The sequence below is a fragment of the Haliotis rubra genome, unplaced genomic scaffold, assembly GCF_003918875.1.
Source record: "Haliotis rubra isolate DU_JTF1 unplaced genomic scaffold, ASM391887v1 Scf96, whole genome shotgun sequence".
Lineage (NCBI taxonomy): Eukaryota > Metazoa > Mollusca > Gastropoda > Lepetellida > Haliotidae > Haliotis > Haliotis rubra.
The window spans coordinates 1,819,965-1,880,912 of NW_025767701.1; the positions used below are offsets into that span (position 1 = coordinate 1,819,965).

The window sequence follows — 60,948 nt, forward strand, 5'->3', positions numbered from 1 at the left end:
AGCCTTTTAGATATATATATATATATATATATCTATATAGTATCACAGAAGTTACACATACATTGACTTATTTATTGATAAAATCCTACCTTTATTTGTAAGACGTATTTACTTTAAATGCTGCTCTTAACCCAAATCATAATGACCTTTTATGTTGAAGAAAGGAATTCTCTTGATGAGTTTAGTTTTATGCCGCTTTTAGCAATATTTCAGCAATATCACAGGAGGGACACCAGAAATGGGCTTCACACATTGTACCCATGTGGGGAATCGAACCTGGGTCTTCAGCATGATGAGCGATCGCCTTAACCACTGTACTACCCCAACACCCATTCTCTTTATGAAATATTTTTTACTGTTAATAAATGTAAGAAGATTTCATGATGAAACTTTTCTTATTTCAGGTTAACTTCAAAGAGAAAAGGACTCAAAGGTACCAAGTCCAAAAGAGTAAACATTCATCTGCTGAGTACTGCATCATAATTAGTGCTCAAACATCTGACAGATCGTCGGGATGATGTCACAATGGCCATGGTTCTCGCACATCCCATAGGATCAGTTCCTACATTACTTTTCAATGAAGATGGATCAAGGAGGAAGACATCCAATGCCGATTTGACAGACAAATTAGAAGAAATTGTTGAGTGTTGACACTTTACCAGACTTTGACAAGAAAGACACTGTCCAGATTCGCGATGCAGTGGCAATATTGAGAAGTATGAAACTGCCATCACCCCCACCTTATATAGAGTCACTGACAGTTATATGCGACATATGAAGCAGTGTTTCACAAGGGCTGATACTGTCCTAGATGTGTTCGACCAGTATGACAATCGCAACTCCACTAAGTCTGCAGAACGTTCCTGAAGAGCTGACCTCAACACCGGCAAGAAGTATCAAGTGTCATCAGGCATACAGGTTCCACAGCGGAACAAGTTTCTTGGTGTATCTGAGAACATGTCACAGTTAACAACGTTTTGTGTATCAAAGTCCAAGTTGCTACAATGTCAACAGAACCACAAGGAAGATTGTATCTCTCAGGAAGATATGAAGATGGAATGGTGACCAAGTTGATCCCTCCCACCGGTGATGCTTGCATTGAAAAACTTGAATGTTCTCATGAAGAAGCTGATACACGCATGCTCTTCCATGCCATGTACTGCAATGGTGAGTTTGAAGAGAGTCATAGCCAAGGACGTATCATCATCAAATCCCCTGATACAGATGTGCTCATACTATATATCTGCTATTGTCCACAAATGGAGCATGTCCGTGAAAACTGGATTGTCTTCTGCTGTCACGGATAAGCACCGGTTCATTCCTGTCCATAACATCTGTCATCTTCTTGGATCATCAATGTCATTTGCTTTGCCAGGAATCCATGCCTTTACTGGCTGAGATATGTCATCAGCATTTTTTTCATGTTGGCAAGAAGACAGTCAACAAGGCTATGATGAAAGACAAAGATCTGTTTTCAAGTGATCAAGTCTTATCTTCAGGAAACCTTGATGCAGCAGTGGAGGTCTGCAGGCAAACTAACGTCAGCCTTGTATGACCCCAGGAAGAAGGTTAAACCACGTCACTGTGAGACATTGAGCTTGCCAAACTTCCCTCATGCAAAGATAGCTTTCGACAGCATGTTAAGTGTGTGATGTGGCAAACTAGCATCTGGACAAGTTCTCATTGTGGTAAACCAGAGTTTGGTAACCTTGAAGATCTTGGCTGGACCAGGATGAATGTATTGCTCATCCCACATTGTTTGAACATCAAACTGCTTCGGAAGTTCTTGACTGCCTTGTTTGCACCTGCTGCAAGTTCCCTTGCTCCTCAGTTTGGTGCATTTGTAGACAGAGCACAAAATTGCACTAACCCCATGAATGATCTTGGTGAAGATAACCAGTGACAATGAAGAATGACCTGTGTAATAATCATAAATCTATTTGATGTATGACATGAAGATTGTAAAATAGAACTTTGAAACTGAAGAAAGGGAAAGACTTCCTTCCGTTCCCCCATATTTGTTTGTAACATCACCGTGCCTAGGGCCCTTATCATACAATGTGGTTCGACCCTATATATTGTAATTAATTTGTGGGCTTTTAGGTATTTTTGTGAGTTCTCTAGTAATTGTTGTGTTAGGTTTTGTTAATAATTTTAGGATATATTAACTATACATATTATTTGGGATGGAGGAATTCTTACCGAAGAAAGCAACAAACTTTGATCTCATGTGTAACTAAACCTGATCTGATGTGTAACTAAACCTGAAATTGGACGAGTCCAGTATGGAATGCTTGGTGGGTATAATTGTTTGAAATTCATATTTGAGCTTATTCCTTCTCCAAGTTGTTATTACAATAACCTTTAACACAAGACATACTATTGCTTTACAAAAAGAACAGCAAATGAATCTTGTTTGAAGGATTGTTGGTTCCTAACACATTACACTTATAATTCAGTATCTTTAATGATGTTCTATTTTAGAGATATAAATGTATCTTTATCTGTAATGATGATAGTGATGAGTGATTAATAGGTAATTTTGAAATTATAACAATTAATTTTAATATTCTTCTACTGTATCATACTTGGAAAATATTGTTAAAGAGGAGGACCGAAAATTACATTTTATACCCAAATTTTCAAGCATGCAATGACAATTTTATGTCTAAATATTGGAATCACTATTATATTTCTATTGTACAGAGAATAACCTTTCATTTGATGGTGAATTTGTTTGAATAGTTGTTTCCAATAGTTTGAAAATTAATAAAGATATTTGGAAAATTATGATTTTTAGTCTTTTTTACCCAAAATCCGGTTTTACCAGAAAAAGTCCACACGAATATTTCCACATCATGTCTAATATTATTCTATAGGTCCTCAGCTTTAATTTGATATATAGATCATGTATACCTCTCAATTTGATCAAATCACCCCCCAAAAATGGGTTTGTTTCCTGCCCTAAAACATTATAGAATTTCGGAAGCTTTGATTACTTTCAATTACCCTGGATCTCAACAGCTGAACCTAACCATAATAAAAGGAACACTATCTATTGAAGCAAGTAGATTCTAAATACAGAAGCTCCTAGAACTTACTGCTATTCTAGGTGGCTTTGTGAAATTATGAACAATAAATGCTAACAATTGTTTCAATATAATCATATACTGAGCACAAACTGGCTTCCGAAAATTATTTCAACCGGTGACAAAATGTTTGTATTAAAAAATCCTCAAAACATCTTAAGATAAATTACAATGCGCATTTGTAGACTTTCTAAAGCTTTGGACGTCGTACTTTCCAACATTTATTACACAAAACACATTGTTCGATGTCGATAAGTCGATGAAAGTATAGGCCCAGAATACTTGAAAGAACTTCTTACCCCATACACTCCAGAAAAACAGCTCCGTTCTCAGAATCTGAACCTACTCTCTGTGCCTCGGTTCAAACTGCAAACTTTTGGAAGGAAATCCTTTGCCTGCTCTGCCCCTCTACTCTACTCTGGAACTCTCTCCCTATCACCCTTAAATCAGCAGTTGACTTTAATTCCTTCAAGACTCATCTGTTTTCACTGCATTATGACTAGCTACTAGTCCCTCATTGTATATATGTATATTATCCACCCACTTTGTTAGCGCTTTGAGCATGGGCCTTGTGCATGGAAAAGGCGCATTATAAGTTCACATTTATTATTATTATTATTATTATTATTATTATTATTATTATTAAAGTACGTCTTTGGCAAAAAAGTGTTATCACTTTTGCTTTTAGAAGAACAATACAGATATGAGAAAAAGCTGAACGTCGATGAAAGAGGTGAGGTGAAGTGAAATGGGGTTTTACGTCGTGCTTGAGAATATTTCGCTCATATGACGACGTGCATGCGCGTGTATGTGCAGCTGCTTGTACTAGCCCAGACTGAAGCTGGTTTTATGGTGCTAGCTCACTGAGATACCATACCGCAGTGAAGCATGAATACCCCACTCAGACACATTATACTGACTCCGAGCCGACCAGTCCTTGTTGTACCCATTAATGCCGAGCGCCAGGCAGGGACCAACAAGTACCATATTTTAACGTCTTTTGGTATGACGCGGTCTCGGGGCTCTAACCACTACACCACGGAGGCGGTCGTCGATGAAGGAACTTCTCTGACAAGAAGTGTTAGCACTTTTACTTTTAGAAGAACAATACACTAAGAGAACAGTTGAAATTCGATGAAGGTACGTCTCTGACAAAAAGTGTCATCACTTTTACTTTTAGTAGAGAACAATACACCAAGAGAACAATTGACAGTCGATTAACTTACTTCTCTGACAGATTAGTTTCCTCACATGCACGGAAATCCTGTCAGGATATCTGCCTATAAATTGTGTCTTTGTAACGTATTTTATCATCCAAACTATATGGATAAAGCGTTATTTAGAAAAAAGAGCATCTTACCTCCTCACTCTGCGGCGCATGCACATATATACCTGGTACTCCTGCCCTTTCAACAGTAAACAGCATCCGTTCTAATGTTGGCACTAATCACAACTATCTTCGTATTGATATTGATATTAAGGCAAGAAGAGTATCATATCACCACTACTGCATCAACTATTCATAATCATACTCGTATACGACATTAGATACAATACATAACTGCTACAACTATCGAAGAGATGTTGAAATTAAACATTACTTATCGATACTAACTGTATCGTTTAACTGTAATCACTTCTCCCTGAAGATAAAAGTGAAACATGTTGGAGAAGATCCGTGTCGTGTGATTATTTCAGAAACCTCTTCTTATATATGTACTACTGTACGCTCGGTATTCTCATCACTTTCTTTATATATGTATATATATATATATATATATATACAGTCAACTCTCGTTAATCCGACACTTGTGGTTGCAGACAAATATGTCGGATTAACGAAAATGTCGGATTAATGAAAATGTCCGATTAATTTATTTGTGTGAAAATATCAATGTTTACTAAATGTCATGAACGTCATACTGTTGCATGCATTTTCATGTATTAACATTAGTAGATGGCATAACATACATATATAATCACACTAGCGAACAGCTTCATATCTATTTCATCATCATATCATCATCATATATATATATATATATATATATATATATATCTGCTGATAACATGTTAAGCGTTGTGCTTAGAATGGTGTGGCGGTTGGGTAGCCTAGTGGTTAAAGCGTAATCTCGTCACGCTGAAGGCCCGGGTTCGATTCCCCACATGGGTACAATGTGTGGTGTCCATTTCTGGTATCCCCCGTCGTGATATTGCTGGAATATTGCTAAAAGTGGCGGAAAACTAAACTCTCTCACGCACTCACACTTGTGAGTATGACTTGTGTACATATGCAGTCTTGATGTCGTTGCCGTGTGGCTGAAATGATGCCGTTGCGACGTAAAATTATTATTCACTCACTCAACCTGGTTTCATTGTTAATTTCCATATCTATTTATAACTCAGTACTTTTTCAAACAGTTGACAGAGGTGATGGACGAGGAAGTAGAATAGGAGAGGAAGGATGCCATGCCAACATTCCACGCCATGAGTGAGTGATTTAAAAGTTTACATCGCATCAGCAATATTTCACCCACATTGCTATGAGGTGAGATGGGGTGAAATGGGGTTTAACGTCGTACTTAGAATTATTATTACAAGCCCAGACTTAAGTTGGCTTTATAGTGCTAGCTAACACAATACCACATTTAAGCATGGATACCCCACTCAGACACATTATATTGACTCCTAGCCGACCAGTCCTTGTTGTACTCATTAATGCAGAGCACCAGGCAGGGACCAACAAGTACCATATTTTAACGTCTTTTGGTATGATGCGGCCGGGGATCGAACCTGCGACCTTCCGCTCTCTCTAACCACTACACCACGGAGGCGGTCACATCGCTATGAAAACAAGTTAGTCATTATTAATTCTACCATGACTTCAGTAAATACTGGAGTGTGATTGGTTAATTAAAGACATTCAGAGGTATATAATCAGTATATATAGTTCTCTGATTTTGAGTGCGCCATTATGCATGGTTTACGGTAATGCACTTATACTGCGTCTAATGTCAAAACACAGTTGATTTTATCTCCCAATTAGTATTACATGTCTTCAAAGGTCAATAGTAAGGTAGGCATCACATTTATATCATTATCTACATGAAACCAACTGTACGAATATTGATAACAGATCATACGTCAACAGTGAATTTAGTTTAGGTTAAACCAGGCTGTATGGTTATGCTATCCCATCTCTACTTAGGGCCTATTCGATTATGCTAAACCGGTTTGGGTTTCTGGAAAACCATGCACTCGATTATGTCGAAACCAAAAACTGGGTTCTGAAACTTCGAAACCATCTCCGAGGCAGGTTTCGCAGTTTCAGCTTCGCGTTCTCTCATAACAAACATGGCGGAAACCACCACGCTAAGCTGCATTTGCATGCGCCAAGGTCAGCTGACCTTGGTGGCAATATAGAGCGGCAGCTTCTGTGACCAAAATAATGATAAAAACCAACTGAGAACTAAGAAAATATTATTCAAAACCCCAGTCTACTGAACATGACTATTTCATGTAAATTGTATACATATAATTACTTGTAACAGTATAATTACATATACGCAAATATTTGCCTCCAAAGTATCTTATCTCTTTATTATTTGTTAATTCACTGATAAAAAATAACAAAACAATATGCTGCAATCCAATTCGTTCCACATATATAGTAGCTGGGACATTTTTGGAGTATTCCTTTTGAAACCGGATGGTGAAACCATCCACTTGTTTATAAAAATAGAATTTAGTTTCACTTTGAAACGATGTATCCGAAACTAGACACTCGTTTATGACAGGAGAAACCAGTTTCAGGAACCAAAACCAGTTTCGCAATAATCAAACAGGCCCTTAGAGGTGGAATCTAGTGCTTTCAGATACCTTTCCTTGGGATATGTCATATGAAAAAGAAATGTCAGGTGCCAATCATAATATGGCCCAACAACTTTGCCCTTTTCAAATACATTAATTGGTGAACCAAATAATAGTTCTGGGCTGTCATTTTCTTTCCATAGAGGTTACACAAGTCATATCGTCCCACGTAACCGCTGTTCTAAAGCGGCCCTTTCATGGTACGAGTGATCAGGATTCGTGATTGGTTGCAATCAGATTTAGTTGCACAATCAGCGACGTTGTTTCAAAAGTGATCATTCGCAAAGCCTCGGTAATTTCTGTATGCCTCGGGAAAACTAGAACCTCTTCCCCTGGGCGATGCGCGACTGTTTCTTCTAGACAGAGCTCAGTCATGTAATCAATGGCGGATCAATGGCGTCCCCATCGTCCTCGTTGACAACGGACAAGCCAGCAATTAAATGCCTTGTGTGTCACATCAACATAAGTCATCGGCAGAGGAGGGATATGTGTGGCCCCACTTTCTATTGCTACTTTCTGATTTTCAGTTAAATATGAAATACCGAATCTACCTTCGCATATTGATCAACTAACTCCATGGCGGCTGCCATATTTTATCTGAGTCAATGGAAAACGTGTTCTTGTTGGATAGAAAGAAGGAAGATAATTCGAGTTTCGATATTTTACCGCCTTGGGATTTTACGAAAACCAGGAAATATGGCCGTATTAGAACAGAGGTTACATGGGAAAATATCACTTGAGTAACCTCTGTAGGAAGAGAATGTTGGGCTGTCTGTTCGTTCTTCGCTGCCATATATCTGGACTATTGCTGAGTGTGGCGTTAAACAACAAACAAACATTTCTTCAGAAATGTGTACAAGTGGTCTCAGTTTTTGAGATCCGGATTAGAATTGATCTTCATTAACCCATTCTTGTCGTTAGAGGCGACTAACGGGATCGGGTGGTCAGGGTCGCTGACTTGGTTGACACATGTCATCGTATCCCAATCGCGAAGATCGATGTTTATGCTGTTGAACACTGGATTGTCTGGTCCAAACTCGATTATTTACAGAGCCCCGTCATACAGCAGGAATATTGCTGAGGGCGGTGTAAACCTAAACTCACTCACCCACTTCGTTTTTGAGAATTCGATGCCATTTCTGGATTTTATTGAGTTGTCTCTCAATTGTGTGCTCGGCTTTACAGCAACAAAAAATGTCAAAATAGCCACCCACAAACTGCTGTGGGGGGTGGGCTTTAACAAGAAACTCGGCCATTTTGCATTTATGACGTCATCACAACAGTGTGTGACCTTTGTGTGACCTGATCGATTTGGACAGTGGGTTTTGGACCCATAAGCCCCACCCACTATTTATCCCCTTCCAGGTGTGTGTGTGACCTTTAGGTTTACCTTAGTGGTCTTGATAACCCAGATGATGGCAAGTACGCTGATAATACTGCTCAAGGGACTGCTTAGACCGTCAAAATATAGAATTTAAGAATCGATGGATCAAAGACTTTTTGAAAAAGCACAAGATAACCCAACTCTTTACACTGAATGAAACCAAGGCCGTTAATGCTGAGAGTCACTAAAACCATTAAAATGAAACTTTATAGATATATGTTGAAAACGTTTACTTAAGATATATGGATATCTTACAAGAGGTAGTGAAGAGTTACAACCATACTAAACATAGAATGTTAGAACAGTCTCCTGCTAGTGTAAAACATAAATATGAAGATGAAGTGAGAATCTCACAGTATTTGATTGAAAAAAACAAAAGTTAAACGCCAGGAGAAAGAAAAATCACCTTCAAAGTGGGAGATAAAGTGCGAATAAGTCATTTTAAAGGAACATTTGACAGAGAGTATCAAGAGAAATTGTCTGATGAAATCTTCACCATTGTGAGAAGATATTGGTGACAAGGCAATGATCTGTATACAGTAAAAGATTGGGGTGGTGATCCTACTGAAGGTGCCTTTTATTCATCAGAGCTACAAGCAGTGGTAGAAAATCCAGATCAGGAGTATAGAATTCAAGACATTGTCAAAAAGAGGACCAGAAATAACGAAAAGTTGTGTTAGTGAAATGGTTCCATTGGTCTAACAATCACAATGCTTGGATCCCAGAAAGTGATGTGAAACAGTATAAAAGTCATTTATGATGGAAGACACTGAAACAGCAGCATCTCTCATGCGGAGTACATCGTCGGACACTTGAACATTTTAGGGGGGAAAAGTGGCCAAAACAGAAAGTGTTTTTCTCTCAAATCATCATTATTTACAGTGATCAATAAGTGTAGTCATTACGTGTATTGTTATTGGCCGACTTTCTTGTTCAACCACCATTACCCCACACATTTATAGTCTGTTTAGGTCAAAATGATACCGATGAATCACAATTTAACTCCAAATCGGTTCATGATCAAACATTCATTTCAACGCAGAATGTAATGAAAACTCTGGAAAAACAAGTTTCATAACGTAAGTCTCCCAAATATAAAAGTTACTTAACAAACTATCATCATTTTGTTCTGATTTTCCGTGTGAAGGTTTACGAGGGTAAAGTACAATTGAACTGTTGCAGTAACAGCCTAAAGGGTGAGAAGCACGTGCAGTTGTGACGTCACATCAAGCATAGGCAATCGATTTATTGACACGGTACATGAGACAATTAAATTCACCTCTGACATCAAATCCATTATTTTCAAAGTTCATGGATTTTTGAAAGGCGAGAGTGAAAGGGGTTGCCTCAAATATCCCATTCTATAGGAACTGACCATTCTCTATTATGGGTTTGTTTATTTGCTTGTTTGTTTCTCAGCAATATTCCAGCTATATGGCGGCCGTCTGGACCTATAATTGAGTCTGGACCAGACAATTCAGTGATCAACAGCAAGGGTATCGATCTACGCAATTAGGCAACGATGATATTTGTCAACCAAGTCAGCGAGCCTGAGCACCCGATCCCGTTTGTCGCCTCTTACGACAAGTATGGGTTGGAGGGAGGTATGTAACTCATGGAGGGAAATGCTTCATCATAGTCTTCACTATTATCAGAATCAAAATATACTTGTTTCTTTTCCTGTTGTTTCTGACTTTCAAAACTCGGGAACATTGATAGAAGATGACGAATGTGTGGGCTAGTATTTCACCAAGCTTGTTTCGCTTTATCATGCCCGTTTTATCAGTTAATAACTTGTCACCTCCTTTAAGGTGTTGAAGAGTGAGTGAGTTTAGTTTTACACCGCTTTAAGGATATAGTCCAGCAATATCACGGTGGGGAATACCACAAATGGGCATCACACATTGTACCCATGTGGGGAATTGAACGCAGGCCTTCGGAGTGGCGAGCAAGCGCTTTATCCACTAGGCTACCCCACCGCCCTAAGATGGTGAAGAGAAAAACTTGATCCTTTGCCTTTAATGTTTGCATTATGTTCCACAGTTTTGACATAGGAGTGCGGAAATTTATATTGGAGACAAAATGACGGTTACTTTGTTTAAAAACATGCCGTGCATTGGCTTTTTTAATAATAACATCTAATTGCGAAATGTAGGAGGACAACAAATATATTCATACACATTGTTCCTATACTTTCGTGTCTGTTTGCATTCATTGTTAAACTATGATTTTGAGAATCTTTTGATTTGCAGAGGACGTAGGTATTGTTTCATCAGTTGTGTCATTCAGTTGATGTGAAACCAATTTTATCGGATCCTCAGTATCAGGTGTTAGGTCTGAAATGCATAATACATCATACAATGTCCAATTTGCTTACTTGGAATTCCATCGAGATGACGATGAATCAGCAGTTGGGTTCATGGCTTTCAGAATAGTGGGAAAGTGATCGCTGCCACAGAGGTCACCATGGACCGACCATTCAAATTCGTTTAATAAGTTTGTGGTAGGATGTAAATAGGTGTTTGAATCCTCATTATACCTGCTTCAACTACTGTCATCACTCAATTCCTGAAGAAGCACATGTCTTGTGTCCCCGGTCGTTATGTTGCTGGAGTATTGCTAAAAGCTGCGTAAAACCATACTCATTCAATCACTCTATACACACATTGCTCACATTATGAAACTTAGTGATCTGTTGTCCCCATATGAATGAAATTTTGGAGATATAAGTTGTATAGAGTCGTTTTAACGTTCACGAAATCAATAAGACACAGCTTAATTGTATCCTTGAGAGTTGCGCATTGAACTTTCAGTTTGAAGGGTCATATTTGAAATGTTTTAATGCATAGATAATTATGAAACAAGTTTCACATCCTGTACAGGAGTCTGTACCGAAATGTATTCACATAATAAAAGACCTATTGTTATCCATAAATATATTAGTACTGTACTTTCAAACTTTTAAAATACCACTCAAAGAAGTGGTTAAGTATGCTTTTCATGATGGCAGGAAGAAACAAAAGGCAGTGGTTTCTATGTAGGATATCAGTCAATGCGGTCACAGTTGTAGTCATCAAATGGTCTATCAGTTCATGACATGCAAATAGAAGCGACAAAACAATTTCTACATTCATAAGAAATCTGCTAAAAGCAGGGTCGATTGTACAATTGTGACTATATCGTGAGCATATATTTGTTTCAGCAGCATTCCACTGTATGTAAAGAAAATGCTAAAAGTAGCGTTATACCATACTCACTCACTCACTCCTGTGCTGACAGGTTTTGAGATATTCACTGTTAATGTATAACTCTTAATAGTTCCTACACGGCTGAAGTACTGTCAAAGTGACTATAAACATTTAATGCACTCATTCGTTCCTTTCCTTACATCTTTACACTGCCATATTATGGATCGACACACAATCCTAGTAACAGTACCCCATAGGGGCGTATAATAGCACATTACCTCTAAGTGCTTGGTGTGAGGTATGCATAACTATCTCCGATCAGTTATAAGGAATGTGTTCCTCAGTTTGGTCCCACACTTTACACTGGAAGATGGTGCCAACGTTTACAGAAAACCTGGGACGTGGGGCTTGGTTAATCTTGCTGTTTGGAATACAGACAGCCACAGGTGGTATTATTGTACACCAATATTTCAAATCTGGTCATGAGGTTGAAGTAGATGCGGAAAATGAAAACATTTTTCTGTCTGGAACTTTGATGGGCTGTGCTCGTGGCTGTACAGCTCGGGAAATATGTGGGATATTTCACTATTCAAGGGAAAGGCAACAATGCTTTACCGGAAACATCAAGAGCAAAACAGTGCAAAATATTGCCAATACAACTGTGGCTGTATTCAATGTTTACCAAAGAAAAGGTATTTACATTGTTGTTTAAGAGTGAGTGAGTGAGTTTAGTTTAACCTCCGCTTTTTGCAATATTCAAGCAATATCATGGCAGAGGGCACGGGAAATGGGCTTCACACAGTGCACCCATGTGGAGAATCGAACCCTGGTGTTCGGGCGAATGCTTTAACCACTAGGCCACCCCACCGCCCCTGTTATTTTCAGAACTGTCTTCAATATATTTGTGGCGTTGTAACCGTATACAAATTTGAATTGTGTGTAAATGTGCTTACATAAGTGTGCTGCCATGTTTAGATTTGTGCTTTCGGGTTGTACTGAACCCAATTAGAGTCAGTCGTTTAGCAAGCTGTTTTCGTAGATAGCCTTCAGTGGCAGTAATTCCTGAATTCTGCCATTTGTGTTTTAGAAATTCCTCCATCTAGTAATATTTTTCAATATTTAACGCTCCTGTTCAATAACATGATGATGTATATATTATGGTCGTAACAAGATATATACTTTCTTCACAAAATGTTGGGGAAATTTATTTTTTAATTTTCGATTGAAAACATTGGGAGATATATCGGAGTCAATCAATGTTGATATGATAATAATGAATGTTTAGAGAGTGCCTCAACACTTGCACTTCCTTATGACCATAGTTGTCTGTACAGTAATCGCCCTTGAAAGATGATTGCTGTATGACGTGAAATTGCATGTGTACGATTTTCATTCTCAAACCAACAACAACGGCTAGAAACAAACACTAACAACTATGTGATGCAAGAAGATTGTCAAAATTAATGGTCTTCGGTGATTTATCGACCTTCTTGAAAACCGTCAAAAACAAGAATGACGTGTGTGGGGCTAGTGCGTTGTGCACGTGCATAACATGCGTTGTGTTTAGGGGTGGTCATAAGAGAAATGGTGGTGCGTTCATAAAATGTCTGTCTTTGAAAAGTTTGTTAACACTTATACTTCCTATCCAAATTGAAAGTTCGGGTTCAACTACTTTTTGGAAAGAGTATATATCTCAATGAAACCATCATGACAAACGGTTGTAGCCCGTTAGTCATACGCCCATTTCTCATACGGTCACTAGTCATACGGAACGGACCGGATTAATTAAAGCAACAAAGGCTATGTTCCCTACCCTATAATAGACTCGCCCGCTTTTCTTGTGTGAGATTCAACTGCTTGTCAAACATAAGTTAATACGTCTACTCCGCATGCCGATTGTTTTGAATACGTTCTTAGAAAAGCGGGGTAAGAATATCATTTCATTTCCGATTCGAATTAAACTATAATGACAATTTAAGGAAATACTCCATTTGTTTAAAGATTAGTGTCTACTCATGTTGTAGACTGTTTAAGACTAACTGACTAACTACCTATATATTGACCTAAGATGGAAGAATCGTGTTTATAACTTACTCCCTCCCCTTCCCCCCAAAACCCCCTCCCCCACTCACATCCTAGGCTCCCTTTTACACCATCTATCGTTTAATTTAATCCTATCTCTTACCTATTAACAATCATTAACCCTTTTTATTTCTCTATCCCCTTCATAAACTTGGCTTTTACTATTTTATTTCGTTTATCTGTTCTAAACGTTTTTTATTCCAAATTCCACTTAGGTTAACGCCCCAGCATTTACATTGTTTTGGGTAGGGTGGTTTATTCCTCATTATAAACTTATTAATTAGTATCTTATATCCCACCTACCCCGTCGGCGACATTGGCTATAGCCAGAAGCCGACGTTAAACCTCAAACCATCATCAGAATCGTCACTTATTGATCATTATGGCAGGTGTAATCGAAGTGGAATATGTGACATCAAGGCGAGGCAAACGACAAGTTTTGTTTCTATGTCATCTACACAAAAAGAATTCGACAAAAGAACATTGCATTCACTGGCTGTGCGTCGTGAAAGGCTGCAGAGGCAGAGTGACAACCACTGGTCAGCAACAGCACAGCACACAATCACGGACCTCAGGATCAATGCGCTGTGAAGTTCATTAGCAACATCAGGAAGCGAACTAGAGAGGAGACCACTCCAGTACCGACCTTGTACCAGGACGAACGAGCAAAACAGGATCCCCAGCTTGTGCCCCATCTGCCGTCTTACCCAAGCGTTTCCAGCGCCATGTACCGACATCGTCGACATACGACACCTGCCCTACCACAGACGAGCGGAGAAGTAGAGCTGGAGGGAAAGTGGACACAGACAATGAGAGGCCATCCGTTTCTACTGTTCACTGGTGGAGATGGAGAGGAGAAGATGCTGGTCTTTTCAACCACGGACCAACTCTCGGTTCTCAATTAAGCTGACAATCTTTTCATGGATGGGACTTTCTCATCATGCCCGGCCCTGTAGAATCAACTCTATATCATCCACGCAAGAAGAAAGCTCCGTGACCTACCCCTGGTGTTTGCTCTGCTCCCAGACGTCGCCACCAGACCTACCGCCGACTCTTCAGTCGACTGAAGGAAGAAATCCAACAACGACTACACCGAATTCTGTCCCCCACCACAGCCCAGACCGACTTCGAACAGGTCGCCATCCGCGCTGTTCAAGAGGAGTTTCCCACGACACGAGTCCGAGGATGCTACTTCCATTACACTCAGGCGATCTGGACGAAGGTACAAGACCTGGGGTTAGCGGTCCAGTACAGGGAAGACCCGGCTGTCGGTTCATGGGTAAGAAGAGCCTCAGCACTAGCCCTCCTTCCTGCAACTAAAGCTACAGGATACCTGGGTCGACGCCATGGGTGACACTCCTCCACTCAACAACGCCGACCGCTTCAACGATTACATCGTGACTACCTGGGTCGACGATGGCGCCAATTTCCCCATCGCTCTGTGGAATCACCATCTAAACTGACCATCTGAAAAAGTACTGAAGAAATATTTAATCGTGATGTGAACACTGCTAAATAATGTGTTAATATTGTGAAGACGTATTGAGGAAATGATTATAGTGTGTGAACAAGAAATTATTTACACTTATATATTATATAAGAAATGCTTAATCGTGATGTGAACACTCTGCTAAATAATGTGTCAATATTAAGAAGAGTGAGTGAGTTAAAATTTATCGTCACATCGACAATATTTCAGCCACATTGTGACGAGAACAATTAATTTTATACATAGTAGTTAATGGTAAATTGTAAAAACCTGTCAACGAGGGACAGTAAAATAACTAGATTATCACAGCTCTTAATTTAAAACTAGTACGCTATCATAAAAATATATCACGAGAGACAACAGTACAATAAGAACGGGCTATAGATCACTAGCAACTGAAGGTTGATCACCATACTAAGGACCACGGGGACTTACAGTACCTTTTGCTACCTGTATGGACCCTAGTTGGATTTACACCATCCGTTCAGCTGTTAGCGATTGTAAGAAATGTTAGCCAAAATAAAAATGACGAGAATACTACGCTTAAAAATCCTGATAAGTTGAAATTAACTTTGAAAGTTTTGGGACTTACGTACCCTCTCAGGAGGACTAAAATTATAATATTAAGAAGAAGTATTGAAGAAATGATTATAGTGTGTGAACAAGAAATTATTTACACTTATACATTTATAATTTTATGAAGTTTGTTCCCGAATAACAAGTTCATTATTAAAATAAATAATATCTTGCTAAATTCATACGTGTGTGTTTCGTTTCATATGGGTTTCATTCGATCATTTACCTACAGAGGTACTAAGGGTTTGCCCCAGGATAATCGTGTTTATAAATTAAGGCATTCACATGATTTTAATGGGTCATATGACTAATGGGTGTATGTAACAAAATGACTAACAAGCTCGGGTGACCGACCTCCGACAACAAAGCCAAACCTAACAAAACCACCTCAAGGAACCCCAAGCTTGGGTGGTGATGACTGTAGCGAGCGATCCATTGTCGAATTTTGGCAACTTCTTCCTACCAAACGATTTCTGCATTGTTCCTCATCACAAGAGTTTATTCTCGCGGTTTGCGGGTTTGCCCCGTATCTGTTTAAAACCGCTCATTAAAACTGGACAATCACAAAAAAATAGAATACATCAAAGAGCTTCCTATTCGCCACGAAACTTGATCGGTCAGTGTATTATTGTTAGATCCGTCATAGTTTATTTACAATGACAGTTTGTTAAAATAATATATTGTTATTGAATTCTGTTTGAAACTATGATGTTCATGCTTAGGAAAGAAGTTTCAAAGATCGACATTTGTTTCGCCAAGTCATGTTTTGAATGAATACTTTGAAATTTCTTCCGATTTGTAATAAAATCGCCACATCATCAGTATAACATCAACTGTCTTGAACAGAAATCCCAGGTATTAAAACACATCACTGTAGCTGGAGGCATCATGTAGAAGTGGTAAAAACGTATGTGTTTTCAAACGATTGATGTCAAGACTCGCTCGTTCACACGAGATTGAACAACAGCACTTTGTCGTTAATTTTTCAGTCAATAACACAAAGTGACATAAACGTTATTGTCGTTGTAATGTACGTTACTGACATGAGCGTAAACTAATTCACATACATTGATCATCAAACTTACTATACATACGTTTTTTAACTAAGTGTTACTTGAAATATATATCGCATCAGCTTTATCTGCATTATATTTTGATAAACAACAAAACTTGGCCATTTTACAACTTGAATACAAATCTTGTAATCTTCGTGACCGCAACACTGTCATATCTATATAGAAATTTAGACAAATTACTGGTGAAGTGTTGCTATGCTATTACACAGATTAGACACAGATTAACAGATACAAAAGTGATTACTAGTAACTGTTTCTTCGTATTATTCATTATTTAATGTACACACAGTACAGAAGTACAGTGAAATCTTTTCCAAACTGTAATCACGTTACCTGTTTAGTTTGATGTAGAATATCAACAATGATAAGCCAATTAAAAGCAAATATCCACAGGGCTCGCTTCGACCACACACCCGTCTTGTGCAGACACATCGTCATCCATTTGTGTCAAGATCGTTTAGTTGAGAGTCAAAACCGGGTTTTAATCGACTTGCAGAAATAACAATAAAGAATTGGTAGGTGTCATGAATGATGATCGATAGGCCAATCATCCATGATTATGTTTACATTAAGTTTTAATGGATTGCATGCGATGCTAATTTAGCGATCGGCAAAGCAGGCGGGTAGGGTACACCGAAGTGTCCGGCCTTGTCAGTGTGTTGCACTGTGAGGCATTTCGAGTCGGGGGTCATCTCAATGTTTTATGTTTATTTAACATCTTTAATCCTCGCAAAGACACGAGACCCTGTAAATAACCACCTTTTACCACATTGTGCCTTTACTGTCTTTGCTATTTTATATATATTATGTATCATGGTGTATACTTATGTTTGTTCTCAACGTTTACGATAGTCTCTCATAACCCTAGACCGTGGTGTAGTGGTTAGAGCGTCCGACCGGAGAGCGGAAGGTCGCGGGTTCGATCCCCGACCGCGTCGTACCAAAAGACGTTAAAATATGGTACTTTTTGGTCCCTGCATGGCGCTCGGCATTAATGGGTACAACAAGGACTGGTCGGCTCGGAATCAGCATAATGTGTCTGAGTGGGGTATTCATGCTTCACTGCGGCATGGTATCTCAGTGGGCTAGCACTATAAAACAAGCTTAAGTCTGGGCTAGTACAAGCAGCCGCACACACACACGCATGCACGTCGTCATATGAGCGAAATATTCTCAAGCACGACGTTAAACCCAATTTCACCTCACCTCTCATAACCCTAAACGGTAGGCTCGCTTTTATTCAGTACTATTGCTAGCTTGTATGTCCTATATCTTTACATGTGAAGTGGGATTTAAATATATAATCTGTCTGTCTGTCTGTCACGAGGGCCTGTGATAGTAACTGCTCTGTACTACCCATTTTCAATCTAATATATTTCTCCATTGTTCAGTCTAATTTGATCCTTCCTAATCCTTTTACAAGTGACCCCAGCGTGTGCAATGGACTTTCAACAGTATCGCCACTCTACCTACTCCTTCACCAACAATCAAATGAGATGGGAGAAAGCTCGTGAAGCTTGCAAGATGTGTGACGCTCATCTTGTGAAGATTGAGGACAACGAAGAGGACATGTTCCTGGTTGGTATGCTGAAGAAACTTCCAGGTGGGTGTCGATGTTTGTATTATTTTCAGTTTAGAGGCCATGTACTTCATGAGCACCCGTGAGGATCCGGGTTAGAGCCGTACTTCAGCAACCCTTGCTTGTCGTAAAATGCGACTAACTGGATCGGGTCGTCAGGGTCGCTGATTTGGTTGAAAAATGTCATCGTACCCCAACTGCTTATATCGATTTTCATACTGTTGGTCACTGGATTGTCTGGTCCAGATTCGATTATTTAAAGACCGACGCCATATAGCTGGAATATTGCTGAGTGCGGCGTTAAATAGCAAACCATTACACTGACAAAACTATTACAATGGCAAAAAATACCTGCGAGCAGCGATGGAGGTTCCATTGTCTTTATGCGAATTTACCGACGGCAGCCATATTGCTGGACTATTGCTGACAAACAAACAATCAAACAAACCCAGAACATAAAATGGTCAGTTCCCTCAGGCAACCACCACAACCTGTTACAGACCATCGCGTTAAGAGTTCCTCCCGTTCCCCCGTCCCAAATAATATTTATAAATTAATATATACTAAAACTATTAACAAATCCTAAAACAACAATTACTAGAGAATTCACAAAAATTACTAAAATCCCCAAAATTAATAACAGTATATAGGGTCGAATCACCATGCGTTACCTCTGTTAATCTGCGGAAGAAAGAAATGGGCAATATTGGGGAACGGGAGGAACTCTTTCCATCATTGCTTTACAGCTGGAATATTGCTGAGTGCGGCGTAAAACTAAACTCACTCACTCCAGGCCGAAGCCATATAGCTGGAAAATTGATGAGTGCGACGTAAAACTAAACTCGCTCACTCACGACTGCCGAGGTGACTTTAAATGTATATAGTGTTCAAAGCGGCAAATGTACCAGCCTGCTCACTCCTTTCTCCATTGCAGTGTTGACGAGTGTGAAAGGGTACTGGACTGGTGGGCATCTTGTCAACAGATCCTGGCAGTGGCTAGATGGTACTCCCCTCAATTACACCAGATGGGGTCCCTTCGAGCCAGATCACCCTCTGCGCCAGAAAGAAATGGCGTACATGAAATGGTTCTCCTTTCAGTGGGCATCACACAACGGCTTCAGCAGCCGTGTGGGGTTAGGCTTCATCTGTGAGAAGAAAACTCTCCTGTAGAGCTTGTTTCTCTTCTTTTCTTTTTATTGTATAACCCGTGATGGTCTTTGTTACAGTGAGTGAGTAAGTTACTTTTAGCAAAATTATAGCAGAATCATGGCGGGGGACACAAGAACTGGGCTTCACACATAGCTCCCTAGTGGGGAATAGAACCCGGGACTTCGCCGTGACGACCGGACGCTTTAACCATTAGGCCACCCCACCGCCCTTAATCCGTGTTATAATTGATCCAGCAAGCCACGCTTCTCGCAAGGGGCGACAAAACGGGACCTGAAGGTCAAGTTTGTTTCGTTGGTTGATGCATGTCATTGTTTCCCATTTGAGCATGATTGATGCTCGTGTTTGGTTGGTCCACAGGTCCAGATGCGATAAATCAGAGACTGCCACCAGAGTACGGCTTCATCACCTGTTTACAGCTTTCAACATTCAGATATTTACATATGTTAATTCTTCATTAATACATACACTCTTCAAAAAAAGAAACGCATAAGCCATTTTTAGATGAATTTATTCCGTTAGTTTAAAAGCAACTATTTCATGCAATTTCAAAGGTATAAAAAGGAGAAAATCCACACATCTATGGACAAAGACCTCGCCAACACAACAGCAGTCTTTATTGTTGTGTTTCTGTTTACTTGAGTCCACTAGATGGCGTCAAAGTTAGTACTTCATATGGCCACCATTGGCAGCAATTACCATAACGATGACGCAAGTGAGCAGCCCGGATGTAGCGGTCCTTGGCTTAGGTGGTAACTCTTGAACGGCCGCTTGTCGCGCGATTTTGGGTGGAATTGGTCTGCAGGAAACGATCCCGACGGTGAGATATGGCGCCCTGATGAACGTTGAAATGTCGAGGAACTGCAGACTGCAACTCCCCAGCTTCAAGCGGCCTGTGGCGATGTTTCGATTGGCGGCTCTCAGTCGTGGCAGGATTGTTTCCTCTTTTCCAGCCAAAAGCGAACGACAAAATTGAAAAACACAACGTTTGCCTTTTTTATAGTGATCGATACCGTATGTTTTCCGCTATATAATGATATATACTCCTCACAAAAGGTTAAGCAACACAAATGTTTAGTCTCACTACATCTTCATTTATTGAAATTGCAATCATGGAATAATGCAACAGAAAGGTGAAACATATGGACACACGATTAACAAAATGAAATGAAATGTATTGAGCAATAATAGACTTACAAATCATCAAAACCATGTAGCCGTGAAACAGTCGTGCAAAATGTGCTGCATTGATGGAGCAAAATGTTAACATTAAGGTTCAAGTCAGTTTTGGGCAGTGGAGCAGTGTTCTGTAACGCGAATGACCACCATGAGCACAAATGCAAGCTTATACACGTGTTTGCATTGACCAAATGACTGATTGACTGAGTTTGGTTTTACGCCCCTTAGCAATATTCCAGCAACATCACGGCGGGGGACACCACAAATGGGCTTCACACAATGTACCCATTGGGGGATTCGAACCCGGGTCTTCGGCGTGACGAGCCAGCGCTTTAACCACTATCCTACCCCACCGCCCCCATTGACCAAATGAGCCTTTAAAGTTGCTGTTGTTGAATGTTCTGCCATTCTCTCTCTAACGCCTGCTCAAGGTCATCCAGAGTCTGGGGGTGACCATGAAGACCGTAAACACAACTTCCAACAATGTCCCAAGCATGTTCAATGGGATTCAGATCAAGTGACCTTGCAGGCCAGCCCATATGTGTGATGTTGTTGATCAAAGAAACATCGTTAGCAACTCTTTCCCAGGCATTATCATCCATAAAAAATGAAGTTAGGACCCGCTTGTTCTACCAGAGGAATGATTACAGGTAGGGTTTAACCGATCAGACTGCATGTGTGAAATGTGGAGCATATTAATACCACACAGTTTGCAAGTTTCTGAGGGTGGTTGTGTTCGGGTGATGTCAATGTTATCAGATAAATCAATTTGACAGTCACTAAAAGTTATGTATTGTTTGAATATGTACCTTTCAGTAACATATCGGCAAAAATAGCTATCGGGATTGATAAAGATATTACACTGAAAATACTTGTTGTTTAATCTTTTGTGATCAGGAGTATATATAATGGCTAATATTCCTCAATCGCTTCTACAACAAGAGGAAAAGTTCAAATTGCCGTGTTTTGGCGCAAATTGTCTTGTTTTGGTGCAAATTGTCTTGTTTGGGCGCAGTCACACAAAGATGACGTTTTGGAATGAAATAGTATACTTGTATTGTTTTTGCCGCAGCTACATGGGTCCAATATTCCTAATATCACCTAGCCGTTTCTTTTTTATTATCTTTCTATTTCAAGATTGTATTTTAAACATGTATTTAATGATTGATTTACAGTTCCTTATCCACCCCACCCCACCACCAATCCCAACCCCCACTCCACCCCACCACACACACTGTGAACACTGAAAATTAGTCTGACCCAACTCACCCACTGGTTCATTCGCACGAAGGAGAATTTTTTCGGCGTGTATAAACATTGAGCGAATTTCGTTTTCGCCTTCATGCGAATGGTGGTCCTTTCCCAATTAACATGAACCATAGGGGACTGAGTGTTTGTTTAAGCTCCCTCGATGAGGGCGAAGGGATAATTCGAAGAAGTTGAAAACCAAACTACTATTAAGTTAAGATATTTTAATCAAGGTTACAGATCTTCATTTGTTCACATATTGTAAAAAACTACATGCATATACAAGCACACACTCACAGATCGCCATTTTTATGTTATGATATTTTTTATATATATTATGCTATGTTACATTGATTAAAAAATGGACAAAATATTCTTGCTTATTGCACATATATACATATACATATATGTACTAGAATCTGTACTTTACTAAGAAAGTGTAATCCCAAATATAACATATGTTACATTTGACTACTTTCTAAAAATGGCATTGTGTATTTCATAGCTTTCGGCCGTGGGAGCCGTGCCAATTAACACTTATCAGAGGGGTACACAAAGTCCGCAGTCTAGACTACCAGTTGTCCGACTTCCATTTTTGTGGAAGCCGCGGTGGCTGAGCGGTCTGGGCGTCTGACTTTGTGGGTTGTCAGATGTGACTCAACCAAAAAGCGATTAGGTGCCTGACTCTGAGGGTGTGGGTTCGAATGTCAAAGTCCGCAGAGATGGTGACTCAAGTTCCAGGAAAGCCGCGGTACTACAGTCTGTCTGACTTTTTACTAAGAAAGTGTAATCGAATGAGAAAATATAACATATGTTCAGTAATCCCAAATATATCAGTACTTTAATGCACGTTTCCGTTCGAATATGTCAACTTGCATGAAAAATGTCAAGCACAAGAGATGGTTTCCAATATGCACGTGCAGTTCTGAGGAATTTGTGAGCAAAATATTGCCTGTTCCCATCAGGACAGAGAGAGGAACTCTGACTTTTGATTACATGAACTTTAACTTAGGCATGGCGATTAGTGTGGGAAAAGAGATCTGGATGAGAAAATAACCATTATCGATAAGTTATCCAGTCTGAGATTAGTACCGATCCAGCGCTATATCAGTATTCCAGTTTCAGATTAGTACTGGTCTAGCGCTAGATCAGTATTCCAGTCTCAGATTATTACTGGTCTAGCGCTAGATCAGTATTCCAGTCTCAGATTAGTACCGGTCTAGCGCTAGATCAGTATTCCAGTCTGAGATTAGTACCGGTCCAGCGCTAGATCAGTATTCCAGTCTGAGATTAGTACCGGTCCAGCGCTAGATCAGTATTCCAGTCTCAGATTAGTACTGGTCTAGCGCTAGATCAGTATTCCAGTCTCAGATTATTACTGGTCCAGCGCTAGATCAGTATTCCAGTCTGAGATTAGTACCGGTCCAGCGGTAGATCAGTATTCCAGTCTCAGATTAGTACTGGTCTAGCGCTAGATCAGTATTCCAGTCTGAGATTAGTACTGGTCTAGCGCTAGATCAGTAATCCAGACTCAGATTAGTACTGGTCCAGCGCTAGATCAGTATTCCAGTCTGAGATTAGTACTGGTCCAGCGCTAGATCAGTATTCCAGTCTCACATTAGTACTGGTCTAGCGCTAGATCAGTATTCCAGTCTCAGATTAGTACTGGTCAAGCGCTAGATCAGTAATCCAGTCTCAGATTAGTACTGGTCCACGCTAGATCAGTATTGCAGTCTGAGATTAGTACCGGTCCAGCGCTAGATCAGTATTCCAGTCTCAGATTAGTACTGGTCTAGCGCTAGATCAGTATTCCAGTCTCAGATTATTACTGGTCCAGCGCTAGATCAGTATTCCAGTCTCAGATTAGTACTGGTCTAGCGCTAGATCAGTATTCCAGTCTCAGATTAGTACTGGTCTAGCGCTAGATCAGTATTCCAGTCTCAGATTAGTACTGGTCTAGCGCTAGATCAGTAATCCAGTCTCAGATTAGTACTGGTCTAGCGCTAGATCAGTATTCCAGTCTCAGATTAGTACTGGTCAAGCGCTAGATCAGTTATCCAGTCTCAGATTAGTACTGGTCCAGCGCTAGATCAGTATTCCAGTCTCGGATTAGTACCGGTCCAGCGCTAGATCAGTAGTCCAGTCTGAGATTAGTACCGGTCTAGCGCTAGATCAGTATTCCAGTCTCAGATTAGTACTGGTCTAGCGCTAGATCAGTATTCCAGTCTCAGATTAGTACTGGTCAAGCGCTAGATCAGTAATCCAGTCTGAGATTAGTACTGGTCCAGCGCTAGATCAGTAGTCCAGTCTGAGATTAGTACCGGTCCAGCGCTACATCAGTAGTCCAGTCTGAGATTAGTACTGGTTCAGCGCTAGATCAGCGGTCTGATCGGTTCGAATGACATTTAATTTTGAAAAATCTTTGTATCAGCTTCGGCTGAAATGAAATAGACAAAGTAAGAAAGGCTACATTGTTAAAAAAGTGCATTAATTAATAAATTAAACTGCCATATTGCAAAGGTTGTCCATGTTTATGATTGTATATGTGTACACTACGGTAATACAGCTGACAAACTACCCTTTTGTTTCTTTTGTTTTTAACCCGTGAAGTTAAGAGTTTGGAATTGATCTTCAGTAACCCATGCTTGTAAGAGGCGACTAACGGAATCGGGTGGTCAGGCTCGCTGACTTGGTTGACACGTCAACATCCAACCAGTAATTGAAACTAACCACAATTTGCAATATATTGTGAAGTCTTTTTTAACACAATGACCCATGCTGAATGTGTGCGGATATATTTTCAAGTAGTTGACACTTGGTGCGGAGCTGGGGTCGGTATGTTCAGCTTCATCTTTAACCCCAACACACACACACACACACACACACACTCTCTCTCTCTCTCTCTCTCTCTCTCTCTCTCTCTCTCTCTCTCTCTCTCTCTCTCTCTCTCTCTCTCTCTCTCTCTCTCTCTCTCTCTCTCTCTCTCTCTCTCTCTCTCACACACACACACACACACACACACACACACCATACATTATGAACGGTCCCTGAACCTATAATCTTTTTGTGTAAACGAAAACACTAGTGTACAAAAAGAGATAATTTGCAAACAATAATGTCTAATGATGTATACCACTAGCCAAATAAAGCCACTTTGTTACTATTTTCAAATGAAGGCCTCAGGAAACGAATCTGCTCTAGATCACACCTGTAGCGCCTTAATTTATATACACTATAAGCTACATATGTATCCACTATAGAATCAGTAATCGCCAAAAAGAGGAAATAAAGATGATGATTTCCGGTGTCCCCCGCCGTGATATTGCTGGAATATTGCTAAAAGCGGCGTCAAAACTCAAAGTCACTCAAAGTCACTCACTCACTATTGTAATTGGTCTAACAGACAGTTAACCCCGTTCTTCATACTCATAAAAAAACACAGAAATTTATGCGTGAATGTTTCCGTCACATAAGTGCAAATATAAATGTCGACATTACATTGTTACCATTTTCACTGCGGACACTGGTTCCGTGAAGTTTGGTGGATGGGAGGTGTCATACTGATAACTGGATTTGTTTGCAAATGTAAATACTGTCGTTAAACATCCCATACCCATTAATCTAGATTTATTGTTATTTGGTCATGTTACACTATCACTATATGAAAATGAATTATTATTTGAACATGTACATATATATATTAAGCTCACTGAAAGATTTGTGTAGGTTTAATCTTGTATATACTATACACATCCTCTTTAAATACCTTGTACATTCCTTCCACAAATCCCTGTTGTCAATGTTTTTTATATTGTAAATATGACATATGTAACTTCTGGGAAAGGGCGTTTCTAAGTTGGATAACTTGTGCCCAATCCATTTCATTTTCGAATAAAACATGTTTAAAGTAACATAACATCTTTACTGCTGCTGAGAGATCCTACATAGGGACTTTTTTAGAATTAGGCCTGGGACTATATACCAGGGCAATTAAACACATTGTAAACCCCAGCCCCCCTTCCCCGCCCGTCAGTGATCTGTAATCCCAGAAGTAAACCAGCTACAGTAGCGGACATACTGAATGAAATGACAACTTGGCATACGCGAGTTACCTCCCTTATCTTAAAGATTTTACGTGCGCAAAGGGCAATTTATATATGGTTCTGAAAAGCCAACCCATGTCCAAATATGAATTCTACGTACAACAAATATGAATGTTTTCTCTGGAATAGTTACTAGTGTAAAATGAATAATACTCTGCTATAATCAATATAAATGATTAGATATAAGAATGGGCATTTGAAAATGAATACTAATATATTTTGCTTTAATCAATATAAAGAAATAAAAGTGGGTATTTAAAATGAATAAACAATATTCTGGGGGGCGGGGGGTAGTCTAGTGGTTAAAGCGTTGGCTCGTCACGCCGAAGACCCGGGTTCGAATCCCCACATGGGTACAATGAGTGAAGCCCATTTCTAAAAGCGGCGTAAATCCAAACTCAGTCAGTCAGTCAGTCGAACCCGGGTCTTCGGCGTGACGAGCGAACGCTTTGACCACTAGGCTGCCCTACCGCCCCGCACATCACTGAGATGGTAGTTATAGATTAGTATATTTCGTACGCTAATAATCTTGATGCCTACCTTCACGTTGTGTGTCTTAACCCCCGTGGATGTATCTAACTCTGTTCTGTGTTGCATTACTTCACTCTTGCTAGATAACGGTATAAGAACAAATTACCGAAACGTCGCATCACAATATAAGAAGATGTCATCCATAAAGTAGCATAACTTTGTTATTATTCATCAACGTCTAAAATGCCCGTCAACTACACCATCATCTAGTCGAGGCCGATCAACAGTAACTCCTTCGCCACTTATCACCCGTGAAGATCCAGGTTAGAATTGATCTTCAGTACTGACTGACTGAGTTTAGTTTTACGCCGCTTTAAGCAATATTCCAGCAACATCACGGCGGGGGGACACCACAAATGGGCTTCACATATTGTACCCATGTGGGGATTCGAACCCGGGTCTTCGGCGTGACGAGCCAACGCTTTAACCACTAGGCTACCCCACCGCCCCTTCTCTCATGATGCATTAAGAGATGTGTTTGTTGCATCAGAATCCGTGCATCAATGTGCTTGTTATTAAGCACATGTTGGATTCGAATCCCCACATGGGTACAATGTATGAAGCCCATTTCTGGTGTCCCCCCGCCGTGATGTTGCTGGAATATTGCTAAAAGCGGCGTAAAACCAAACTCAGTCAGTAAGTCAGTCATGAGAGAAAATCGCCAGTCATGAGTCCGTATCTTTAATAACTGCAAATGATAAATAACCCCTCCTAAATAACCTTTCGCATTACTGAGAAGGTGTTTTTGCTCCCGACTTTGTGTAAAGGAGGTAACGAGCGATTCAGATTTCCTGAAATTCGTTTTTCCAAAGTGTCCGGATAATCGAGGTTTGACTGTCTACTTGAGTCTGTGGACAACGGAATACTTGCATGCAGTGTGGTGAACACAATATGTAATGCATGATTGGTGAAACTCCTGACAGCGACAGACAGAATACAGATGTGCATCTTTAGAAATACAAATTAATATACGTACTCTCTATCAACACCACCCCCACTTGGTCCATTTGGCTTCATACCCATTTATCATCACGACAACTGTCAACAAGGTCATCACTCTATTCGTCACCGTCCTCAGTTATCCTTCATGTATACATTCTGCTTGTTCATATGTTGTGTATCAGCAACTTGATTACGGTTTACGTATGTACATCGAAACGTCGCATCGGTTGCAATAAAGAGTGAGTGAGTGAGTGAGTTTAGTTTTACGCCGCACTGAGCAATATCCCTGCTATATGGCGGCGGTATGTAAATAATCGAGTCTGGACCAGACAATCCAGTGATCAACAGCATGAGCATCGATCTGCGCAATTGGGAACCGATGACATGTGTCAACCAAGTCAGCGAAACTGACCACCCGATCCCGTTAGTCGCCTCTTACGACAAGCATAGTCGCCTTTTATGGCAAGCACATGGGTTGCTGAAGACCTATTCTACCCCGGATCTTCTCGGGTCTGCAATAAAGAAGAAGCTGTAAACTCCTAAACTTGATCTTCTTTGACCTCCTAATTGTCTGGTTAGCATTCCAGAAGTCGGTGAGCGAGTGAGTTTAGCTTTAAGCCGCACTCAGCAATATTCCAGCTATATGGCGGCGGTCTGTAAATAATCGAGTCTGGACCAGACAATCCAGTGATCAACAGCATGAGTATCGATCTTCGCATTTTCGATACGATGGCGTATGTGGTAGGCGAGCATATGTGGTGGGCGAGCTGGCAAAGGCGCTGGCTAAGGCGCCAGGCTAGTAATCCAGCGGGCATGAGGTGCCGGGATCGAGCCCACCTGTGGCCGGGTGTAAAAAACCTTGGAGTCAACTTTGTGTGCAGACTCTTTCAGTGTTGTCACAACCCCTGGTGTACAGTACACAACCCTGTGCACTTAAAAGAACCCACGAATCCGTTGGCATATGACCAGATGGTGGCCACATGAATACGTGCAAACACCTAGTTGCGGACACAGCAACGTGCAGTAAAACTTGGACAAAGTACTGTGACTATGTGTCCCAGTCCACCCAGCTGTGATTGGGTACCTCGTAAGGATGGGAAAGCCGCAATAACTCGGTGCACCTTGTGGCAGCAAGAGTTGTATGATCCCCAGGGAGCTGAGATTGATAATAAGATGTGCCGTTGAGACTGACATCTAATCGAGGGGGAAGAAAAAAATACCAGCGCCTTGAGCATGCACTAGGGCGTGGATATGTGCGCTATATAAATATCCAGTAATAATAATAAATGAATAATAATATGTCAACCAAGTCTGCGAGCCTGACTACCCGATCATGTTAGTCGTCTCGTACGACAAGCATGGGTTACTGAAGATCCATTCTAACCAGGATCTTCACGGGTACGGTGAGGAAATACGAATTTATACATCTTAATGGGTGTCAATATTTCCTCAAGTCGAACCTCAGTCGGTTATCAAGCTGATGCACAGTTAAGTACCTTTCCATGAATATTCTTATCCCGTATGTGTGTGCGTGCGTGCTTGCGTGCGTGCGTGTGTCTGTTGTTTTTGTTTTCTGCAGTATCAATTAAAATTTATGCCATCATAAATAAAAGAGCAGTTCACACCCAATTCAACTCTTGTGTCCTTATCAGCTCTTCAGCCTATGGTCATTTCCTTTTTCAGCTGTGAAAGTTTGAGACTTATTTTGAGATTTATAGATATATTTTAAGCTTACACATATATTAGTATAGCGCATCAGGGAAGTAAACAATACGTTATTGCATGAGTAAAATTCCCGAAGAGGTCACTGATTACAGGGAGAGTATTCTAACTAACTGTGAGTTGTTGCAATTCAGTAACTGGCGAGCGTGTGCAAGTCTTACCTGATTCATTTTTTTTCTCTATATAAAACAAAACGGCTACGTACAGTAGTGCTGACGCAGGTGCGTGTGTTTATGTAGGGTTTATGTAGGGTTAGAACCACTGCAAGCTGATTGTTGTAAACAGAACTCATAACCAGTTCTCCCTAGTTCAAAGCAGATCAATCGTTAACAAACACCCTCTCACAACGACTGACAAAGCGAGGAAGCAACACGAACACGTCATATCTATTTTTAGTTGGGGAAATCCAAAATATTTGGCATGATCTGATTGGTTGGAGAAGCTTTATGCGTTCAGTCGAGTTTGCCTATTGATATTTTCCATTGGCTGGGGAAGTTGCAGTTATATAGGTCCAGTGCTTCGCGAGTCCTTCAAGATATACGCTGGGACTTTCTCTTCCTGCGGGAGGCGTCTTCCACGTTCGTTACATTGTTATGTTGAGTGAGAATAAATGTGTTGAGTCAACTGAACAAATAAATATCATGTACTGTATGATGTCAGCATATTAAATAAAAAACCAAAATATGAAATAGAAACCCCACAGTCACTTGCCTCTGGATTCAACCTCTGGAACAAGAATTAGACCCACCCTAACACACAGTTTCCCCAGTCTCTCTCTCTCTCTCTCTCTCTCTCTCTCTCTCTCTCTCTCTCTCTCTCTCTCTCTCTCTCTCTCTCTCTCTCTCTCTCTCTCTCTCTCTCTCTCTCTCTCTCTCTCTCTCTCTCTCTCTCTTAGTTTGTATGTGCGTGCGTGCGTGAGTATTTGTCAATTCAGTGGACAGACTATATGTCTTCCCCGATATGTTCGCCCTCGTAGGTAATAAATAGAGGATACTAAACGACCTTCCGTGCAATACCATTTTATTAAACGAGTTGATGATTTGGTATCAAACGAGCGAAAGAGAGTTTGATGCTAAATCTTTCACGAGTTTAATATAACTGGAATTTCACGGATGCGAGTTTACTCTCCAACATAAACTGATAAAAACTGCCTACGAAGTTGTATTGACTTTCAGCTTTCCACGAGTCAAGCAAGGTCTAATACCATTGTGACAGAGGTATTACCATTGTGACGTCATAACTGTAAACCATTATGACGTCATACGTCTAGCGGTATGACACTAGTGTAAACAAAATACTAAGCCCGCTTCCGTGAAATACCATTTTTATTACACTCGTGAACGATTTAGTATTATTAACTCGTTTAATGAAACAAATGGGGAGGTGGGGTAGCCTAGTGGTTAAATCGTTCACTCGTTCGCTGGGTTTGATTCCCCCCATGGGTACAATATGTGAACCCATTTCTGGTGTCCCCCCGCCTTGATATTGCTGGTATATTGCTAAAAGCGGCGTAAAACTAAACTCAGTCAGTCAGTTTAATAAAAATGGTATGACACGGAAGGTCGTTTAGTAGCCTCTATTTACTGCACAAATGTGTAATATAACAAAGAAATCATTACACTCGTTCTCGCTCGGGCAATACAAAATTTCACCCTCGTTTCGTCAAAATCGCAATGACACACTCGCTAGTGTAATAATTCTGTATTTCTGGGCTGGGGGCCTCCAGTAATGAAAAAATATTGTCTTTTCGTATGTTTCTAGCGTTTGTCTGCCTCGCAGACAAACATCTCTGATTATTTTCAATGCTTCTCAATTCTTGCCACGACTGATTCATACAACTGTTAGAATATGCTTGGTTCAATAAAATAATGATGGCCCTATGAACACGCAACAGCACTTAAACTGTAATCGCAGAGAAAATGCGCTACGCAAACAACTCTTCAGCTTGCTTTTGTAGACAGCGTCCTAGTTTACCAAGCGGTTAACCGATGGGGATTCCCCGATCTTGTCTATGTAATCTGAAATTTGATTGGTCGAGGTTAACCTCAAGCGGAGGATATTGCACAAGACACATACAACAGTCCATTTTCATTTTGACTTCAACCAGGCAGAGCTGTGCGTAACAGTTTGTAGCAACCGGTGAGTGTTTTATATGAATATATACTTTGAAAATAACTGTGTTTGTGCTGACATTACATTTCATATCTTCTAATGACGAGGGATTCGTGTTTGAGTTTCACACTCCAGTGTAGCGAGGTAGAATTCGGCTGAGACATTTTCGCTGACGGTGACAGATCGGACTGGTGGTGGCCACTAAGTCAGTTCTAAGAAACGGCGGTCGGATTGAGATGATCTTAGCCTTACGTTCTCCACAACACATCGTTGTGGTTGTCATGATATAGACTAAATAGTTGTCAGTGATTTGTCGAAATGTAGATAACCTAGAGATGTAAACAAACGGTTGCGACCCGCCCTTGTGACGTCATAATATTAATAATATATCATGTCAAGTGATCATCGGGTTTCGTTACAATTACACCATATCTGTAGCATATGCATGTGGTACACTTTCCTTTTCTTAATGTAAAACAACACGAAAGTTGACATTTTGCTGACCTAAAACATTACAAACAAATGGAGCAGTCATACTTTTGTCTCGTGACACACAGATGATTGAATAGATCAGTTCACATGAGAGACAAAACATACTAAGTCTGGTTCCTACCTGGAATGTAATGAAACATGACACAGTGAATGCATTGATAATGCTTATCAAGCAATGAGCAAACACAAGAGCTAAAACAACTCATGACATTAAAATATCCCCGCCACATTCTGGACGTTAAACATTGAAAGTGTGCAAGAGTTTGATATCATTGTGAGCATACCAGATATTGTCAAGAACTAAGGCAAAAACAAACTCGCCAACATCTAACCAACTCAATAGCGACTATGATCTCACCGGTAGCTAGGTAAACCTGTAAGTTAACATGTCATCCGAACAAAGTATGAAATTACGAACACAGCACAATCACCATAAAGACTGTATCGCGATGGTGAAAACATGTCACATTTTCATTGAAGAACACATTGATGAAAACATGCCACATTTTCTTTGAAGAACACATTGATGAAAACATGTCACATTTTCATTGAAGAACACATTGATGAAAACATGTCACATTTTCATTGGAGACCACATTGATGAAAACATGTCACATTTCATTGAAGAACACATTGATGAAACCATGTCACATTTTCATTGAAGAACACATTGATGAAAACATGTCACATTTTCATTGAAGAACACATTCACTGGAGACAGTGTTGAATGGAATATGTCACCACTCATTATTTTTGTCNTTTTATAGACCACATTTTCTGTGATTTCATTTTAGATTGATGGCTTCACTGAAATTTTGAAATCAGTTATGATGCATACTCACCACTGGGTATTGTTTATAATTTCTGTGATTTCTTTAGATTTTTAACATATGCTCTAAGATCACATTAGTGATGTCAATCTCTTGTTTTAGCATATCCATTACATTTATGTCAATCTCTTGTTTGAGTGCTCCATTATTTATGAGGAGAGCGGTCGAAGTACTGGAGTTGTTGGTGTAGTACGTTGTTTTCAGTATATTAAATACTGTGTACACATTTAACAGGTACAGACAACAGTGTGAATCACTTAATGAGGGCCAGGTGCTCTCCGATTATTCTTCAGTATATTAAATACTGTGTACACATTTAACAAGTACAGACAACAGTGTGAATCACTTAATGAGGGCCAGGTGCTCTCCAATTATTCTTCGGTATATTAAATACTGTGTACACATTTAGCAGGTACAGACAACAGTGTGAACCACTTAATGAGGGTCAGGTGGTCTCCGATTATTCTTCAGTATATTAAATACTGTGTACACATTTAGCAGGTACGGACAACAGTGTGAACCACTTAATGAGGGTCAGGTGATCTCCGATTTTTCTTCAGTATATTAAATACTGTATACACATTTAACAAGTACAGACAACAGTGTGAATCACTTAATGAGGGCCAGGTGCTCTCCGATTATTCTTCGGTATATTAAATACTGTGTACACATTTAGCAGGTACAGACAACAGTGTGAACCACTTAATGAGGGTCAGGTGGTCTCCGATTATTCTTCAGTATATTAAATACTGTGTACACATTTAGCAGGTACAGACAACAGTGTGAATCACTTAATGAGGGCCAGGTGCTCTCCAATAATTCTCCAGTCTATACATTTTCGGGATAGTTTTGAAATTTTGGGTTGATATCTAGGAAGTGTATCAACACACATTTTACCAACTCACATAAAATATTAACCAAGGAGTTATTCAGACATTCCTCTCCTCATATACCACAGTTCTGCTGTTCTCTGCTGGCTTCCTTTTGTGAATCTGGGACGGTGGGGTAGCCTAGTGGTTAAGGTGTTCACTCGTCACGCCGAAGACCCGGGTTCGGTTTCCCACATGGGTACAATGTGTGAAGCCCATTTCTGGTGTCCCTGCCGTGATATTGCTGGAATATTGCTAACAGCGGTGTAAAACAAACTTACTCACATAAGTGTATCAACCAGGGTGAAATATTTGTAAACATATTAGAAAGCAGTATCACCACACGGGGATCATAGATTAAATGCTATTTCCCTTGTCACTGCTAAGAGCCAACTTGTTTGTCTCCATGTTGCATTTTCTATACCAGATAATATTCTCCTGTTTCAGTTTAACAACGTGAAACTACGTGCATCCAGATCAACAGATATGCAAATATGACTTCTGTGAATGTTCTCGTTGGTAAGCACGTGAAATACATCCTATTTATGATAATCACTCTGTTGTCTGATTCAAAGAGCATGAGCACAGGGACAGCCACTGAGGTCTAGTATGCGGAATGTCTGTCCAGAGACCACCTTCATAGTCTACTGAAAATAGCTTGTTTCTTGAGACTACTATTGTGGTCAGGCTGATTCTCAGTCGTTTCTGTCAAACAAACATGATGTGTGTTCAGACATTCCGTTATTTCCAAATTCATTGTTTTGAATGAACATGTTCAAGAGGAGACTGTAGAGAGAGAACTCAAGTTATCATTGGATAAGCTTTCTGAATCCTTTGAAAGGTTCTGTCATTCATTAAATAATATTGAAGTTTCACCAGTTTGTGTTTTTATTATTTACATGTTTTATTTTGTGTATTTTAGGCTGCTTAGCAGTAATGGGGTCTGTTCAATCGAATGAAGAAAATGGAGACCCCCCACAAGTCATTCAACATCCTCAACAAAGAGATGGAGATCCTCCTCAACACGTTCGACCTCCTCAACGAGATCGAGCACCTCCACAAGAAATTGCACCTCCGCAACAAGATCCAAACCAATTTTATGGTGAGTTTTCTTTCACAATACCAATTGTGTAGATCTATGCTGATGATGTCAAACACTGGATTGTCTGATGCTTGATGGATATTTATAAGTTGGAAGGTAACGCAGGGGTGGAAATAACCCATTGCCCGACGTCAGAGTTCAGTGGGTATTTTTTGTCGGGCAAGCACATTTGTACATCATGCTGTACGAGTGTCCAGTTGACATTCCAATGTTAATTATGTTGTTTATTTAAAAAATCACCAAGAAAATCAGCCGGTATAGCAGAAAAATTATCAGGGCAAGTGATTATACATGTGCCACTGCAACGGAGTACACTAGCAATTTTAAAGTTATTTCCACACCTGCTACGTTGTAGACTGTTGTGATATATCCCACCCTGACATTGTAGACTGTTGTGATATATCCCACCCTGACATTGTAGACTGTTGTGATATATCCCAATTTGACATTGTAGACTGTTGTGATATATCCCACCCTGATATTGTAGACTGTTGTGATATATCCCACCCTGATATTGTAGACTGTTGTGATATATCCCACCCTGACATTGTAGACTGTTGTGATATATCCCACCCTGACATTGTAAACTGTTGTGATATATCCCACCCTGACATTGTAAACTGTTGTGATATATCCCACCCTGACATTGTAGACTGTTGTGATATATCCCACCCTGACTTTGTAGACTGTTGTGATATCCCACCCTGACATTGTAGACTGTTGTGATATATCCCACCCTGACATTGTAGACTGTTGTGATATATCCCACCCTGACATTGTAAACTGTTGTGATATATCCCCCCCTGACATTGTAGACTGTTGTGATATATCCCACCCTGACATTGTAAACTGTTGTGATATATCCCACCCTGACATTGTAAACTGTTGTGATATATCCCACCCTGACATTGTAGAATGTTGTGATATATCCCACCCTGACATTGTAGAATGTTGTGATATATCCCACCCTGACATTGTAGACTGTTGTGATATATCCCACCCTGACATTGTAAACTGTTGTGATATATCCCGCCCTGACATTGTAGACTGTTGTGATATATCCCACCCTGACATTGAAAACTGTTGTGATATATCCCACCCTGACATTGTAGACTGTTGTGATATATCCCACCCTGACATTGTAAACTGTTGTGATATATCCCACCCTGACATTGTAGACTGTTGTGATATATCCCACCCTGACATTGTAGACTGTTGTGATATATCCCAATTTGACATTGTAGACTGTTTTGATATATCCCACCCTGATATTGTAGTCTGTTGTGATATATCCCACCCTGATATTGTAGACTGTTGTGATATATCCCACCCTGACATTGTAGACTGTTGTGATATATCCCACCCTGACATTGTAGACTGTTGTGATATATCCCACCCTGACATTGTAAACTGTTGTGATATATCCCACCCTGACATTGTAGACTGTTGTGATATATCCCAATTTGACATTGTAGACTGTTTTGATATATCCCACCCTGATATTGTAGTCTGTTGTGATATATCCCACCCTGATATTGTAGACTGTTGTGATATATCCCACCCTGACATTGTAGACTGTTGTGATATATCCCACCCTGACATTATAGACTGTTGTGATATATCCCACCCTGACATTGTAGACTGTTGTGATATACTGTAAACGTACTTATTTTCGCGTGGTGCAATTTTCGCGGAATTGACAGTTTAGACTACATCGCGCGGTCAATTATTCGCGCAATCAGTAATTGCCGGAACTGCCAGCCGTCTCTTTGGCCGCCACTAATAGCAGTGAAAACAAACAGAGTGGCTTAACCTGTCAGGCGGCGTTTATTGCATACTCACAGGGAATCCCTATCTGTGCGATATACTAGTACACAGTAATCCGTTTACTCATGGAAGAGATGAAAAACACATCAGTCTTATGTTCCGAATTCTGACGATCTGACGAATTAACTTCTACTGTATATGAAGCTCGTTGTGATTTCAAACAAGCCGGGTTGTTGTGAATGAGATGATTGAGTGTTAAGTGATTATTCGCTCCGTGATGTACATGTACTGGTAAATAGAATCTTAATGAATACATAAAATACTGCTGTATTATTTCTTTCCGAGTCGTTTCATGGTAATCTGTTTTGTATCAAACCATCTGTCATGTGACCAATTTCCATGGCGGCCACAACACACATTGCTGTTTTTGCTAATTCGGCGATGGGATTTGGCTCATTATTTAATATTTTTCCTTATCCTGACTCATGCTCTTTTGCTTGTCTTCTTCTTCTTGCGAACATAGTGGAACACTTGTATCTCCTTAATTGAAGCTCCCTTCAATGTAAAATCACTAATTGGTACTCACCAAGAGTTGCCTCCCTTGCCCCTTTTTGGCGGGAACAGGTGTCGCCACCCTCTGGCCTCATGTTTCACTCTCTCCTTCTTCGCCCAGTGAGCAGGATGTGAGAGCGCCTGTGTCTCCTTACACACTATATCCTTTGGTTTTTCTTAGTTTATTACCTCTTATAGGTTACTATAGAGGTATAGCTAGTATCCTTCATTAATTTGCATTGATAATTAATCGTATTTCTACTGTTTATTCACGTGAGTTCGTGATTGTTCAGCTAGTATTTACGTTGATGAAAATCTGTACTATTGGCAATTTACGTTTTTAGGTTGCTGACCCCATGTATTATGCCCTAGTTGTGCTCGCGCTTAATGCGTTTGATACGTTGCAGTTACTGCATTAATCTATCCAATTCTGCTTTTCAAAATATCTTTGCGCCGTGAGGCGTACCGCAGATAGGTCACGCAAACAAGGGTTAGACATGGCCGATACATCGGATTCCCCTTCCAGTCAGCTGCTGTCGATAGACCCCCTCCCGTCTGGTGTTTCGCAAGAGACTCCGTCGGAAGATGGGCGTGGGATGCAGTCCGCCACCTCTAAGAAGCGTCCTGCCTCCCCAGACGTCCCGTCATCGCAGCTAAAGTCCAAGAGGGCCACGACGTCTTCCCAACGCAGACTCCGGACCCCCAGGGCAGCGTCGGCATCCAAGGGGAAGTCTACGAAATCGTCAAGAACTTTCTCAGCCGAGATCGTTCCAGCCGCCGAACTGGGCCTCTACGATGATCAGCCGATCATCATCCCTGACGTACGCCACAAGAAGCGACCGGTGACAGCTACAGTGACATCAGCAGAGATCGCCATGCAGCCTGATGCCTCTACACTGATGTCAGACGACTTCCCTGAGGGCTCAGCAGCTGTCATCGCAGAGAGGGCACCGACTACTTCGTCGCAGACCGTCCCAGACGAGCTGTTACGGCAGATCATGACCATGATGGAGGGCCGCTACAGTCGAGGGAAGCAGCCAGCCCAGGGCCCGAGCAACGCAGACGATACCCCAGTCAGCGTAGCAGCCACGACGAAGCAGCCTTCGAGAAGGAAGTCACAGACCACCTCGACGAAGGACGCAGATGTACAGTCTTCGCGAAGACGGGAGAGATCGTCACCGTCCTCGGCCTCATCCTCAGATGCAGACTCAGACCACCAGACGTCACGGAAACCGTCACGGAAGTCAAGGCGCCGCTTCCCAGGTCCGGACGCAGAGGAAGCTGCACGAAGGCCGTCACACAGATCGTCATCGTCCAGAAGGACGTCGAGGGACTATTCAAGAGCTTCACGAAGCCGTCAACATTCTCCTCGCAGATCTAGGTCTTCCCATAGACGCAGATCACCTAGACGATCTCCACGCCGTTCACCACGCCGATCTCCACGTACATCACCTCGCAGGTCACCACACAAGTCGGCACACAGGTCTACAATCAGGTCTCCCCGAGTGTCACCCGACATAGAGATAGCAGCCCACAGGTCACCATCAGAAGAGCATCAACCTCTCATCTCCGATGCTGGTACAGAAGATGATGGAGGCATCATCTTCTCAGACGCCGAGATAAGATATTGAATGGTAAACAACCTAGATTTATCTTCACCGTCCAAGAGTGGCAACTCAGCGCAGACATACCTGATGAAGGAAGAGGCGATGCAGACGCCATCACCTTACCTCCGATCGATCCGATTGCTCACGGTGCCACATAATCTAGATACAGCCTTCATTAAAGCTACGAAAGTGCAGACACCACATCTGCCGAACTTTCACGCTAAGAAGTTCTCCACGCACAACATGGACCCCTTCCTGAAGGCACAAGACATCGATGACAACTACAAGCTGATCAGCGATGTTAAGAACAAGAACTACAAGATTGACGATCGCAAGCTGGTGCAGATAGAAAACATGACGAGACGCATGTGTTTTGGCCTAAATAGATCTAGAAGCGATCTATGAGACACTTATCACCAGATTTCGTATCGACCTCTGAAGATGATAGGATGATCTACTCGCCCTACTGATGCAAAAGAAGGACCAGCAGTTCCTTACAGATCATCTCACATCTGTCTCAGCAGCACTGACCTTAGCTCGTCGTCAAGGCCTCCTCGCTTCCTGCAGCTGGGGTGAGAACTTTACAGCTCCACTCTATACAGCCCCGTGGTCATCCCCAAACATCTTTGACGGAGGAATAGACAAAGTCTCCAAGGAAGTCACTAAGGACTCCAGAGAAGTCCTTATGATCAAGTCGATGGACTCGCTAGCCAGCGTCATCAGGCAGACTTCACAAAGATACTCAGGGAGATCTAAGTTCTCGGGACTACAGAAAGCACGGGATAGGAAGATAGCCAGCCAGGGGAAAGATTCTTTTCATCGCCCATATGGCAACTATAGAGGAGGGTCAGGAAGAGGCAGGACACCCAGAGGTTCCCCGCAACTATAAACGCTGAAAGACAGGTTCGAACGACTGGAGTCTTCCACCCCAGCCGCTCCAGTACAACCGCCACAAGTGGGTGGACGCCTCCAACTACACTGGGAGAACTGGGGAATGTTACAAGACCCTTATGTCTCCAACATTCTTCAACACGGATTTCAGATCCCACTACAGGCCACGCGCCTCCGCTGACAGTCAACCCTTACAAGTTCGAACTTACAGGCACAACAACTACCAAAGTTAAGAGAGGGTTACATCACTCATAACCAAGCAGGCCATAGAAGTACTAGATCAAGTAAACATCGAACCAGGCTTCTACTCCCCAGTTTTCCTAGTACCCAAGAAAAACTCCAAGGAGAAATACAGACTCATTTACAACATGAGCTTTTTCAACAGGAATTATCTCACGCCAAACCACCAAAGTTTCGCGATGATACACCTTCCTCAGTTACGCAGTTGATTAAGCCCCATGGATTACATGGCCAGTATAGATCTGCAAGACGATATCTACATATGCCGATACATCCCTAATCCAGGAAATATCTAAGATTTACACTAGACGGGCTACATTACCAATGGAAAGTACTCCCATTCGGCATATCATCAGCCCCTGGCTATTCACGAGGATAACGAAACCTATTGTCACCTATCTACATCGTCTAGGGCTACATGAGTCGCGTTCTACCTCGACGACGGGATACAAGTAGATCAAGATCCACAGCGTCTCAAACTACAGTTAAACTACATCATAAAGCTACTAACACAGCTAGGATGGTTAGTAAACTTACTCAAGTCGGACCTAGTACCATCGCAAGATCTGCAGTTCCTAGGCATTCGATTTATTACTTAATCACAACCGATCGTCAGTACCAGAAGACCGTTGGCTCAAGATCCAACAGACCATTCCGCCAGCTCTACTCTCTCCGTTACCACTACGACAATGGCAGAGCGTGTTGGGTCTCCTCACATCAGCCCAAGACATGACAGTCTCAGGCAGATTACAGTTACGCCCAATACAGGTCTTCATCAATGCACATCTCGACGACCTACAACCATTCAGTCTACCAAACGCGTCTCAGACCTCATCTACTATGGTGGACCAGGAGGTCAATGTTTTGGAAGGTATTTGTTTAGAAGAGCAGGAATTCAAAACCCATCTATATGTAGAGACGCTCCAAGGTTGGGGAGCTCATCTCGCCAACCGGACGGCATCAGGGTTATGGAATCAGCAAGAAAGCAAGCTCCATATAAACATGTTAGAGATGAAAGCTGTAATCAACGCCATACTTCATTGGAGCACCATTCTACAGAATGCGCACTTAATGATTCATACCGACAACTCGACAGTGGCGTTCTATGTGAACAAACAAGGTTCAACGAGATCACTGAACCTATTGACTTTAAGCTTTCAACTGTTCAATCTAAAACACGATCTAAACCTACATGTCAGAGCATGTCACATTCCCGGAGCCAAGAATGTACTAGCAGACGACTCTCTCGCCACATCAACCGCCACCGACAGAATGGATGCTCAATACAGAAAAATTTGCACAGATAATCAAGCAAATAGGAGTGCCGCTAGTAGATCTATTCGCAACACGCTTCAACAATCAGCTACCGACATTCGTGTCACCAGTCCCAGACCCACAAGCATGGGCAACGGACGCTCTAAGCATATCCTGGGAAGGCCTCAATGCGTACGCGTTTCCGCCACCAGCAATAATACCTCAAGTGTTACAGAAAATCAGACAAACACAGAGCCTCCAACTCACTTTTGGCGCCCTACTGGTCGGCCAGAGAACGTGGTTTCCATTCTAATTCAAGAAATCGGTCAACCAACACTAGAGCTACCCAAAGCCAAATCTATTAATACATCCACACACCAGACAGGTGAACGGAAGCCCAGAAGTATTCCAACTTCACGTATGGACTGTATTAAAATGTGTTTAAACAAGAGAGGGTATTCTACCAGGGCGGCAAAAGCGGTCACGCTTGCATTACGCAATTCTACACGTAACTTGTACGACGACAAGTGGCACAGTTTTGAGAATTACGCAGCAAATAAGGGATTTACAGCAAGAGATGCTACTCATCCACAAGTGGCAGATTATTTGTGTTACTTACGGCAAAACAAACATTTAAAAGGCTCGACATTGTCAACATATCTTGCCACGCTTAGTTCTGTGATTACCATGAGAACGGGTGTCAAATTGACAAAAACTCCAGAGTTACTGGCCTTACTACGTGCTTTCCGATTGGAGGACCAAAAGCGGAAGTTCCACGTCCCAGCTTGGGATCTGAATATAGTGTTACAACACCTCACAAGTGAGGCTTATGAACCGTTGGAATCGACAAACTTTGAATTTCTCTCACAGAAAACGCTTTTCCTGTTATCTCTAGCCACAGCAGCCAGGATGTCGGAAATTCACGCACTAGATTATGAGAGGATACAGTTTGATGACAATCAAAACACAGCACACCTGGGATTAAGATGGGATTTCATCGCCAAAAATCAACTACCAGGTCAACCAGACAGGTTATTTCATATCCCTGCATTATCCTCCATTCTCTGATCTCAAGATACACTGGACTTATCTCTATGCCCAGTCAGAGCTCTCAAAATCTATTTACGACGTGCCCAAAACAAGGCTTAAGATTTCTCAAACGATTATTCATTCCCTTGTCGGCAACAACTCAGACAGAAGTCTCTCGCACCACCATATCTATATGGATAAGAACTGTCATACTTCGGCAGCCTACAAGGCAGCAGGACTGGACCCTCCAACAGCATCAAATCCCCATGAGATCAGGGCTTTAGCTTCCCACTCGCCTCTACACGGTAACTGTTCATTGAATACAATTATGGAAGGATGCTTTGGAAATCTAACATGGTGTTTGCTAATCAGTACCTGAGAGATATCACCACCGAGGACGCCTCAGGCATTCACCATTTCGGTCCCTTGGTCCTCAAGACAGCAGTTGACAGTCCCTCGTAAACGTTAACACGTAGTCTTACGAGATTAATATGCATAATTGTTACATGCATTATCTAGCTTATAACTCTACGGAGTTCTAGCAGTATGTATATATGTTCAGTGGTATAGCTTCTCTATCAGAGTCGCTTTGATATTGTTGTTTATAATATCTCAGTATATTATTAATGTAAATACCCCAGTATGGCATTATAACCTATGGCTTATAATAGAGGAATTATCCTAAGTCTATGCCTTTATGAAGTTCCCGTAGGGGTTATTACAGTTATATCTATATAAATCACTAATTCTATAAATCCAAAGTATTCTGTTTTGCCCACCTCCGTTTCCGTAGGATTCTACAAGCAAAAGAGCATGAGTCAGGATAAGGAAAAATATGTAATTTTTTGAGTAAAATTGATATTTTATACTTATCCTGACTCATGAGGTTAGCCCTCCCATCCTCCCCACATAACACTTTGGATTTCCCTGTAAATTCAAGTGTTGGGCTCGCAAAATCAGGAGAGAGTGAAACATGAGGCCAGAGGGTGGCGACACCTGTTCCCGCCAAAAAGGGGCAAGGGAGGCAACTCTTGGTGAGTAGCAATTAGTGATTTTACATTGAAGGGAGCTTCAATTAAGGAGATACAAGTGTTCCACTATGTTCGCAAGAAGAAGAAGACAAGCAAAAGAGCATGAGTCAGGATAAGTATAAAATATCAATTTTACTCAAAAAATTACATTATGTTTTGGGAAATACATTACAGCGACAGTTAATTTAGATTCTTTATGCTACTATCAGTCGTCATTTTAAGATTCCAGTAGATTTCTGTCTTCAAACTTGATGTGTTATGGTAACAACTCAGGGGCGAGCATGGCTAGACTGAATGAATGACAGGTTTAAGCAAAAGATTTTATGCTTAAAATGCAAAAAGTCAGGATCGTTTACAGTATCCCAACCTGACATGTAGACTGTTGTGATATATCCCACCCTGACATGTAGTCTGTTGTGATATATCCCATCCTGACATTGTAAACTGTTGTGATATATCCCGCCCTGACATTGTAGACTGTTGTGATATATCCCAATTTGACATTGTAGACTGTTGTGATATATCCCACCCTGACATTGTAGACTGTTGTGATATATCCCACCCTGACATTGTAGACTGTTTCCCAATTTTGTGCATCACATTATCTCTGGGAGCAAAATGTAATACTTTTAAAGATTGTCAATGTGTACAGTATGTTGATTAGGCGATGTAGGAACATACAGAATGATTGATTTAGTGACAATGCTGATCGTAATGTGTCTTTACTTTATCAGGACCTGACCCAGGGGATGTTCAATCTGAACAGCAACAGCAGTTCATTCAACATGCTTCACAGCAACAGAATCGAAGGAGTAACTCGCAGAGGGATGTTCTAAATGTCTATACTCAGCCACTTCAGGTTCGAACAAGGTCAACAGAACAACAAGTGATCGACATAATGCTAACAGAACTACAACAGAAGCCGTTCCAGAAAGAGGAAAACAGTATTACTGTGCCTCAGTTCATCTATCTGCAATGCATGATCCTTGCTGGACTGTTCACATCCGTACTGATTAAGACGTTTTCAAAGAAACAACAATCTAATCAGGGAGCAACAAAAACCAAGGAGACATCGGAACATCACACTGACCAACAACAATCTCAAGGCAAACAACACTCTCAACAAATTCAAGACTTCACACATCAAGAGGAACAGGAAGCCCGACAGCCAAGAAGCATTGTCTTTGCTGTTCCCAGTCGACAGAGTGAGGACATCCTGAACACACAAAGCATCCAGGCCAGAGAGGCTGCGATACCGCCCAGTGCTGTTCCTTGTCAACAGAATGTGGACATCCTGAAAACTCAGTGCATCCAGGCCAGAGTGGCGAAGCTGCTTGCCGACCTCCGAAAACAGCTTCAAGCAGTGGCAACAGAGAGTGTCCCAGCTGCTTGCAAGCAGAGACTCTTCAACACATGTGCTGGCGGCCTAAGGGCTGCAGCACTTTGCTAGAGTCTCAGCCAACCAAATGACATCCATGAAACATTGTTGACAGTTTTGCCTTGCCCAATTATCAGTAAATATATATTTGTTGTTTCATTTGTAAGAGATTCCTGAAATATCACCTTCAATTTAATTTTTGAATTGTTTTCAACAGTATATCACTAAAGATACATTTTTGAGAAAATTTATTTGTGAGTGTTACCATTGTGCAAAAGCATTCTAATTTAACAATACTGAACATGAAGATGTTTTCAATGATTTTGTCGGTCAGCAACACACAACAAAGATGTCCTTACTTTCAAAGTTGATGTAAGATTTATCAATTTTGTGTCACTAATAATTTAAGAGCACTGGTCTGTGTGTGATTGGCATATAAAATCACTGAGATTATTTTTAGATATTTGTAAACTCTCCAGTAACCCATATTCTGAAGCATTGGTAAAACTGTCATCTGTGTTTCACTTCCTCTGTGTAATCAGTGTTCTTCATATTTCATTTACAAACTTCATAAACTTCAGTCCTTGACTGATCTCCGAAGTTCATTTCCTAACTTTCAGCTTCACCAGCATTCACCGAACACTGATTGCAAAGGAATAACGTTCAAACTGCTCATGAAGTGTTATTTATTCATGTAAATATTTTGCCTGTACAGATATCATATTCTTTGACAGCTGCCATCATCTTCCTGGAGGTCATGTTTATGGAATAATTGATAGGATGAAATATATTCATAGATTTCCAGTATTAATCATAATAAGGTGAATCCAATATTTATGTTGTACAATAGCTCAAATTACAAAGTGAACACAAGTTATGGATAAACCTTCTTTAATATACTGTAGTAGCGACGTTTCGCAGTTACAGTGTCTAAAAGAAGGTTTTGTCCATAACTTGTGTCTGCTTTGTGTCTGTTAAGGTTCGAGAAAAGTCGTCAAACGTTTGAAATAGTTCAGTTTCTCAGAACAAAGCAAGGGAACTCGAAATATCATTCTGTGCTGGTGTTGTATTTAAAAAAAGGAGCCACTATGTTTTAAAAAATGAATTTCACGCACATGTAGCAAGTTTGTGAAATGTAGTGAAATATATTTTCTTAAATTTAAGACTGAAACATTTTGTCGATAAAAGATTTTTGTGGCTCCAGTGCCTCCTCTGATGAGAGCTCGCACTAGAAGAAGCTCGAAACATTGCATAAAATTGACTTCGTTCAGAATTTCATGTGAACAGTTTATAAAGGATGAACAGAGAGTGTGGGATCCCTATTTTTATCATATTTGTGCAATTATTTATGCGGGTAATGGTAGGATAGAAGTCAAAGCAACCGAGAACAGGTTCAGGGTCCTGATCCACAAAGCGTTTGTAGAGCTCCGACATTTGTAAGCCTATGGTAAAATATAGCGTTATGACAGGTCGCAGTATTCCGGATGCTTTGTGGATCAGAACCCAGATATGTACTTTACCATGAGGAACATAATTTCTTGGTATCAGTGCTGTGACATAGCAGAGCCTAGCGTAGACTGATGTCTGTAATTCTTCCTTGTGAGGGTTTATGCCCACAGTCATACAAGGTGTTAACGATAGCAGAAGCTATGTTAAGGCTGTAGGCTGATGATTAGGGCTTGAGGACAGTGTCCTTCTCTGTTGATTTAGGCCATTTCACACTTTCGTTTTGTCCATTGGACAGATTGCCTCTCCCATGGGTCGCGGTGCCAATGGCTGTGGTCTGTCCCATGGATTGCAGGGCCAATGGCTTCAGTCTGGCCCATGAGTCGGCGTGCCAGTGGCTTTTGTCTGGCCTATGAGTCGGGGTGCCAATGGCTTTGGTTTGCTACATGGGTCAGGGTGCTAGTGATGTTGGTCTGGTCCTACAATCTGATCGCCAGTTGCTTTACTCTGGCCCAACTGATTTCTCACACAATGCCTAAGTTCATCCACAGATATTTGACCAGTAAACTTAATGCCTCTCAGTATATCTTAATGAGTTTTAAATTATATAGGTACATGTTCAAGAAGAATATTATTCAGGCTTAAAAACCTTGTCTTGAATTAAGAAATTTCATCATAGGTATTATGATCTGATGACTTAATGATGCATATTTTGAGAGTAATCAAATTGTCTCCCAAAAGGCTAACAATATTATGTTAAAGTCCGCTTGTTTATCATTAGAGAAATGATAGAAATAGGGATCCCATATACTCTGTTCCTGCAATGTCAGGTCCTATGACCGGCACGATATTGAGAATTCGAGTTCCCTATGCGAAGCTGAGCTATACTGAGTATATATCGTGTTTTACCAGTGGAGTACACTGACGGCAGCTGTCAAAGAATACTACTTTGAACGTTATTTCCTGCAGAGGTTTCACTGACAATAATTATTCATTTCTGCATACTGTACTTGCCACATACTGAAATGACCAGTTTCAAAAGGTCGGATTGGCTACGCCATTTATACCTTGAAGGGACAAAGTGGGAAAAAGCTTTCCCTGGTAAGGTACCTTGGCACACACTGAATGTAGGCAAGGACCCAAATAATGGGTCTAAACTCCCTGTTGAAGATATTGAAGAGCATCTCCCAAAAATGCTTTCTGATTGCATGGACAATAGTCTGGTTCCTCATGAGTATATTCCTGAAGTCATGGCTTACATTACAAGAAAAGAAAAATTTGAAACTAAAAATGTTTCTAAATTTGTACAGAAGAGAAAGATGGCTCTTAATATTACGGATTGCATTAAAAGATTTTTAGAACTGCCTCATTGTGAAAAGAGAAGAATGAAAAGAAAGATAGAGAGCCAAGATCTGTGTGTTATTTTGACAGGAGTAGAGAAATTAATGACCATGACTGATACAGGGAGATCCCCTGAATACAAAGCAGAGGAGTGTGAGGAGAAGTCAAAGGCATTTAAGCTCATTGACTGGCTGAGACACATATACCTCTGCTGCCAGAAGTGGCTCAACGACTGTGAAGGACAGGTTCCGTGGGTGAAGTTGAAGGTCAAGGACCCTAACAACAGCAAGAAGGGATTAAGGATGAGAATGGAAGAGCTGAAAGAGGCGTTGACAATTTTGGCAGGACAGTGCCTTGACTTTGAAGTTGTGCCACAGCTCTACATGGAAGAGGTGATGGAGGCTCGGAGAGTCCTGGAGGAGGATTTGGGGTTTGATCCAAAGAAGTTGGAGAAGGAGGAAAAACTGAGGAAGACTGTTGAAGCCCTTGGGTTCCTGAAGAGTAAGGAAGACCTGAGTGAGGAAGTGATTGGGACAATAGACCCAGCTCATCTCCCATTGATACAAAAAGGGTTACAAGCACTGGAAGAGTGTCTGGGTGTTGACAGACCAGTGATGGAAAAAGAACCTGGTGAAGAGGACCAACATAATGAGATGGAGGAGTATAAGTTCCCTGACCAGGAGACGTTGAACATGGACGAAGAAGATGGCACCAACATTTTATTGGACATTCTTGATAAACAGAATCCTGCTACCCTTACTCAAGTAGCATCTGATGAGATAGATGTTTTGGCTTCAGAACCAGTGTATGCACCTGAAGAAGACCCTGGCCTGGTACCATCGCCATGTTATGTCAGCGACTTTTCAGAAGCTTCCCCAATTCCCCCATCACCTGAAAAATGTATGGATGGTCATATGTCCGATGACTCTGGTATTCACTCTCCAATGTCCAGCGTGCAAGACAACAGTGATTCTGAAGATGATCTTGCCGATTTCTTGAAGCATTTTTTGACAGGTTTAGAAGTAGACACTGAAGGTATCTACATTGCGGACTTGGGATTGCCAGATCCACCAGACTTGGGAATCAGATGCTTGAAGCGCAAAATTTCAGATGATCTAGATGAGCCAGTTTTGAAGAAAAAAAGACCTTGAAGTGCAGATGGGAAGTTTTCAACTCTGGACAATGAATTATCTATTGATTTGACAAGTTGAAGAATGCAAAAGTTCTTGAAACACTGAAGAGAGTTGGGACCAACATGATCCAACCCAAACACTGAGGTGGAGTCCATCACTTACCAAGGTGAACTGAGTGGCCATGACCCAATCATGGTGACTACAGAGAGAAAGCCAGGTGCCATCCCAGGCAAACACACATGGCTGAATAGTCAAGGCATGGCCACAAATCCACGAAAAGGATGGCACAGCCACAGACCAACCAAGGCGAACGCAGATTGCAGAAGCATCAAACCCAGACCACAAATCCACAAAAGGATGACACAGCCACAGGCCAACCAAAGCAGTCCCACCTGCCAAGGAACACAGCTCTTGACCTGACAAGACCTGACAGAATCCCACCCATGACAATAATGAGAGCAGTTGTTGTTCCCATACCCCGGACTTGACACTGTCTTTGGATTCTTCCACTAGACAAATATCACTCGACCATGACATGCAGTACAGTATGCTTCTTGGTGATGACATCCAATTGGATCTTCACTAAATGTAAATAGTTATTCCTTTTAACGTTTATTATAAGCTAGATGTTGAGATGTTTGCTCATTACATGTTATTATATGTTTATTATGTCATAGCATACCCTTCATTCATATCATCATGTGGTTTCATGTGAGATCAAAGGGCAGCAGGGTTGTCAACATTGTCAACATGATAATATATTTCATATGCTTCCTGCTCTTAATGGGGCGGTGGGGTAGCCTAGTGGTTAAAGCGTTGGCTCATCATGCTGAACACCCAGGTTCGAATCCCCACATGGGTACAATGTGTGAAGCCCATTTCTGGTGTCCCCCGCCATGATGTTCCTGGAATATTGCTAAAAGCGGCGTAAAACCAAACTCAGTCAGTCAGTCATTCCTGCTCTTAATCGTCTAATTATGAGAATGCCATTTTTGAATAGTGGAAAAAAAGTGAGAATTTAGCTAATTAGAATCGACAGGGGTGGAAATAACCCATTGCCGGACGTCCAAGTCCAGTGTTTTTTTCTGTCGGGCAAACAAACTTGTATAGCTTTCTGTACCGGTGTCCAGTTGACTTTCCTATGTTAATTACATGTATGTTGTTTATTTTAAAAAATCAGCAAGAAAACGGTTGGTATAGTGGAAAAATTATCAGGGCAAGTGACTTTACATGTGCCACTGTACCGGAGTACACCATCAATTTTAAAATTATTTCCACACCTGATTGAGTTTTAATTTAAGAAAATGGAATACTTTTGTATTGATCTGAGTCATCGCCTTGTTACACAATCACTGACATTTTCATACTGAATGTAAATTAATCAGTGAGGATGACATGATACAGTAGTTGTTAATTAAAGTGGTTTTCCTGGAAGTCATCCATGTGTATTTTTCAGGATAAGTATATTTCATTTATTTTGATTGTCATGTGGACGGAAAACAAAAGATGCACCATGCACGATTTCCACAAAATTTTACACAGGAATGTGAACGATCAGATGAAGTAAGTTTACACAGGAATGTGAACGATCAGACAAAGTAAGTTCACACAGGAATGTGAACGATCAGACAAAGTAAGTTTACACAGGTATGTGAATGGTTAAATATATTTTGGATTGTACATATCATTTCCATTGAGACGTTTTCAGTTTCATTACTAACAAGCTTTGATTAAAGATTAACTTAGCAATATTATTCTAGTACAGTGTGACATGAAAATTTGATAGATTTCTTTGTTGGATATAAATATTTAATGCCATTTCATTTGATTCTAGAACCATTTTTTGAAAGAGCAGATGCATTTTCCTAAAACAGTAATATGCAATGATTGTAACATGTACATTTTCATTTTTCATATCAACATGTCAACTGTTTTCATATTTTTGTTGGTGTCATAGAATCGTGAATAAATAAATACTTAACTACATACTGCATTTGTTTTGAATTTTTGTGTGTCTCTTGTGAACTGTAAGTCTGGATTGTTTCAGTAAGTCTTCATGTGTGTATGTACTTTGTGCTAATTATGTTGGATTTCTAGATCAAAATATGTCACCAACAACCTGTGCTTGCTGACTTGTGCAACTTGGGTCACAGTTGCCTGTGCCTGTTGACTTGTGCAACTTGGGTCACAGTTGCCTGTGCTTGTTGACTTGTGTCACTTGGGTCACAGTTGCCTGTGTTTGTTGACTTGTGTTACTTGGGTCACCAGCGACCTGTACTTGTTGACTTGTGCAACTTAGGTCACAGCGACCTGTGCTTGTTGATTTGTGCAACTTGGGTCACAGTGACCTGTGCTTGTTGACTTGTGCAACTTGGGTCACCAGTGACCTGTGCTTGTTGATTTGTGCAACTTGGGTCACCAGTGACCTGTGCTTGGTGACTTGTACTACTTGGGTCAAAGTGACCTGTGCTTGTTGACTTGAGCTACTTGGGTCAAAGTGACCTGTGCTTGTCAACTCTGTTGACAGTGTTTGTTTGTCTGTTGTCAGCAATTTTCCAGCTAGATGGTGGAAGCTGTAAATAGTCGACCAAACAACCCAGTGATCAGCATCTTGAGCATCGATCTACACAGTTGGGATGCGATGACATGTGTATACCAAGTTACGAGGCTGACCACTGATCAGTCCCCTCTTACAACAAGCATGGGTTGCTGAAGACCAATTCTAAACAAGGGTCATCAGCGACCTGTGCTTGTTGACCAGCTTAGTTGTATATGAATGTACCCCTTTGGACTGGATTCATGCCATCAACTACACGATTTTCTAAACCTGACTGGGGAGGTGGGGTAGCCTAGTGGTTAAAGCGTTTGCTTGTCACGCTGAAGACCTGGGTTCAATTCCCCACATGGGCACAATGTGTGAAATCAAGTCTTGTGTCTCCCACCTGCCGGGATATTGCTGGAATATTGCTAAAAGCTGCCTAAAACTAAACTATCTCACTCGCTCTGATCACGTCTGGATTATTTTCAAGAAGCAGCCATAGGGAGTAGTGCAGAGTTAACATCAACTGAACAGAAAACTGAGCAGGGATGTAACACAACAGGGTGTGAATATTAATGCATTTTGTATAAATTGCTTTGAATACATGAATACTGATTTGAGGATTCGGAGAATTACATGAAGTGAATGTTGTTAGTGTGAATGCTTGAGTGAGTGAGTTTGTTTTCACACCACTTTCAGCAATATTCCAGCAATATCATGGCAGTGGACACTAGAAATGGGTTTCACACATTGTGCCCATGTCGGGAATCGAACCCAGGTTTACAGCCTGACGAGCGGACATTTTAACCACCAGACTACCCACCGCCCCCTCAGATATGAGAACCAAGGAAACTGAAGATATATATGTTTGTCACGAGAAAGGGTTTATATGATAGAGTTACTGATGCCCTAGAGCTTGTTTTTTAATTATATTATTTCGTGTTGTTGGTTTGGGTTAATTTTTTTTAAGGGGAGGAGGGCTTGATTGCTTCTATTAGTTGTTTTTCCTCGTGGGGGTTGAGGTGGTTGAAGAAACATAAAATATAAAAATGAAATAAAAGCTATTCAAGCTCCCTTTTTCGTATCAGAGTTGCCTTTACTCAACTATCTCTTGCAGGGCGGTGGTTAAAGCGTTCGCTCGTCACGCCGAAGACCGGGTTCGATTCCCCACATGGGTACAATGTGTGAAGCCCCTTTTCTTGTATCCCCCACCGTGATATTACTGGAATATTGCTAAACGCGGCGTAAAACCATACTCACTCACTATGACTTGCATGTACCCCAATCTGCCTTAACGAACACAACATTCTGCGTATGACAAACTATTCAGTGTTATGTCACAGGATCTCTGACAGAAATATACTCACAGATTAGTTGTCATCGTACACCTGCAGTCATTGCGGGATTTGTTACTTTGGATTTATATGTCAATACGGCGCTAGGGGAGGGTAGGCAAATGGTCAAAGTGTTGGCTCGTCACACCGAAAATGGTTCGATTCTCCACATGGTTACAATGTGTGCAGTCCATTTCTGGTGTTCCCCACCATGATATTGCTGGAATATTGCTAATTGCAGAGTAAAACCATACACGCATCGCTAGGGGTAGGGTAGCCTAATGGTCAAAGTGTTCGCCCGTCTCACCATATATGGTTCGATTCTCCACATGGTTACAATGTGTGCAGTCCATTTCTGGTGTTCCCCACCGTGATATTGCTGGAATATTGCTAATTGCAGAGTAAAACCATACACGCATCGCTAGGGGTAGGGTAGCCTAATGGTCAAAGTGTTCGCCCGTCTCACCGGATATGGTTCGATTCTCCACATGGTTACAATGTGTGCAGTCGATTACTGGTGTTCCCCACCGTGATATTGCTGGAATATTGCTAATTGCGGAGTAAAACCATACACGCATCGCTAGGGGTAGGGTAGCCTAATGGTCAAAGTGTTCGCCCGTCTCACCGAATATGGTTCGATTCTCCACATGGTTACAATGTGTGCAGTCCATTTCTGGTGTTCCCCACCATGATATTGCTGGAATAATGCTAAGCCATTCTTACCCACTAAATCAATGTTGGATGAGTTTCCGTTACATGCTCAAACGGGAAGGAACGAGCGATTTCTGTATTTTTGAGATTTTTTTATATTTCGACATCGGCGAAAAAGAAAACAACGAAAATGAGAAAATGAAGAGAGCTGAAATATCTCAAACTAACGTGCAACTTTAGACAATTTGTTGATAATGGTCCCATGACCTAAAGAGTATTTTTCTGTACAGATTCAACGTAAAATATTTATGCATCTTAGCATACACAAAACGTTACTTTTGAATGGTGGCCTTCAATTTACATTTACAGCTTCACCACGCATTCTCGTAAAGACAATCACTGCTCTGACATAGCCTTTGAGTGAGTGAGTGAGTTTAGGTTTACGTCCTTTTAATTATGCTCAAGTAATATCACTGCGGGGACACCAGAAATAGGCTTAATACATTATACCCATGTGAGGAATCGAACCCGGGTCTTCAGCGTAAGGAGCGGACGCTTGAACCATGAGGCTACCCCACCGCCTCCTTTACAAAGGAACGTTTGAGGACAGAGCAAAATCTGTTAACAGTTTGTTTTTACGGCAACTCAAAATAAACGGCCTAAAACGAGTAAAGAAGAACTGGAAACAATGCAGATTGCCATGGAACTGTCATAGGTGTCAGTCACGTGGGGAAATGTCGATTTTCATTTCCCTATAAAAATAGATGCTTTCGCACAATGTTGTCACGTTGAGAAGTGAGTGAAGGAGTGAGTTTAGTTTTACGCCGCACATGCAATATTACAATGACAGTCTGTAAATAATGGAGTTTGTTCCCCAGTGATCAACAGCATGAGATATTGCTGGAATATTGTGTAAAACTAGAGTAAACCACCAATCCCACCATCGCTAATGGCGTAGGGTAGCCTAATGGTCAATATTGTTAACCCGGACCTTCACGTATCCGTAGAGATATGGTTCGATTCTCACATGGTTACAATGTGTGCAGTCGGACTTGTCTGGTGTTCCCAAGTTGAAATAATACTGGCAAAATATTGAATATGCAAGACCGGTTTTCATACCACACAACCTTGCAGCACTGGGGCGGATCAAAGGATTTTGGATTTTGCACATGAGTCCATAGGTGAGGGGATATGCTCCTCAGGCAATTTGTTTTACGGGGAAAAGGGAGGTGGGGGGTCCCCATCCTGCACCACAGAAATTGCACGTGATAGAAACAGATGGTGAGTAAAACCGATCTGTCTCCCCGCACCTTCAAGCGGACATTCAAGTAGGTAGGTAGGGTAGCCTAATGGTCAAAGCGTTGGCCTCGTCTCGCCGAAGACCCGGTTCGATTCTCCACATGGTTACAATGTGTGCAGTCCATTTCTGGTGTTCCCCACCATGATATTGCTGGAATATTGCTAATTGCGGAGTAAAACCATACACGCATTGCTAGGGGTAGGGCAGCCTAATCGTCAAAGTGTTCGCCCGTCTCAACGAATATGGTTTCGATTCTCCACATGGTTACAATGTGTGCAGTCCATTTCTGGTGTTCCCCACCATGATATTGCTGGAATATTGCTAATTGCAGAGTAAAACCATACACGCATCGCTAGGGGTAGGGTAGCCTAATGGTCAAAGTGGTCGCCCGTCTCAACGAATATGGTTCGAATCTCCACATGGTTACAATGTGTGCAGTCCATTTCTGGTGTTCCCCACCATGATATTGCTGGAATATTGCTAATTGCGGAGTAAAACCATACACGCATCGCTAGGGGTAGGGTAGCCTAATGGTCAAAGTGTTCGCCCGTCTCACCGGATATGGTTCGATTCTCCACATGGTTACAATGCGTGCAGTCCATTTTTGGTGTTCCCCAGCGTGACATTGCTAGAATATTGCTAACTGCGGAGTAAAACCATACACGCATCGCTAGGGGTAGGGTAGCCTAATGGTCAAAGTGTTCGCCCGTCTCACCGAATATGGTTCGATTCTCGACATGGTAACAATGGGTGCAGACCATTTCTGGTGTCCCCCACCGTGAAATTGCTGGAATAATGCTAAGCCATGCTTCCCCCCAAAATCAGTGTTGGCTGAGCTTCCGTTACCTGCTCAAACGGGAAGGAACGAGCGCTTTCTGTATTCTTGAGATTTATTTTTATTTCGACATCACCGGAAAAGAAAACAGAACGAAAGACGAAAATGAGATGACGAAACGAGCTTTGAAAAGGAAGTCAATAGCAGAAATATCTCAAACTAACGTGCAACTTTAGACAAATTTGTTGATAATGGTCCCATGACCTAAAGAGTATTTTTCTGTACAGATTCAACGTAGGATATTTATGCATCTTAGCATACACAAAACGTTACTTTTGAATGGTGGCCTTCAATTTACATTTACAGCTTCACCAGGCAATCTCGTAAAGACAATCACTGCTCTGACATAGGCTTTGAGTGAGTGAGTGAGTTTAGGTTTACGTCGCTTTTAATTATAGTCAAGTAATATCACTGCGGGGACACCAGAAATGGGCTTAATACATTATACCCATGTGAGGAATCGAACCCGGGTCTTCAGCGTAAGGAGCGGACGCTTGAACCATGGGGCTACCCCACCGCCTCCTTTACAAAGGAACGTTTGAGGACAGAGCAAAATCTGTTAACAGTTTGTGTTTACGGCAACTCAATATAAACGTCCTAAAACGAGTAAAGAAGAACTGGAAACAATGAAGATTGCCATGGAACTGTCATAGGTGTCAGTCACGTCGGGAAATGTCGATTTTCATTTTCCTATAAAAAAATAGATGCTTTCGCACAATGCTGTCACGTTGAGAAGTAAGTGAAGGAGTGAGTTTAGTTTTACGCCGCACATAGCAATATTCCAACGAAATGGCGACAGTCTGTAAATAATCGAGTTTGGGCCGGATAATCCAGTGATCAACAGCATGAGCATCTATCTGCGCAATTGGAAACCGATGACATGTGTCAACCAAACCAGCGAGCCTGACCATCCAATCCCACCAGTCGCCTCTAATGACAAGCGTGGGGTACTGTTCAACAATCAATATTCTAACCCGGACCTTCACGTATCCGTAGAGATGTAATTACAGCAGAAGGTCAGTCTGTTACCAGTCTGATTATTGACGGACTTGTCACTGTTCACAAGTTGAAACCTAATACTGGCAAAACACTTGCTGAATATGCAAGACCGGTTTTCATACCACACAACCTTGCAGCACTGGGGCGGATCAAGGATTTTGGATTTTGCACATAAGTCCAAAGGTGAGGGGGGATATGCTCCTCAGGCAATTTGTTTTACGGGGAAAAGGGAGGTGGGGGTCTGTATCCCCATCCTGCAACAGAAAATTCACACGTTTGAGTCTGATAGAGAACAGATGGTGTGTGTTCCCCCAAAACACGATCTGTCTCCCTGGCAACCTTCAAGCGGACATTCGGGGCGGTCGGGTAGCCTAGTGGTTAAAGCGTTGGCTCGTCACGCCGAAGACCCGGGTTCGATTCCCCACATGGGCACAATGTGTTAAGCCCATTTCTGGTGTCCCCCCGCCGTGATATTGCTGGAATATTGCTAAAAGCGGCGTAAAACTAAACTCAGTCAGTCAAGCGGACATTCACATCACGTAGCTCATGCTGCACAGCCTGACCATGGAAAGATGATGTTAGGAACAGTAGCTACAGTGCCTTTGATTACATTTGAGACCGATGAAACTGACAGACCAACTCTGACGTATGTCAGGTGTGCGCGATACACGTGTGAAATTTCAGTTTCACAACACAAGCTTCTTGATTACCTGGCTGTTCTACCAGCAAGTGCACTAGTCCCCCTCGTACAAAATAGCGAAAAGTGACAACAAAATAATGATCGTTTGTTCAACAACTTTATTCTTCGGGTGTCCAAAATTATGAGACAAATTATCAGAGTTGGTATGTCGATTTCACGTGACTGTGCAAATTTGGTTTTGTTGCAATTATGAGATTTTGTGTTATTGAGCAATTCAGCGGTCTCAATTTAAATCCAACGGAATGTAAGCTGTAGTGGTTACAGGAACGCTCAAACCTGCCATATCACCAACCCATGTAGCTCATGTACAGCATGTCGAAAGAACAGCCTACCAGGTAGGTGATACTTGGGTCAAACATTTTCTCCACATCCTTAACTCCCATCTCCATCCAAGTGGAGCTGGATACAGCAGGAAAGTGGTAAGTATGTTCCCTAATGGAAGACACTTCAAGCACCAAAATCTTGTCAGCAGTTGGTCTCTGGTGGCTGCACATAGGGGGTGTAACAACGTATGCAAGTGCAAACAGTCCTCACTTAAATACACTTGACTGTTGGCGTGAGGGCCAGTGTTCATAGAATTAACTCTCCTATATTTTCGAGACATTTAACCAGAATATGTGGAGTCGTCATTGTTTTCAACATAATAGGAACACGGGAGACTTGCCTCGGAACGGCCGTCCACGCGTGACGTCACGTCAGCAAGACAACCACATTCGGTCGACCCATCTAAGGAATCGATTCCAGACTACCAGTTTGACTGCTCGGGCCATTCCTGGCTTACGTCCAATCAGTTCCAGGAATGTACGGAACCGACTGAGGGAGCACAACAACCGGACCCGACTGTCTGCAATGCGTCCAATTTTGCTCCAACGTCACCTACAGGCACGTCTTGCCTGGCGCAGACAGCATCTACGTTACAGGAGAGAAGATCGGGATGCTGTTTTGTTCACTGACGAGTCGAGATTTCATCTGGGCAGCTCATATGGCAGGGTATGGATGAACAGGTGAAGCGAGGTGAACGGTATACTATCGCGTGCGTTGTTCAACGTCGACAGTTTGGTGGCGTAAGCGTTATAGTATGGGGGGAACATCACAGTTTATGGTTGGACACAACCTGTCATTCTCAATGGCAATCTGACCGGGTTGGGATGAGATTATTGGACCTCATGTGCAGCCGTTTATTCAAGGACAGAGACGCATATGGACAGAGACGCATATGGTCATAATAGGAAATATGGCACGCAATCCATTTAATTGGCTTGTATTTCTAAAATGATTTCCAAACGTTTTTCATAAAGCATTTGAAATCGTACACTTTCCTAACGGTTTGTGGATCTCGAAATTAAATGGATATGTTTTATTTCTAAGGTTTGAAATATGGACTGAAACAGTTATCTATCCAAATTATTCCGAATATAAGAATCTTTCATTTGAACATATTACCCTTGAGATTCAAAGTAAACACTTAATTATCCCAGTCATAGGAAATGTATTACATCATATTATATTCATTTCATTGTTATGTGCTCCAATGTCTATTGTCATACTGAAATGTTAATGGTCGTTTTGATAAGAGAAAACCACTTTTACACGATAATGTGTTCAAGTGTGAAATAGGCACTGTGGTGTGATTTACTTACAATCCCAAAAGAAACAGAGGCTTAGAGTAGTTTATCTGAGCATGTTATGACATATAACAAATGCCAAACCTCAATGATACATCACTTGTACTATTTCTTATGGTGAGGCACTGGTTCCAAATCCACTTACATGGGAATAGTTTTCTTTTAAGAATACATGCTGTTTCCCCGGATATTCCCAATGTGTGGATTTCAGGTTTCTTGAACTCAAGAGACTTGTTCAAGAACTCTACCGCATTAACAATACACGCTCGCTCGCTTTTTTTTCTTTCTTTTCTTTTCTTCTTTTTATTTTGCATTTTATTTGTTGCTGTTTTGTTGTTGTTTTTTTGTTTAAGAGAACCAATCTTTATTGACTTTCATGAAAACGTAACAGCACTCATCAAAATAGCAAATAACAGTTCAGTCTAAGATATAAGCACCATGCATGCATACATGATCATGTCAGAGAATCTACACAAACGACTTTTGGGCCATCAAACATGAGTTCTGCATCCAGTAGATAACATCCACAGATTACAGAGTGCCCTTGTACAAAGTGATCTTTGCGGTAAGTTGATCGTAACTCACCTACCTTAACAAAGACTGAGCTATGAGTTTTGAACAACCGCACTCATCAGTGATCAACTGCAGTACTGTTTGCTCTAGAGACAAAAAACTGTCAACAAATTAAAATTGTTGAACATTGATTTGAAACCTTTAAAGCTAATTAGGGCTCCTTGCCTCCAGGCAGGAGACCTATTGTAATCGTTCGGATTATTATGTTTTACAGATTTAAGATAGTATGCAGCAGAGAGTGTTTGGGTGATCCTGGCAAAGTCAGGCTGGTAAGGCTCATCATCAGCTCAGGGCCCTTGCCCCCTATACACGCAGCCCAGACAGCGAATGGGACTTCTCCCAGGAAACGCTGCCTAGTCGAACCCACCAAGAACTTTCCGGAGAATATGAAGGCTCCCCAACACTGCAGCCTTCTGCATTACCCAGAGTGTCAGAAGGGCTGTGTTCCCGGTGGAGAACCCTGGCATTCTCCTGACCTGCGCCAAGAGATCCGGAGGTACCAAACCAAGGGCACCGAGAACAATGGGGAGCCTGACGACAGTGTACTTGGGATGCAAGCGAGACATTTGAAAGGCGAGGTCCGCATATTTATCATGCTTTTCCTTGATCTTGTCAATCACATTGCTGTCAAAAGGGACAGAAAATTATTATTATTATTATGTTTTACAGATTAAAGATAATATGCAGCAGAGAGGGTTCGGGTGATCCTGGCAAAGTCAGGCTGGTAAGGCTCATCATCAGCTCAGGGCCCTTGCCCCCTATACACGCAGCCCAGACAGCGAATGGGACTTCTCCCAGGAAACGCTGCCTAGTCGAACCCACCAAGAACTTTCCGGAGAATATGAAGGCTCCCCAACACTGCAGCCTTCTGCATTACCCAGAGTGTCAGAAGGGCTGTACTCCCGGTGGAGAACCCGGGCACTCTCCTGATCTGCGCCAAAAGATCAGGAGGTACCAAACCAAGGGCACCGAGAACAATGGGGAGCCTGACAACAGTGTACTTGGGATGCAAGCGAGACAATTCAAAGGCGAGGTCCGCATATTTATCATGCTTTTCCTTGATCTTGTCAATCACATTCCTGTCAAAAGGGACAGAAAATTCAATGATATATATAAATTCATTGGCTTTATCAAAAAGGACAAGATCAGGTTTGTTGGCAGGAATTCTTCTGAGGCTGTATATGGGCCTTTTCCACAGAAGTTTGAAAGCATCATTTTCCATGACGCCCTTGACATGTTCAGGGTCGTACCATGGATGGACCTCGGAGTCAAAGCCACAGACATGTCGGAGACGGTAGTAAAAGCAGCGAGCCATGCCATCATGTCGTTTAAGATATGCTGTTTGTGCCAAGGAAGGGCATCCACTGACAAGGTGTTGGACAGTCTCCGTGAATTAATTGCAAAGACGACATTTCATATTGATATTTTCTTTAAGAATCACATTTAGGCGATTGCGAGTGGGAAGTGACTGGTCCTGAGCAGCAAAAAGGAAGCCCTCAGTTTCACATTTAAGACCAGCCGACTTCATCCAGGCGAAGGAGTCGGAGGGATTACTATTCTGTTCCACACACTGCATGTACACACGATGCAATGGCTTCTCAGAAAGCTTCTCCACAAAAGACCGACTCTGGGCAGACTTGGTGAAGGACTTCACCTGGTTTACTCCCATCGCTGTACCGTCCAGCAGTACATCACCATCAGCAAAGTCAACCTCAAATTTCAGATTCTGTCCAACAACCTTGGCACGCTTAAAATAGCTGTGGAATTCCTTGCTTTCATCATGAGTCTTCACATGCATCACCAGAGGATCATCCGATAAATACATATGTGCAAAAGTACACAATAAAAATCTGTCATGAAGGGCCTCCACATTAATCAAACCCCGACCTCCAGAATTGATTGGTATACACGGTTAAGAGAGGAACGAGGGTGGTGGGCTCTGTTATCAGACATGATCCTTCTGGTCAGGCGGTCAAGACTCTGGATGTCTTGTTTCGTCCAATCAACTACTCCAAAGGAATAGGAGAGGACTGGCACAGCAAAAGTATTGGTTGCTTTGACCTTTATTATTATTATGTTTTACAGATTAAAGA

At 41.4% G+C, this 60,948-nt stretch overlaps 2 protein-coding genes across 2 annotated transcripts; both read left to right on the forward strand.

Annotated features, from left to right (window-relative positions):
* Positions 1 to 31,300: 31,300 nt before the first annotated feature.
* Positions 31,301 to 44,906, forward strand: LOC124265114 (probable basic-leucine zipper transcription factor Q). The gene is made up of 4 exons (XM_046699907.1): positions 31,301 to 31,364; positions 33,976 to 34,047; positions 34,451 to 34,630; positions 43,736 to 44,906. Exons 2-4 carry the CDS (start codon positions 34,023 to 34,025, stop codon positions 44,449 to 44,451), a joined length of 921 nt encoding a protein of 306 aa, XP_046555863.1. The 5' UTR covers positions 31,301 to 31,364; positions 33,976 to 34,022; the 3' UTR covers positions 44,452 to 44,906.
* Positions 44,907 to 46,632: 1,726 nt separating this feature from the next.
* On the forward strand, positions 46,633 to 50,285 carry LOC124265113. The gene is made up of 2 exons (XM_046699906.1): positions 46,633 to 48,405; positions 48,447 to 50,285. The coding sequence occupies exon 1, from the start codon at positions 46,851 to 46,853 to the stop codon at positions 48,315 to 48,317; it is 1,467 nt and encodes a 488-aa protein (XP_046555862.1). The 5' UTR covers positions 46,633 to 46,850; the 3' UTR covers positions 48,318 to 48,405; positions 48,447 to 50,285.
* The last annotated feature ends 10,663 nt before the right edge of the window (positions 50,286 to 60,948 follow it).

Bases quoted from the DNA above. Each gene is read 5' to 3' on its own strand.
- LOC124265114 (XM_046699907.1), top strand. From the start codon at position 34,023: ATGACTTCTGTGAATGTTCTCGTTG. The intron at 34,048-34,450 runs GTAAGCACGTGA...TGTGTATTTTAG, and splicing joins TTCTGTGAATGTTCTCGTTG to GCTGCTTAGCAGTAATGGGG. The intron at 34,631-43,735 runs GTGAGTTTTCTT...TTACTTTATCAG, and splicing joins AGATCCAAACCAATTTTATG to GACCTGACCCAGGGGATGTT.
- LOC124265113 (XM_046699906.1), top strand. From the start codon at position 46,851: ATGACCAGTTTCAAAAGGTCGGATTGGCTACGCCATTTATACCTTGAA.